Here is a 72,089-nt window from a genome sequence, read left to right on the forward strand (position 1 = left end):
TGCGAGGGATGCCAATTCTACTTGAATATGTCACACAAGCCTGCGTCGGCTCTGAAGACCATTCCACTCGTCTGGCCTTTCGCAGTATGGGGATTGGACATGGTCGGTACTTTGAGAACAGGACGAAGTGGCTTCACGCATGTACTGGTGGCAGTCGACAAGTTCACCAAGTGGATCGAGGCTAAACCAATCAAGAACCTTGACACCGGTACTGCTGTTAGCTTCATCAGGGAACTAATATTCAGATATGGAGTCCCACACAGCATCATTACGGACAATGGGTCGAACTTTGACTCAGAGGAATTCAGAGCTTTCTGCAACTCCCAGGGCACACGGGTCGACTACGCTTTAGTCGCCCATCCGCAGTCGAATGGACAAGCAGAGCGAGCTAATGGACTGATTCTTAAGGGATTGAAGCCTCGACTAATGCGTGATCTCAAACACGCGGCTGGAGCTTGGGTCGACGAACTTCCCTCAGTACTCTGGGGACTGCGGACCACACCTAATCGGTCGACCGGAAGAACTCCATTCTTCTTGGTCTACGGAGCTGAAGCAGTCTTGCCGAGTGATCTTCTCCACAATGCTCCTCGAGTTGAAATCTACAACGAAGTAGAGGCTGAACAAGCGCGGCAAGACGCAGTCGACCTTTTAGAGGAAGAAAGGGAGATGGCTCTGATCCGGTCGACCATCTACCAACAAGATTTGCGTCGTTTCCACGCCAGAAATGTGAGAGGTCGAGCCTTCCAGGAAGGAGATTTGGTTCTCCGAGTGGATCAGCACAAACCACACAAGCTTGCTCCTTCTTGGGAAGGCCCCTTCATCGTCACCAAGGTTCTCCACAACGGGGCGTACCGTCTTTACAACGTCAAGCATAATATCGACGAGCCCTGAGCTTGGAACGCGGAGTTACTCCGCCCATTTTACACTTAAGTTTTATCACTCGGATGAGTTGCAATAAAGTACTTCTGTAGTTCATGGACCTCAAAATAATAGTGTCATAGTCCCTCCATAATTTCTGTCGCTTTTTATTGTCCAATAAAATTCCCCCTCAGTGTCATAGTCCCTCCATAATTTCTGTCGCTTTTTATTGTCAAAATCCTACCGAGTGTAGAGCAACCCTCTCACTCGGAGGCTTAGCTGCAGTCCAAGCACTCGCCTAAGTTATCAAAATCCTACCGAGTGTAGAGCAACCCTCTCACTCGGAGGCTTAGCTGCAGTCCAAGCACTCGCCTAAGTTATCAAAATCCTACCGAGTGTAGAGCAACCCTCTCACTCGGAGGCTTAGCTGCAGTCCAAGCACTCGCCTAAGTTATCGAAATCCTGCCGAGTGTAGAGCAACCCTCTCACTCGGAGGCTTAGCTGCAGTCCAAGCACTCGCCTAAGTTATCAAAATCCTACCAAGTGTAGAGCAACCCTCTCACTCGGAGGCTTAGCTGCAGTCCAAGCACTCGCCTAAGTTATCGAAATCCTGCCGAGTGAAGAGTAAATCTCTCACTCGGGGGCTTAGCTGCAGCCCAGTGCTCGCCTAAGTGGACTGAAGAATAAGTCGATTGCAGTAAGGCAATCATATTCAAGCACCAAATTCAAGTTTGAATCGATATCTAAAGGAACCGAGAGTGCTCAGGCGTTAAGCCTATTAACGTTTATCGGTTACAATTCCACTCGGCATACCGAGGCAAATTTAAAAGCGTCGAGCCAGAAGAAGTTTTTTACCCCTCCTGTGGAAGGCTGGAAGGAGCAACGAATTCATCAAGGTCAATTCCGTCGGCGATCCGAGTGGCAGCTGCAAGGAAAGTTTCCATAAAAGACCTGAAGTCGTGCTTCTTGGTATTGGCCACCCGAAGGGCCGCCAGCTTCTCTTCTCGTGCATCCTTACAGTGGACTCGGGCAAGACACAGAGCAACATCTGCACCACACCGAGCCGAGGACTTCTTCCATTCCTGCACTCGACCAGGAATCGTGTTCAACCGGGCCATCAGCGATTCAAGGTCATTCTGAAGTGTCTCCTCAGGCCAAAGCGTCGAGTCGATGCGAGATGTGGCAGCCTTCAGCCTTGCGAGATAGTCCACGACAGCTGCAACACGGGACTCCAGTCGGAGAACATCCATGGCAACTTCATCGTTCACCGGAGAATTGACGGGGTCGAGGTTTGGCTCCAGCCGGCTAGTTTCTTCTTCGAAGTTTTGACAAAATTCTGCAAGGGTGATCACTAAGTCAAGGAGATGGTCGAATGGAAAATCACAATTGGAAATGTCTGCCAAGCATAGAGGTTTACCTTCAAGCATGAGAAACAGCTTCTTGGCAAGTCCACTGAGGAAGGCCTCCAGATCAGTTTTCTTCCCAGTCAATTTGGTGACTTGGTCGGTCAGGGCAGCTTTATCGGTTCTCAGTCGACTGACCTCCTTGTTGGCAATCCCAAGAGCAGCTTTCAGATTGGTATTGTCTTGTTCGAGCTTGGTGACTGAAGCTAACTTCTCGTTAGCAAGCTTGATCTTCTCAGCTAGCTCAAGGTCTTTCTTCTGTTGGGCCTCCCTTACCTTACCTGCAAGTTACAGCAAGATCAGATTTTGAAACAAGCAAGGGGAAAAGCAGTCGTCAGGGTCTCACCAAACATACCTTCGGTCTCCTCCTTTGCCTTTGTCAGCTTCTCCTGAACCAGCTTCAAGCTCAGCTCGACTTGAGTATGCTTGTGCTCCAGCTCTGAGTAGCGAGCCACAAGATCACAAGAGTTCTGCAAAGAACCAATCGACTAAATGTCAAATTTAATTCACTTCCGAGTGAAAAAGGGAAAAACTCACGTTTCTAAGACTACAGCCGAATACAAGCATTCGACCGTAGTCTCGGGGACTACACCCAGTGGGTGCACTCAGCGTGCCCCCACTAATCCTGTTGAAGACAAAGTCGACTAGTCGACCTCAAAAAAAAAAGAAGATGTATTCTCTAAGACTGTGATCAACTGCAAGGAGTCGACCACAGTCTCGGGGACTACACCCAGTGGGTGCACTCAGCGTGCCCCCACCGGTTTGTGAAATCCAGTCGACATAGTCGACTGACAGGAAAATTGACAACATAAAGCCTAAGGCCGACTGCCAGCAGTCGACCTTAGCCTTGGGGACTACACCCAGCGGGTGCACTCAGCGTGCCCCCGCTAACACGGAGTTTTATCGACACACCCAGTGGGTGACTACTATAAATTCCGGAAAAGAAAAGTTTTTGGTGGCATATCCAACAGAACAAACAGCGGCCGACTGACCTGGACATTGCTTTGGAGGGCAGAACTGGCGTCATAAGCTGCCTGGCTCGCGTCCCGGATGGTCTTCAGCTGCTCCATCATGAGTCCCGCCTGGCGTATCGCCTCCTTCGCCGCGCCGGCTTGGTCCTCTAGGACGTGGTGCGTCGTGAAGAGGGAGGGCTGCTGAGCACTCGTCAGTGGATTCGCGAAGGACACCGTGTGTCGAGTGGTGTTCTCTTCCTCCACAGTCAGAATCTCAGGCGCCGTCACATCCTGAGGCACCTTACTGGCGGACGTTTTCCGACTCCTCCTGCGCTGCAGCGGCTCTTCATCCTCATCATCATCAGGGAGATTGATAACAGTATTGGGTGGAGCTACAGAGAAAGATCAGGATCAGAGATCGCGAGTCAGTCGACTAAGAACGGCGTTAAGAATACAATACCTGGGTTCGAAGTTGCTGCGTCCTCCATCTCGTGGTCATCAGCCCGGGCCGAGGTTTCAGAAGTAGCAGCACTGCAACTCCAAAGGATTAGTCGACTAACTTCAGCGTCGACCAGAGACAAAGTTCACACAAAATGAGAAGATTCAAACAACACGATTACCCTGATATGGTAGGGATGGACACCTTCATCTTCGGTAGGAGCTTGATCGGCTTCGACGAGGCCGCCCTGGGCTGCTTCGGCGCCTTTTCAGTCGGCACCGGAGAGGTGGTCCGAGGGCGCTTGGTCGACTGAGTGGCGGTCGCAACCCCCTTACCACGTTCAGTCGAAGGGTCGTGCACAAGCTTCGACCACCTTTCTGAGCGCGGTGGTACGACCTCCTCCTCCTCTTCTTCCTCGTCCTCGACGTCATCTTCATCATCGTCATCATCATCGTCGTCGTCATCATCCTCTGCAACATCCGAGTCCCATTCCTCCTCTTCCTGGCTCTCGCCCCCGCTCGCCTCGCCCTCCTCAGTCGAAGCTTGTGCCCCATTGGGCATCGAGTACAGCTCGGTGAGGGCCTAGCAGATGTCCAGACAAGGATCAGTCGACCAGTCGGCAGGGTAAACAGAAATGAATGCGACAAGAGCGCAGTGGAGAGCAGGGCAAGTGTACCTTGTTTGGGTCGCTGTTGTGGTCGAGTGGAGGAATCCTTCTGGCTCCGCGTGGGTTATCCTTGTTTCCGGTAACGGCTACCATCCATCTTTCCAGAGTGACGTCGTCGACTGCTTCTGGATGGACTCTAGTCTCGTCTTCGGTCCCACAGTACAACCACATGCAATGGCTCCGGAACTGAAGGGGCTGGATGCGACGCCTGAGGAAGACCTCCAGGAGGTCCATGCCCGTCACTCCCTCCCGAACCAGCTGCACCACGCGCTCCATCAACATCTTCACGTCAGCTTTCTCCTCCGGAATCAGCTTCAGAGGGGAGGGCTTGTTCACTCGGTCCATGGTAAACGGAGGGAGTCCACTCGACTGCCCTGGCGTCGACTGGACCTGGCAGTAGAACCAAGTCGACTGCCAGCCTCTGACGGACTCGGGAAAGGTCATGGGCGGGAAGGTGCTCTTATTCCTCACCTGGATCCCCAGGCCCCCACACATTTGGACGACTCGGGTTCTCTCATCACCTGGGCTCGCCTTCTTCACGGTCTGAGAGCGACACGTGAATATATGTTTGAACAAACCCCAGTGCGGTCGACAGCCCAAGAAACCCTCACACATGGACACGAATGCAGCAAGATAGGCAATGGAGTTTGGGGTAAAGTGGTGAAGCTGCGCTCCGAAGAAATTCAAGAAGCCACGGAAGAAAATACTCGGCGGCAAGGAAAACCCACGATCAACATGAGTGGCCAAAAGCACACACTCACCCTCTTCTGGCTGTGGCTGCCACTCCTTCCCCGGAAGCCTCGCAGCTCCGTGAGGGATCAAGCCCTCGTTGGCCATGTCGAGGAGGTCCTTCTCTATGATGGTCGACTGGATCCAGTCTCCTTGGACCCAGCCCTTCGGCAGGCGGGATCTGGACGAGGACCCTCTGCGGCTGGTGGATCTCCCCTTCGCCTTCTCCGACGCCGACGCCTTCTGTGCGCGCTCCAGCGCCGCCGTCTTCTCCTTGGCCATGGTCGCCGGCGAGATGCGCGAAGGGAAGTGGTGCGGGGGCGAGAGCGAGCACGCTGGGCGGAGAAGAGGGAAGCAGAGAGAGGGAGAGAATGCTGAGGCGCAGCACAGAAATCCTCGCCGGGCACATTTATAAGGTCTCTTCCGAGTGGATGACAGGTGGGCCTGTCGATCTAATCATATCTGGGAGCAGTTACGCAGACTGGATACGTGGCGAAAAAGGCGGCGCGGAGATCGAGGCGTCTATGCCCCGTCCCATCCGAACGCCGCGGTCCGCCCCACTTCGCGCGCGTCCCCAAATTTCGCATCCCGCGGAATCCGCGAACAACAAATCAGTCTGTCAGATGCGGTGTTTCCGGCGATCCGTCGCTCGGAGATCGTCGAAGCCCGAAAGATCACTCGACGCAAAAATAGAATGGATCGAGTCGACTGAAGGCAAATTGCTCCCTGTCGACGAAGAGATTCTTTGGTCCAGGACAACGCACGACCAGGGCACAAAGGTTAATCGGAAACGACATCAACTCCTTCCTCACTCGAAGCCTCAATCCATTCGGGAGCTAATGATGGGGTTATGTACCTAGGGTAGGGTCATGGACCTGATCTAAGTACCTTACCCAAGGACACCCTTAGAAGAAGTCGCCTTCCAGTCGACTAACGAGGGACACACTCGACTGACTTGAAGGACTCGACCACGAAGACTCACTCGACCACCAGAAGGTCAAGAGGCACTCTGCACTGCAACGGCCTGTAATCAAGTAGACTTTATGATAGTAAAGGCACTTTATGTGGGGCGTTACCAGTAACGCCCCAGACTTAACTCACCTTAAACCCTCTCCTACGTGGGCTGGCTGGGGTCCTGGCGCACTCTATATAAGCCACCCCCCTCCACAGGCAGAAGGGTTCAGGACCTTGCCTATCAATACCTACCCCCCACTCTACTGTCAGGCTTAGAACCACGACAGGCGCCGCACACCCACTATGCTTCATAGACGAAGTAATGGATCATCAAATCCCCGAGGGTTTCAAGCCCGTAAACATCGAATCATACGATGGCACAACTGATCCCGCAGTATGGATCGAGGATTATCTCCTTCATATCCACATGGCCCGTGGTGATGATCTACACGCCATCAAATACCTCCCGCTCAAGCTTAAAGGACCAGCTCGCCATTGGTTTAACAGCCTACCAGCAGAGTCAATTAGTTGCTGGGAGGACCTGGAATCCGCATTCCTGGGTGGGCACTTATGTGTGGCCACCAGACGCCGGTGACCTAAGCCACATAATCCAGCAGCCAGAGGAATCGGCGAGGCAATTCTGGACACGGTTCCTAACCAAGAAAAATCAAATAGTCGACTGTCCGGATGCCGAGGCCCTTGCAGCCTTCAGGCACAACATCCGAGACGAATGGCTTGCCCGGCACCTAGGACAAGAAAAGCCGAAATCTATGGCAGCCCTCACGACACTCATGACCCGCTTCTGCGCGGGCGAAGACAGCTGGCTAGCTCATAGCAATAACATAACCAAGAGCCCTGGCAATTCGGATACCAAGGACAACAATGGTAGGTCACGTCGCAACAAGCACAAGCGCCGCATTAACGGTGACAATACTAAGGATACGACAGTCAATGCCGGATTCATAGGCTCTAAACCCGGTCAGCGGAAGAATCCATTCAAAAGAAACCCTCCGGGCCCATCCAACTTAGACCGGATACTCGATCGCTCGTGCCAGATGCACGGCAACCCCGAACAACCAGCCAACCACACCAACAGGGATTGTTGGGTGTTCAAGCAGACAGGCAAGTTAAGTGCCGAAACCAGAGACAAGGGGCTGCATAGTGATGACAAGGAGAAGCCCCGGCCGCCGAACAACAGAGGACAGAAGGGATCCCACCCGCAAGTGTGAATGGTGAACATGATATATGCAACCCAGATCCCCAAAAGGGAGCGGAAGCGTGCTCTCAAGGACGTCTATGCGCTGGAGCCAGTCGCCCCAAAGTTCAACCCATGGTCCTCCTGCCCGATCACCTTTGATCGACGGGACCACCCCACTAGCATCCGTCACGGCGGATTCGCCGCATTGGTCCTAGACCCAATCATTGATGGATTTCACCTCACCAGAGTCCTGATGGACGGCGGCAGCAGCCTGAACCTGCTTTATCAGGATAAAGTGCGAAAAATGGGTATAGATCCCTCAAGGATTAAACCCACAAAGACAACCTTTAAAGGTGTCATACCAGGTGTAGAAGCCAGCTGCACAGGCTCGGTTACACTTGAAGTGGTCTTCGAATCCCCGGACAATTTCCGAAGCGAGGAGTTAATCTTCGACATAGTCCCATTCCGCAGTGGCTATCACGCCCTGCTCGGATGAACCGCATTTGCAAAATTCAATGCGGTGCCGCACTACGCATATCTCAAGATCAAGATGCCAGGCCCTCGCGGAGTTATCATGGTAAATGGAAACACCGAACGCTCTCTCCGAACGGAGGAGCACACAGCGGCCCTGGCGGCGGAAGTACAGACAAGCCTCTCAAGGCAACTCTCCAATCCGGGTGTTAAACGTCCGGACAACGCCAAGCGCGCCCGAAGCAACATACAATAGAGCAGGCTGGCACGATCCGAGCAAGCATAGCAGTGCGGCCCCAACGCCAGCCCTCGCCAGATGGTGATATCGGTACCACGCGTACATAATTATGCTTTGAAAATACCATGGGCATAAGGGGAGGGCCACAACTACGGCACGCCCAGAATGCGGCTCAACCGCACTTAGGGGCTCCTTATTCCGCCGTTTTCCTTTTTTATCTTTTACACTTTCAGGACCCACCTATTCGGAAAGCCTGTCCGGCAATACACTCGCCGAACACACGATGCAACAGCCAGGGCGAGAACAAGCCGCGTCGAATGTCCAAGTGGCCTCTATAACGAGTTAAATACCTATTTTTACTTAAAGACCCGCAGATTGCCCCTGGAGGGGGAAATGTCAAATAATCCCATCTCTTGCTTATCGCACTATTTGTATCGTTCTGCTTTCATAGCAGCCCTTTTTCATAACTAAGACATAGCTCTTTCCTTTATTGTATTCATCTATTTTTATACATATATGTTCAGTCATGACATTACGCAACCGTACACTTTGGTACGGCCAATACACCAGGGGCTTAAGTACCCCGTAACATGGTGTGAGAAGACCGAACACTCTCCTGAGTGCGGCACCCCGAACTTATAGCATTATATGCATCGGCTCCGAATCATGTCTTGGGTCAATAGTTCGGTTTGCCCAGCTCCCATGTTTTGGTACCTTATGTTCCGCAATGTTGGCTAAGGTAGTGCTGGGAGAACTACTGCGATTGTGCCCCAGTTGAGCTGGGTTAACACCTCAGTAGAGAAAGCTAAAACTGACCGTCATGATAGTGCGAGAGACCGGTCGCTGTTCGCGAGGTTTTTCGTGTCCTTAAAGACTTATGCCGCTTAGAGCGAGGAGCCGGATTTATCTGGCCAAGGCATGGATAGCGCCCCTAACTCGGTCTTCCGAATACTAGGGGCTTCGCCGAAATTTAAAATTATAGAATTCTATGGCTAAGTGAGAGTGATAAAGCATTATAAGTCCGACGGCCTGGTTCGTTGTGCTGAGCGCCTCCCTAGATGGCCCCAAGAATGGAACAAGAGCGCTCAGGTTTATCCCGAACACCCCAGCACTCGTGGCATGGGGGTAGAAGCCGACGACTTGCATCTCTCAGATTTTATAAACGGCCGCACAGATGGCAATATTTTAAATTAACAAGCGTTGCTTAACGCACATGAACAAAGTTTTCAGCGTACAGGATAACAAATGCGAGTCTACTCAAACATTACATCTTTGGAGCACTCATCCGCTATACGGTGGGCACCCTTCAGGATGCCCTTATAGTACATCTCGGGCGTGCGATACTCCTTGCCTGACGGTGGCGCGTCCGTCAAAAGCTTCTCCGCGTCCAGCTTGCCCCAGTGCACTTTAGCACGGGCGAGGGCCCGACGGGCACACCTTCAATGCAGATGGAGCGCTTGATGACCTCAATCCACGGACATGCGTCCAGCAGCCGCCGCACCAGACCGAAGTAGCTCCTAGGCATGGCTTCCCTAGGCCATAGCCGAACTATGAGGCCCTTCATGGCCTGTTCGGCCACCTTGTGGAGCTCGACCAGCTGCTTCAGCTGGTCGCTCAGGGGCACCGGATGTTCGGCCTCAGCATATTGAGACTAGAACACCTTTTCCATCGAGCTCCCCTCCTCGGCTCGGTAGAACGCGGTAGCATCAGACACACTACGGGGGAGATCGGCGAACGCTCCTGGAGAACTCCTGATTCGGGTAAGTAACAGATAATTTACTTTTATGTTCTTGCTTTGCATAAAGAATGCCTTACCCGCCGCTATCTTCTTCATCACCTCGATCTCCTGGAGGGCCTTCTAGGCTTCGACCTTAGCGGTTTTGGCACTCTCAAGAGCCAAGGCGAGCTCGGACTCCCGAGTCTTCGAGTCACGCTCCAAACTCTCGTGTTTTTCCACGAGAGCCTGGAGCTCTTGCCGCACCTCCGCCACCCGCGCATCCTGCTTCTCTTGCTTGGTGCGCTCCAGGGCCGCACTGTTTTTGGCCTTGGAGACCACCTCCTTCAGGGTCGCCGCCTCGGCCGTGGCCCCTGCAACATTTACGTTGGTCCTGTCATTATTTGCAAACAAGTATTTCTATATACATTTACATGCGGTACTACGTACCCTCTTTATCCTCGAGCTGCTTCTTGGCACGGCTGAGCTCATTCTCGGACCGCTCGAGGCTCTCCTTCAATGCATTGACCTCCGCAGTCAGTGCGGCAGAGGTCAGCAGCGAAGCCTGCATTCCCATATTGACATATTTTTATTAGACTCCTGCGTATATGTTTTTAGATCCTCAGCTCGGCTTTTCTTTCCGAACACCAAACTGAGCATTTTTATATGTTTTGAATACATACCTCAAAGCTTGTTAACAGGCTTGTACAGGCTTCTGTCAGCCTGCTCTTGGCGGACTGAACCTTCTGAATCACCGCACTCATAATAGTGCGGTGTTCCTCGTCGATGGAGGCGCCATTAAGCACCTCCAGCAAATTGTCCGGCGCCTCCGGATGGACGGGGGTCGCCGACATCGTGGGCTTGCCCTTCTTATGAAGGCGCCGCCTGACGGACTCTGGAACCGTTGATGGTTCCGGAGCAGTGCCCGGCCCGGGGCCGGACTTAGATCCCTCTGGGGCTTTACCCCCTTTGGGAATGGAGTCCGGGAGGTCGCCTTGAGGCGCCTCCAGGACCACCTCCTCCTGGTTCGGTCCCTTTTGGTACTCCACCTCGGCGTCGTCCGCAGGGAGCGGGGAGGAGGCTGTCGGAACTGAAGTGCTATTCACATCCGACGAATTCAGGAAGCCGCTCGACGAATCGCCGAGCTGAGCTCTGGGCGGACTGCATAATTAAATTCGGCGTCAGAAGCTATCGAATAATAGAGGAGCGTCATAAGTCATTCGGGTAGCCGGACACTTACGATGTTGCCAGGGGCTTGACCCTGGATGGCCATTCCTCCCCGCCGTCTTCGGCATCGGAGGCGTAGTCCGGCAGAAGGGTCTTCCCCTTCTTGGACCCTCCGGCCTCCCCAGTTGGGGCGGCCTTTCTTTTCTTGCCTCCCCCCGTTGGAGGGGGAGAGGCTTCTTCTTCTTCTTCTTCCTCCTCCTCGTCTTCAGAGGCGGAGGGTGCGTCGGGGTTGTCGCGCGATGAATCCGACACCACCAGGCGCCGGGAGCTCTTTCGAGTCCCCGTGGCCTTCTTCTTGGCCTTCTTCTCCGGCACCACGTGAGGTGCCGGAACCAGCAGCCCCGTCAATCGGGCGTCCACTGGGTCTTCTGGTGGGGAGCCGGACAGATAACCTGCCCGGACTTCTTCAGCCAGTCCTGTCAAAGGTAGGGGACTTTAGATCCCACATAGAGTCAAACTATGAAAGACAAGAGTCTCGTAAAGGGTAGAATAGCTTACCTTGTTGGCCTGGCGCCGCGAGCTGAATCCGTGATCCTCGGTAGCAGACGCGGGGGCCTCGGCACCCTTGAACAACACCTTCCAGGCATCTTCGTACGTGGTGTCGAAGAGCCCGCTCAAGGTTGGGTGCTGTGCCGGATCGAACTCCGACAATTTGAAGGCCCATTGTTGGCATGGGAGGACCCGACGGATAAGCATGACATGGACTACGTTGACGAGCTTGAGGTTCTTGCTCACCAGCTTTTTGACGGAGGTTTGGAGTCCGGTCAGCTCTTTTGAATCTCCCCATGTTAGGCCCGTCTCTTTCCAGGAGGTGAGCCATGTGGGAAAGCCAGATCGGAATTTGGGGGCCGCTTCCCATCTGGGGTCGCGTGACTCGGTGATGTAGAACCACCCCTATTGCCATCCTTTTATTGTCTCCACGATGGAGCCCTCGAGCCATAGGACGTTGGCCATCCGGCCCACCATGGCACCTCCGCACTCCGCTTGGCGGCCGCCCACCACTTTCGACTTGACTTTAAAAGTCTTCAGCCATAAGCCCAAGTGGGGCTGGATGCAGAGGAAGGCCTCGCACACGACGATGAACGCCGAGATGTTGAGGATAAAGTTCGGGGCCAGATCGTGGAAGTCCAGGCCGTAGTAGAACATGAGCCCCCAGACGAACGGGTGAAGAGGAAAACCCAATCCGCGGAGGAAATGAGGGAGAAAAACAACCCTCTCATGGGGCCTGGGGGTGGGGATGAGTTTCCCCGCATCTGGAAGCCGGTGCGCGATGTCGTCAGACAAGTATCCGGCCGTCCTCAACTTTTTGATTTGCCCCTCCGTGACGGAGGAGGCCATCCATCTACCTCCCGCTCCGGACATGATTGGAGAAGGTTGAGGTGGGAAGTGCGGGCTTGGGCGTTGGAGCTCGAGCGCGCTGGGACGGATAAGCAAAGGAGGAAGAAGGCATAAATGGAAAGGGTAGATCCTTATCCCCTTATATGGGCGGCCGAAACTGCGAGCCCCCACCGGCCTAATAAAACTTGCTTATCTCCCAAGCGCCATGGTTAATGGCGCGGTTGGGTTACCCACGCCCGTATTGATGAGAATCCCGGAATAAGGGGACACGATCTCTGCTTTGACAAGACGTGCCAAGGAAACCGCCTCGCTAAACACGCTGAGGTGGAGCAGTAAAACGATTCGAATAAAGGCTTGGCCATGGCGTGATGTCATGCTGCGGAATACGTCAGCAGATTAGATTTGTGTAGAAATTATTCTCTCTACGGCAGTATGTGGAACTTATTTTTGCAGAGCCGGACACTATCCTTGTGTTCAACATCTTCTATGAAGTATTCGGATGAGGAACCCGCCTTGCAATGCCGAAGACAACTTGCGTGCCGGACTCATCGTCATTGAAGCCTGGTTCAGGGGCTACTGAGGGAGTCCTGGATTAGGGGGTGTCCGGATGGCCGCACTACGACCTTTGGCCGGACTCCCGGACTATGAAGATACAAGATTGAAGACCTAGTCCCGTGTCCGGATGGGACTTTCCTTGGCGTGGAAGGCAAGCTTGGCGATACGATATGAAGATCTCCTCCCATTGTAACCGACTCTGTGTAACCCTAGCCCTCTCCGGTGTCTATATAAACCGGAGAGTTTTAATCCGTAGGATGAATAACAATCATACCATAGGCTAGCTTCTAGGGTTTAGCCTCTCTGATCTTGTGGTAGATCAACTCTTGTAATACCCATACCATCAATATTAATCAAGACGGAGTAGGGTTTTACCTCCACCGAGAGGGCCCGAACCTGGGTAAAAACATCATGTCCCTTGTCTCCTGTTACCATCCGCCTAGACACATAGTTCGGGACCCCCTACCTGAGATCCGCCAGTTTTGACACCGATAGGAGCCCTTCTCGGCACCCTGCCGGAGGGGGGATCCTTCACCGGTGGCCATCTTCATCGTCCCAGCGCTCTCTATGACGAGGAGCAAGTAGTTCACCCTCGGGGCTGAGGGTATGTACCGGTAGCTATGTGTTTGATCTCTCTCTCTCGTGTTCTCTCTCGTGTTCTCTCTATGGCACGAGCTTGATGTATCGCGAGCTTTGCTATTGTAGTTGGATCTTATGTTGTTTCTCCCCCTCTACTCTCTTGTGATGAATTGAGTTTCCCCTTTGAAGTTATCTTATCGGATTGAGTCTTTTATGAGAACACTTGATGTATGTCTTGCCGTGCTTATCTGTGGTGACAATGGGATATCATGTGCCTCTTGATGTATGTTTTGGTGACCAACTTGCGGGTTCCGCCCATGAACCTATGCATAGGGTTGGCACACGTTCTTGACTCTCCGGTAGAAACTTTGGGGCACTCTTTGAAGTACTTTGCGTTGGTTGGATGAATCTGAGATTGTGTGATGCATATCATATAATCATGCCCACGGATACTTGAGGTGACAATGGACTATCTAGGTGACATGAGGGTTTTGGTTGATTTGTGTCTAAAGGTGTTATTCTAGTACGATCTCTTTTATAGATCGATCCGAAAGAATAACTTTGAGGTGGTTTCGTACCCTACCATAATCTATACGTTTGTTCTCCGCTATTAGTGGCTTTGGAGTGACTCTTTGTTGCATGTTGAGGGATTGTTATATGATCTATCTATGTTATTATTGTTGAGAGAACTTGCACTAGTGAAAGTATGAACCCTAGGCCTTGTTTCCTACCATTGCAACACCGTTTACGCTCACTTTTTCCACTGGTTACCTTGCTGTTTTTACAATTTCAGATTACAATTACCTTTATCTACTATCTATTTTGCACTTGTATCACCATCTCTTCGCCGAACTAGTGCACCTATACAATTTGCCATTGTATTGGGTGTATTGGGAACACAAGAGACTCTTTGTTATTTGGTTGCAGGGTTGCTTGAGAGAAACCATCTTCATCCTACGCCTCCTAAGGATTGATAAACCTTAGGTCATCCACTTGAGGGAAATTTGCTACTGTCCTACAAACCTGTGCACTTGTAGGCCCAACAACGTCTACAAGAAGAAGGTTGTGTAGTAGACATCAAGCTCTTTTTTGGCGACGTTGCCGGGGAGGCTAGGTAAAGGCACTCACTCACACCCCGTCAACTAAGCTCTTTTCTGGCGCCGTTGTCGGGGAGGTGAGTGCTTTAAGGTATATCTTTAGATCTTGCAATCGAATCTTTTTGTTTCTTGTTTTATTCACTAGTTTAGTTTATAAAAGAAAAATACAAAAAATGGAGTTAAGTTTTTCTCATACGCTTCGTCTTTTTAATATCTTTCGTGAGTGTGATGGAAAGGAAAACTGTGCTCAAGTGCTAGAAGAAGAATGCATTAGAATGTTTGGTACTAGATCTTTGTATGATGAGAATGATTGCAATGTTGTTAGTATGAATTCCTTGAATATCCATGATGCTAATGATATGCAAAGCCACAAGCTTGGGGAAGCTATGTTTGATGAAGATCATATTTTTAGTCCCCCAAGTTTTGATGAGAATATTTATTATGATGAAAGCATGCCTCCTATTTATGATGATTATATTGATGAAAGTGGGTTTGGAAGAGTCTCAACTTTAGGAAGTAATGACCCCACTATTTTGGAGGATGTTGAATCTTATTGTGATGAACATGAAAGTGGATTTGGAAGAGTGTCAACTTTATTTAGTGATGATTCCACTATTTTGGAAGAGGTTCCAATTGATTATGAGAACAAAGTTGCTATATATGATGATTATTGTGATGACTTGTATGCTATAAAGAATAATGATAACCATGAAACTTGTCATCATGATTTTAGTTTTCAATTGGATTATGCCTCACATGATAGTTATTCTGTTGAGTTTGCTCCCACTACTATTCATGAGAAGAAATTTGCTTATGTGAAGAGTAGTAAATTTTCTATGCTTGTAGATCATGAAAAGAATGCTTTAGGTGCTGTTTATATTGTTGAATTCATTCATGATGCTACTGAACATTATTATGAGGAAGGAACATATGCTTGTAGGAATTGCAATAATATCAAGTTTCCTCTCTATGTGCTTAAAGTTTTGAAGTTATGCTTGTTTTACCCTCCTATGCTAGTTTATTATTGTCCCCATAAGTTGTTTGTTCACAAAATCCCTATGCATAGGAAGTGGGTTAGAAATAAATGTGCTAGTCATATGCTTCATGATGCTCCCGTTATGTTTCAATTATTATCTTTTATGTGAGCATCATTGCCATCATCATGCCTAGCTAGAAAGGCATTTAAGAAAAGTGCTTGTTGGGAGACAACCCAATATTTATCCTTACTGTTTTTGTGTGTACACATGATTATGCTACTGTAGTAATCATGTTCTATAGCTTTTGTTTCAATAAAGTGCCAAGTAGGACCTTGGGTGAAGTTTATATGATCTTGCTGCAAAAAAAACAGAAACTTTAGCGCTCACAAGATTAGATGCCATTTTTTACTGGAGAGCGCTTTTAGGTTGATTCTTTTTGAAGATGATTAATAGACAAATTACTCAGGTCCGGCAATTTATTTCATAATTTTTGGATTTCCAGAAGTGTACGTTTGATACAGATTACTACAGACTGTTCTGTTTTTGACAGATTCTGTTTTCTATGTGTTGTTTGCTTATTTTGATAAATCTATGGCTAGTATTAAGTGGTATGAACCATAGAGAAGTTAGAATACAGTAGATATTACACCAATATGAATAAATAATGAGTTCATTACAGTACCTAAGTGGTGCTTTTATTTTATTATACTAACGGAGCTTACGAGTTTTGTTTTGAGTTTTGTGTGGTTGAAGTTTTCAAGTTTTGGGTAAAGATTCGATGGACTATGGAACAAGGAGTGGCAAGAGCCTAAGCTTGGGGATGCCCAAGGCACCCCAAGGTAATATTCAAGTACAAACAAGAGCCTAAGCTTGGGGATGCCCCGGAAGGCATCCGCTCTTTCATCTTCGTTCATTGGTAACTTTACTTGGAGCTATATTTTTATTCACCACATGATATGTGTTTTGCTTGGAGCGTCAATTTCTTTTGTTAGTTTTTGTTTTCTATTAGTTAGAATAATGTTTTGCATCTTTAGGTTCAATAAAAAAGTCAAGGATAGCCTTCACCATGCTTATTTTGCTAGTATACATGTTGCTGTTTGAAAACAGAAAGTTTACCACTGTTGCAAAAATTCCCTAGAAAAGTCAGAGATGGTCTAACGTTGAATATTTTTCATATTAAGATCTGATAAATTTATTACAGTGGGAACTTTAGTTCATAATTTTTGGAGTCAGGGAAGTATTGATACTCTTGCATTCTTTACAGACTGTACTGTTTTGGCAGATTGCTGTTATGTTTGCATTGTTTGCATATGTTTTCTTGTTTAATGATTCTATTTGAGGATAGGAGTATGAAATATGCAGAGACATTTAGTATTCAATGTTGAATAATACTTTAAGTGATTTATTACAGTAGAGGATGATAAGGTTTTGCATTGGTTTATACTAACCTATCTCACGAGTTCTTGTTGAGTTTGTTGTGAATGAAGCTTTTGATAAGAAGAGAAACCATGATATGAAAGGAATTAAGGAGACACAAAAGCTCAAGCTTGGGGATGCCCAAGGCACCCCAAGATATTATTTCAAGAAGTCTCAAGCATCTAAGCTTGGGGATGCCCCGGTAGGCATCCCACCTTTCTTCTTCAACAATCATCGGTCAGTATCGGTTGAGCCTAAGTTTTTGCTTATTCACTTGAGTTGTGCTATCCTTGCAATGTCATTTTATTTTGTTTTGCTTGCTGTTTGAATAAGATACCAAGATCTGAATTCTTTAATGAGAGAGAGCCTTCATTTTGTTGCATAATTATTTAGCTACTCATTGATCTTCACTTATATCTTTTTGGAGTAGTTTTTCATTTACTCGTGTGCTTCACTTATATCCTATGAGTAAATGGTTGAATGAGTTGAATGTCATAAATCTGAAATTATATATGTTTCATTTGCTTACTCCATGGGGAGTAATGACTTCACATCTAAGAAGTAGAGGTTATAAATTTATTGATGGTTAGCAAGCATTGTATTAGTCATTTGAACAATTCATGAAAGAATATTGAAGGAAGGGAGATTTCACATATAAATATATTATCATAGACACCTTTTATAATTGTGATCACTCATTAAGTATGACATGCTAAAGAGTTGATGTTGGACAAGGAAGACAACGCAATGTGTTATGTTTTCTCACATCTCAGTTAAAGTATATTGTCATGGATCATTCAAACATGTTGAGCTTGCCTTTCCCCCTCATGCTAGCCAAAAATTCGTAGCACTAAGTAGAGATACTACTTGTGCTTCCAAATATCCTTAAACCCAGTTTTTCCATGAGAGTCCACCATACCTACCTATGGGTTGAGTAAGATCCTTCAAGTAAGTTGTCATCGTGCACGCAATAAAAATTGCTCTCTAAATATGCATGACTTATTAGTGCGGAGAAAATAAGCATTCTACGAACTTGTTCTGGAAACAATAAAAGCGACGGACTGCATAATAGAGGTCCATATACAAGGGGTAATATAAAGTGACGTTCTTTCACATTAAGATTTTGTGTATCCAACCTAAAAGAGCATGACAACCTCTGCTTCCCTCTGCGAAGGGCCTATCTTTGACTTTAGTCTTTTACTTTATGCAAGAGTCAAGGTGATCTTCACCTTTCCCTTTTTCATTTTATCCTTTGGCAAGCACTTTGTGTTAGCGTGATCCTGATATATATATTCAATTGGATGTACGTTGGCATGAACTATTATTGTTGACATCACCCAAAGGTGAATACGTTTGGAGGCAACATTATAAGCCCCAATCTTTCTCTGTATCTGATTAAAACTTCATAACCACAAGTATTGTGTGAGTGTTAGCAATTGTAGAAGACTATATGACAGTTGAGTATGTGAAGTTTGCTAAATCAAAGCTCTGACATAGACCCTTCCTGAAAATAGGATGAATTGCAATTCTTTTGATGACTAAGAATGAAGTTTGCTAGCTTTTAAGAAAGTTTATGGTCTATGCTCTGACATGTGAATTGCTTGTTACTTTATCGTGAGAAGTTATATGAGATGAACTACGATTATGACATATTATCATGCTAGAAAAGGTGATTGAAATTACCATTGATCAAACTCGTGCACCTTCTAGCATTCACACTTCATAAATTCTTTCTTTATCATTTACCTACTCGAGAACGAGTAGGAATTAAGCTTGGGGATGCTAATACATCTCCAACGTATCTATAATTTATGAAGCATTCATGCTATATTACTATGTGTTTTGAATGATTATGGGCTTTATTATACACATTTATATTACTTTTAGACCTAACCTATTAACCGGAGGCCCAGCCCATATTGCTGTTTTATTGCCTGTTTCAGTATTTCGAAGAAAAGGAATATCAAACGGGGTCCAAACGGAATGAAACCTTTGGCAACGTGATTTTTTGGAAGAATATCATCCTGGAGACGTGGAGTTCAAGTCAGAAGATACTCGAGGACTCCACGAGATAGGAGGGCGCCTCCCCCCCCCTATAGGGCACGCCCCCTGTCTTGTGGGCCCCTCGAGCACCCCCCGACTGACTTCTTTCGCCTATATATGCCTACGTACCCTAAAACCATCGAATATCAAGATAGATCGGGAGTTCCGCCGCCGCAAGCCTCTGTAGCCACCAAAAACCTCTCGGGAGCCCTTCTCGGCACCCTGCCGGAGGGGGATCCTTCACCGGTGGCCATCTTCATCATCCCGGCGCTCTCCTGACGAGGATGGAGTAGTTCACCCTCGGGGCTGAGGGTATGTACCAGTAGCTATGTGTTTGATCTCTCTCTCCCTCGTGTTCTCTCTCGTGTTCTCTCTATGGCACGATCTTGATGTATCCCGAGCTTTGCTATTGTAGTTGACTCTTATGTTGTTTCTCCCCCTCTACTCTCTTGTGATGAATTGAGTTTCCCCTTTGAAGTTATCTTATCGGATTGAGTCTTTTATGAGAACACTTGATGTATGTCTTGCCGTGCTTATATGTGGTGACAATGGGATATCATGTGCCTCTTGATGTATGTTTTGGTGACCAACTTGCGGGTTCCGCCCATGAATCTATGCATAGGGGTTGGCACACATTCTTGACTCTCCGGTACAAACTTTGGGGCACTCTTTGAAGTACTTTGTGTTGGTTGGATGAATCTGAGATTGTGTGATGCATATCGTATAATCATGCCCACGGATACTTGAGGTGACAATGGACTATCTAGGTTACATTAGGGTTCTGGTTGATTTGTGTATTAAGGTGTTATTTTAGTATGAACTCTTTTATAGATTGATTCGAAAGAATAACTTTGAGGTAGTTTCGTACACTACCATAATCTCTACGTTTGTTCTCCGCTATTAGTGGCTTTGGAGTGACTCTTTGTTGCATGTTGATGGATTGTTATATGATCTATCTATGTTATTATTGTTGAGAGAACTTGCACTAGTGAAAGTATGAACCCTAGGCCTTGTTTCCTACCATTGCAATACGTTTACGCTCACTTTTACCACTTGTTACCTTGCTGTTTTTACAATTTCAGATTACAATTACCGTTATCTACTATCTATTTTGCACTTGTATCACCATCTCTTCGCTGAACTAGTGCACCTATACAATTTGCCATTTTATTGGGTGTATTGGGAACACAAGAGACTCTTTGTTATTTGGTTGCACGGTTGCTTGAGAGAGACCATCTTCATCCCACACCTCCTACAGATTGATAAACCTTAGGTCATCCACTTGAGGGAAATTTGCTACTGTCCTACAAACTTGTGCACTTGCAGGCCCAACAATGTCTACAAGAAGAAGGTTGTGTAGTAGACATCAGACTGCCGAGGCAATATAGACTGCACATGATGAGGTGCCGGCATTGTCGAGCAAGGAAGAGTTTGAGCCTGAATGTAGCCTTGAGCAATAGAGCAGAGTCTTCGTTCAGAAAGAAGGATGGAAACAACGCCAAACCAGAAAGATTCCAAAATTGTGTTGCACCCTTTTGGGGAGTAGATATAGAGATGATAGCTGATTTGCAGCCGGACTATGGTGTTGTAAGGCTAGTGGATGAGGAGGTTAACAGGGTGTGTGGAGGTGGATATGGAGGCAACCGGCCTAGGGGTTGCCAGTAAACTGACAAGGCCGTATGTGGCGCCCCGTCAGGAGCAATGAATTGCCTAAGCTGGAACTATCGGGGGACGGCCAACAAACTGACAGTTCATGAGTCACTTGGCATGGTTAAATCATCTCAAGCTAAGATAGTCTTTTTATTGGAAACTAGGTAGAGTTCTGAAAAAGTGAAGCGCTTGCGTGGTAGATTAGGTCTAAGAGGTTTCTCTGGTGTTAGTTCTAATGGCCTTAGTGGAGGTCTAGCTCTTTTTTGGTGTGATAGTCTGCATGTAGAAGTTCAGTCATCTAATGAAAGATATATTGATGCGTATGTGAGGCTTTCTGATCATGATCCTTTGTGGCGGTTCACGTGTGTCTATGGTGAACCACGAACAGAAAACCGTCGCAACATGTGGACACTTATGCAAAATCTGAAACAGCAGTTTCACCTTCCGTGGTGTGTCATTGGGGATTTTAACGAGGCACTGTGGTCTTCTGAACACTTATTCGCGACACCATGTAATGAAGCTCAGATGTTGGATTTCCGTGATACCCTCAATGTATGTGGTTTAATTGATATTGGTTTTTCTGGCTTACCATTTACATATGACAATAAGCAGAAGGGACGCAAGAATGTACGGGTACGGCTGGATAGAGCAGTTGCCGACAACCAGTGGCGGGATATTTTCTCTGAAGCTCATGTGGTACACAAGGTTTCTCCATGCTCTGATCATAGTCTACTTATGGTGAACTGCATAAAGGAGGAACAGAACAACATCCATACTAACTTTCGGCGATATGAAACCTATTGGTAAAGAGATGAGAGCTTACTGAACGGGTTGCTGCGGCATGGGAAAAGGCTGGACAGAAATTCAGTCTAGGGGACATCCGGTCTGGCCTTGCAAAAATTATGATGGAGCTCCATGCGTGGGGTAAGGAAAAATTTGGGAATATTATTAAGGAACTTGAGCAGTCTAGAACACGTTTGGAGGAACTTATGAGGATGAATGCTGATAGAAATGAGATAAGGAAGGTTAGCGATCATATGTAGAAGTTGCTGTACCGCAAGGAGATGTTATGGATGCAACAGAGTCGGGTTGATTGGCTGCGCGAGGGAGACCGAAATACCAAATTTTTTCAGAGCCGCGTGGTGTGGCGAGCGCGCAAAAACAAAATGAAACGATTGATTGATGATAGGGCCATTTGCATTTATGCACCTAACTCAAGCCACCTACTCAGATTTGCCCCTAATTTCAAAGCATGCTCAAATTTTCCCCTCTACAGTTAAGTCACTACTCAGAAATGCCCTTCCGTCCAATCAAAGGCCTTTGACCGTCAGAGGCCCATGTGTACTATAGTAGACGGAAAGTGTTACAGTATTGGACAGAAAGTGCTACAGTACTATATGGAAGGGCATTTCTGAGTAGTGACTTAATGGCAGCGGGATAAATTTGAGCATGCTTCAAAATTAGGGGCAAATTTGAGTAATGGATTCGAGTTAGGGGCACAGATATAAATTTCCCTTGAAGATAAGGGCTGTAGCCATGGTGATCATAAGGTAATGAGCAGCATGGTCACGTCCTATTTGCAAACTCTGTTTACTTGTGATACCACTCTTGAGCAGCAGTCACTACTGGACCTATACGAGGAGAAGGTCACACCCAATATGAATGAACAATTATGTGCAGAGTTTAGTGAGAAGGAAATATCTGATAATCTCTTTCAAATGAGACCTCTAAAAGCACCAGGGAAGGATGGATTTCCAACAAGGTTCTTCCAAAGAAATTGGCTAGTTACGTAGGCTGAAATTGTGAAGGTGGTACAGGAGTTTTTCAGACTCGTTGCATGCCTGAGGGGGTGAATGAGACGGTAATTGTGCATATCCCTAAGGTGGATGACCCAGTCCACCTCACTAATTTCATGCCTATAAGTCTCTGTAACGTCATTTACAAAATTGTGGCTAAATGTTTGGTGAATAGACTCCGTCCCATACTGGATGATATTATGGACCAATTCTTTTTCCAGAATCTGGGGATTCTCCCAGAATCCGACCCCTACCCAGCTTCTCCCAGAATCTTTGAGCCCCATTTGTTTTACACTCCTGTCTAGTTACGCTCTAATTAGACAGGATTGTAAAACAAATTTGGCTCAAATATTATGGGAGAAGCTGGATAGGGGTTGGATTCTGGGAGAATCCCCAGATTCTGGCAAAAGAACTGGGCCTATCTCTCCGTACCAGAGTGTGTTTGTCCTAGGGTGTTTGATCACTGATAATGCCCTGCTAGCTTTTGAGTGTCTACATTTTCTTCAGCATGAGAAAAATAACGAGAACAATTTTTGTACATACAAGCTTGATCTATCAAAGGCAAATGACAGGGTGGATTGGGGGTTCTTGAAGCAGGCGATGGAAAAGTTGGGCTTCTCTCATCTGTGGGTTAAGTGGATAATGACATGTGTAACCTCGGTGAGTTATTCAGTTAAATTCAATGGAGCCATTTTGGATTCGTTTGCACCGATGCATGGGCTTCGGCAAGGTGATCCCCTGTCCCCTTTCTTGTTACTCTTTGTTGCTGATGGACTGTTTGCACTGTTGCGACAGGGAGTGGAGTCACAGGAGTTCCAACCTCTCAAAATATGCAACCGAGCACCAGGAATCTCACACCTTTTATTCGCAGATGATACGCTTCTATTCTTTAAGGCAAATACTACCCAGGCTACCTATCTCAAGAGCATCACCCAGATATACACACGGGCTACTGGCCAACTCATCAACATGCAGAAATGTTCCATACAATTCGGTGATAATTGTCCTGCGGACACACAAAATGATATCAGGCAAGTGCTACAGGTACAAAAATGGAGTTTGCCGAGAAGTACATTGGATTGCCAACACCAGATTATCGCATACATAAAGGAAAATTTCAGATGCTGTAGGCGAGTTTGAACAAGCGTATAATGGCATGGGGTGACACCCTATCTCAAGCTGGTAAGGAGACGTTGATCAAATATGTCCTGCAGGCAATACCCACGTATATCATGGGGGTGTTTAAACTCCCTGCTTCAGTGTGCGATGATCTCACACGCCTGGTGAGGAATTTTTGGTGGGGCTCAAAACAGGGACAACGCAAAACACATTGGCAAGCCTGGGAGAAAATTATCCAACCGAAGGGGGAGGGAGGACTTGGCTTTCGTGACTTCCGCATCTTCTACCAAGCCTTGCTTGCTCGCCAGGATTGGCATTTGCTTACCCAACCGGCCTTCCTATGCTCTCACGTATTGAAGGCAAGGTATTATCCTAATGGGTCTCTAGAGGACACTGTATTTTCAGGAAACGCTTCTCCTACGTGGCATGCTATTCAGCATGGCCTTGAGCTGCTCAAGCAAGGACTAATCTGGCGGGTGGGCAATGGTGAGAGCATCCGCATTTGGCAGGACCCGTGGTTACCACGACTGATTACCTACAGGACTATGATGCCACGTGGCACATGCTGGCTATGGCGAGTGTCCGAGCTTCCGGACGGAAACGGCCAATGGCGGCTGGATTTTATACATCAACACTTCACTGTCCCGGACGTTGAGTGCATATTGACGATCAACGCCAGCCCACGGGGTCTGGAGGACGTCCTATCTTGGGCTCCAGACAACCGCGGCATCTTCAGTGTACATAGTGCACACAAAACCGCCCTGGACGGGCAAACAAGCACTTTCATGTGTGCCATGAGCAGGGTACCAGACTACACGCGTGCCGTCTGGAAGGCAGTGTGGGGGTGCCCTGCTACCCCAAAGGTACGAGTGTTTGCATGGCGTGTGGCCACAAATTCTTTGGCTACTCTTGAAAATAAGCATAAGCGGAAGCTCGAGATTTCTGACATGTGTGCTTTATGTGGTATGGAACGAGAGGACACATTCTCTGCTTTATGCAGATGCCCTCTTGCTCAGCTATTGTGGAAGGAGATGACCAAGTTTTGGACCATGCCCAAGTTGGAAACCATCGTCGGCACTGGAACCGAGTGGATTGTCCATCTTCTTGACCAATGTACCCATGATGAGCGCTGATACGTCCATTTTGCATCATGTTTTGTTACTGTTATTTATAATGTTTTTATCTGTAATAATGCTTTTTGGAGTATTTCTAATGCCTTTTCCCTCATAATTTGCAAGGTACACAACAAGAGCGAGAATTCTGGCAGCTGGAAATCTATACCTGAAAAAGCTTCGTCAAGCTACCTATTCTGCACAACTCCAAACAAGCTAAGCCTTCAGGGAGAATTTTTATGGAATATTTTACGAATATTGGAGCAAATAACTACCAGAGGGGGCCCACCAGGTGGGCACAACCCACCTGGGCATGCCTGGGAGCCTAGACGCGCCCTGGTGGGTTGTGCCCTCCTCGGCCCACCTCCGGTGCCCATCTTCTGGTATATAGGTCATTTTGACCTAAAAAAATAGGGGGAGGACATTCGGGACGAAGCGCCACCGTCTTGAGGTGGAACCTGGGCAGGAGCACTTTTGCCCTCCGGCGGAGCAATTCTGCAAGGGGAACTTCCCTCCCGAAGGGGATTGGTGCCCGTGGGTGACCGCTATGGTTAGAATTTATTTTTAATACTTTTCTCATAGTTGCGGATGCTTGCGGGAGGGTTAATCATAAGTAGGAGGTTTGTTCAAGTAAGAACAACACCTAAGCACCGGTCCACCCACATATCAAATTATCAAAGTAGCGAACACAGATCAAACAAACATGACGAAAGTACTAGATGAAATTCCCATGTATCCTCAAGAACGGTTCGCTTGTTATAAGAGACCATTTTGGCCTGTCCTTTGTCTAAAAAGGATTAGGATACCTTTCTTCATACTATTTGTTACTATAGTTACTTGCTCGTTACAAATTATGTTGCTATCAAACTACTCGCTACTTACAGTTTCAGCACTTGCAGACATTACCTCACTGGAAACTCATTGTCATTTCCTTCTGCTCCTCATTGGGTTCGTCACTCTTACTTATCAAAAAGAGCTACAATTGATCCCCTATACTTGTGGGTCATCAAGGCTATTTTCTGGCACCGTTGCCGGGGAGTGAAGCGCCTTTGGTAAGTGGAATTCGGTCAGGAAACATTTATAGAATGTGCTGAAATTTATTGTCACTTGTTACTATGGAAAACAATCCTTTGAGGGGTTTGTTCGGGGTATATTCACCTCGTTCGGAACCACAATTAGTTACCCCTCAACCTACTGCACCTACTGGTATGATAGAACAACTGCAAGCTAATCCTTATGCAGGAGATGGAACTGAACATCCTGATATGCACTTGATACATGTGAAACAAATTTGTGGATTGTTTAAGCTTGCAGGTTTACCCAGGGATGAAGTGATGAAGAAGGTTTTCCCTTTATCTTTGAAGGGAAAAGCATTGGCACGGTATAGGCTATGCGATGGTATTGTATCATGGAATTGGAATCATTTGAAATTGGAGTTCCATCAAAAATTGTATACACATTTTTGCTTCCTTGATGGATACTCTGGCTTTTCACGAATACCTGTTTTATAATCTGATCAAGAAAAGACCATTTTTACTTGTCCTTTTGGAACGTTTTCTTATAGATGTATGCCTTTCGGTTTATGTAATTCACCTGCTACCTTCCAAAGATGTATGACTGCTATATTCTCAGACTTTTGTGAAAAGATTGTTGAGGTTTTCATGGATGACTTTTCTGTTTATGGGAAGTCCTTTGATGATTGTTTAAGCAATCTTGAGGGATTTTTGCAGATATGTGAACAAACAACTCTTGTCTTGAATTGGGACAAGTGCCACTTTTTAGTTAATGAGGGCACTGTCTTGGGTCATAAATTTTCTGAAAGAGCTATTGAAGTGGACCAAGCTAAGGTTGATGCAATTGAGAAAATGCCATGTCCTAAGGACATCAAAGGTATTCGTAGTTTCCTTGGTCATGCTGGTTTCCATAGGAGATTTATTAAAGGCTTCTCTAAAATTTCTAGGCCTCTTACTAGTCTTTTGCAAAAGGATGTTCCTTTTGTTTTCGATGATGATTGCTTAGAAGGCTTTGAAACAGTCAAGAAAGCCTTAATATCTGCACCTATTGTTCAACCACCTGATTGGAACTTGCCTTTTGAAATTATGTGTGATGCTCGTGATTATGCTATTGTTGCTATTCTAGGACAAAGAGTTGATAAGAAATTGAATGTTATTTATGCTAGTAAAATTCTAGACAGTGCTCAAATAAATTATGCTACTACTTAAAAAGAATTTTTAGCAGTAGTTTTTCCTGTGACAAATTTAGACCTTATATTGTTGGTTCCAAAGTAACGGTTCACACAGACCATGCTGCTATTAAATATCTTATGGAAAAGAAAGATGCTAAACCTAGACTTATTCGTTGGGCTCTCTTGTTACAATAATTTTATTTATATATTATGGATAGAAAAGGAGCTGAGAACCCCATAGCAGATAACTTGTCTAGGATTGTAAATGTGCTTGATGACCCACTACCTATTGATGACAGTTTTCCTGATGAGCCATTAGGTGCAATAAATATTGCTAATAGTACTCCTTGGTATGCTGATTATGCTAATTACATTGTTGCTAAATATTTACCTCCTAGCTTTACATACCAACAAAACAAAACAAATTCTATGATTTAAGATATTACTTTTGGGATGACCCACATCTTTATAAAGAAGGAGTAGATGGTATTATTAGACGTTGTGTACCTGAGCATGAACAGGGACAAATCCTACAGAAATGTCACTCAAAGGCTTATGGAGGGCATCATGCTGAGGATAGAACTGCTCACAAGGTATTGGAATCTAGATTTTATTGGCCTACTCTCTTCAAGGATGCCCATAAGTTTGTCTCATCCTGTGATGAATGCCAAAGAATAGGTAATATTGGTAAGCGCCAAGAAATGCCTATGAATTATTCAATTGTTGTTGAACCATTTGATGTTTGGGCATTTGATTACATGGGACCTTTTCCTTCCTCTAATGGGTATACACATATTTTGGTTGTTGTTGATTATGTTACTAAATGGCTAGAAGCTATTCCAGCTAGTAGTGCTGATCACAACACCTCTATTAAAATGCTTAAGGAAGTTATTTTCCCAAGGTTTGGAGTCCCTAGATAATTAATGACTGATGGTGGTTCACACTTTATTCATGGTGCTTTTTGTAAAATTCTTGCCAAGTATGATGTTAACTATAGAATTGCATCACCTTATCATCCTCAGTCTAGTGGTCAAGTTGAATTTAGTAATAGGGAAATAAAATTAATTTTGCAAAAGACTGTCAATAGGTCTAGGAAGAATTGGTGTAAGAAATTAGATTATGCGCTTTGGGCTTATAGTACATCATATAAAAATCCTATGGGTATGTCTCCTTATAAAATGGTTTATGGAAAAGCTTGTCATTTGCCTCTTAAGTTAGAACATAAAGCATACTAGGCAATTAAGAACTCAACTATGATTTCAAACTTGCCGGTGAAAAGAGGTTATTTGATATTAGCTCTTTAGATGAATGGAGAACCCAGGCTTATGAAAATGCAAAATCATTCAAAGAGAAAGTTAAAAGATGACATGAAAAAATAATCCAAAAGCATGAGTTCAAAGTCGGAGAATATGTTTTTGTACAACTCTCGTTTTAGATTTTTTGCAGGAAAGTTCCTCTCGAAATCGGAGAATATGTCATCGAGGAGGTTTACCGGTCTGGAGCCATCAAAATAAATAATTTCGAAGGCACTAACCCGAAGGTTGTCAACGAGCAATGAATAAAGCATTATATCTCAGGTACGCCAATCAATGTTGAAAGTAATATTATCCAAACTTTGACACCCGGAAGAACACATAAAAGAGTCCTTCTGGAACACCTCATAATCGTCAAAATAAGGAGGTGGGTGTTACTGCAAGTAAACGGTCTCCGAAAAATCTGCAAAAATATTTTTTGTTAGTTTTCGAATATTTTAGAATTTTGGAAATAAAGAAACTCCCAGGAAACTTCCCCTGGTGGGCATAAGACACCAGGGTGCGCCAGGTGCCTGGCACGCCCAGGTGGGTTGTGGCCACCTGGGGAACCTTCTGGATTATGTTTTTCTTCTGTTTACTTGTCCTGCAAGATAATTTTTTTACATATACTTCCCAAACCTGTTAACCACCATATCGCGAAGAAATCCTATGTTCTCTTTTCTTATTGTTCCTAGTCAGATTTATCAAGCAAGGAAGCTACTGTAAATCCATATCTGGTGACAACACAAGCACTGTTGGCCGAGGAGGAGGAAGAAGCTTCTTCACCACCAAAGGAGAACTAAGTATCAGGTATGGGCACTCCCCTTGGCTTCCGCCAATCTTGGGGGAGGTGCCCCGATATTGTATCGTCCCACTATCTTTGTGCTTTTACTTATCTTAGTTTGATCTTTTGCTTTAGATGAAATAAGGTTAGTTCGATCCTGTCTTATTTGAGAGTCTACTTAGTGATCAATCCTCGTAATCGTGTGCAAGTTTTGTAACAAAGTTAGTCTGAGTTTTGCTTTCTTTACTTTCATGTTGCAAATAAAGAAAAGAAATAAGAAAGGAAGAAATAAATAAATAAATAAAAGAAAGGAAATAAATCAATAAGATCATATATTAATCCTATGGTAGGTGATAGCACCATATAAGGAAAAGTATAAGTAGTAATTTTTATTAGAGATTGACAAACAGAGCATTAGCCAATGATGCAACTCATGAAAGAATTAATAAGGGAAGAGAAGATTCACATATAAATATACTATCCTAGAAATCTTTTGTGATTGTGAGCCCTCATCAAAATATTATATGCCAAAATTGTTGACGTTGGACAAGGAAGACAACTTAATGATTTATGTATATTTATATTCACATAGAAGTCATATTGTCACAGATCCTTTAACATGTGATGCTTGCCCCCTATCTTTGCTAGCCAAAAATTCTACACCAAGTAGAGATACTACCTGTGCATCCGAAACCCTTAAACCCAAATATTTTTCAACTGTCCACCATACCTACCTATGGATTGAGCAAGATCCCTCAACTAAGTTGTCATCGATGCAAAAAGGCAATAAAAATTGCTTCTAAATAAGTGAGATCATTTAGTGTAAGAGAAAATTGAGCGTTGTACGAACTTGGATGACAAAGAATAAAAGAGACAGACTGCATAATAAAGGTTGTCATCTTAAGGGGCAATACAACATGACGTTCTCTTGCACTAAGGGATTGAGCATGCAAATAAATAAGTGCATGGCAACCTCTGCTTCCCTCTACGAAGGGCCTACCTTTTACTTTTATGCATGTACTCTTATGCAAAGAGTCAAAGTTTTCCTTCTATTCCTTTTTATTTTCTCTTTTGGCAAGCATCATGTGGTGAGGAAAGATCTAGTCACATATGTCCAGTTGAATATAGATAGCATGAGTGTTGGGGAACGTTGCATAAAATAAAATTTTCCTACGTTTACCAAGGTCAATCTATGAGTTCATCTAGCAATGAGAGAGGGGAGTGCATCTACATACTCTTGTAGATCGCGAGCGAAAGCGTTCAAGAGAACGGGGTTGAGGGAGTCGTATTCGTCGTGATCCAAATCACCAGAGATCCTGGCGCCGAACGGACGGCACCTCCGCGTTCAACACACGTACGATCAGCGTGACGTCTCCTCCTTCTTGATCCAGCAAGGGGGGAAGGAGAGGTTGATGAAGATCCAGCAGCACGACAGCGTGGTGGTGTATGCAGCAGGGTTCTGGCAGGGCTTCGCCAAGCGACTACGGGAGGAGGAGGTGTAGCAAGGGGGAAGGGAGGCGCCAGATGTCAGGGTGCGGCTGCCCTCCCACCCCCCCTCTTTATATAGGGAGCCCAGGGGGGTGCGCCGCCCCTAGGAGATGGGATCTCCTAGGGGGGTGGCGGCCAAGGGGGGAGACTTGCCCCCAAGGAAAGTGGAGGCGCCCCCTCCCCTAGGGTTCCCAACCCTAGGCGCAGAGGGGGCCCAGGGAGGGGGCGCACCAGCCCACATGGGGCCCTCCGGGATTGGTGGCCCCACCCGGTGGACCCCTGGGACCCTTCCGGTGGTCCCGGTACAATACTGGTGAACCCCGAAACTTTCCCGATGGCCGAAACTCAACTTCCCATATATAATTCTTTACCTCTGGACCATTCCAGAACTCCTCGTGACATCTGGGATCTCATCTGGGACTCTGAACAACTTTCGGTTTGCTGCGTACTAATATCTTTACAACCCTAGCGTCACTGAACCTTAAGTGTGTAGACCCTATGGGTTCGGGAGATACGCAGACATGACCGAGACTGCTCTCCGGTCAATAACCAACAGCGGGACCTTGATACCCATGTTGGCTCCCACATGCTCCTCGATTATCTCATCGGATGAACCACGATGTCGAGGATTCAAGCAACCCCGTATACAATTCCTTTGTCAATTGGTACGTTACTTGCCTGAGATTCGATCGTCGGTATCCCAATACCTCTTTCAGTCTCGTTACCAGCAAGTCACTTTACCCGTACAGTAATGCATGATCCCGTGACCAGACACTTGGTGACTTTGAGCTCATTATGATGATGCATTACCGAGTGGGCCCAGAGATACCTCTCTGTCATACGGAGTGACAAATCCCAGTCTCGATCTGTGTCAACCCAACAGACACTTTTGGAGATACCTGTAGTGCACCTTTATAGACACCCAGTTATGTTGTGACGTTTGGTACACCCAAAGCACTCCTACGGTATCCGGGAGTTACACGATCTCATGGTCTAAGGAAAAGATGCTTGACATTGGAAAAGCTCTAGCAAAACGAACTACACGATCTTGTGCTATGCTTAGGATTGGGTCTTGTCCATCACATGATTCTCCTACTGATGTGATCCCGTTATCAGTGACATCCAGTGTCCATAGTCAGGAAACCATGACTATCTGTTGATCAAAGAGCTAGTCAACTAGAGGCTTACTAGGGACATATTGTGGTCTATGTATTCAGACGTGCATTACGATTTCCGGATAATACAATTATAGCATGAACAAAAGACAATTATCATGAACAAGGAAATATAATAATAATCCTTTTATTATTGCCTCTAGGGCATATTTCCAACAGTCTCCCACTTGCACTAGAGTCAATAGTCTAGTTACATTGTGATGAATTGAACAGCCATAGAGTTCTGGTGTTGATCATGTTTTGCTCGCGGAAGAGGTTTAGTCAACGGATCTGCGACATTCAGATCCGTATGCACTTTGCAAATATCTATGTCGCCATCTTGAACATTTTCACGGATGGAGTTGAAACGACGCTTGATGTGCCTGGTCTTCTTGTGAAACCTAGGCTCCTTGGCAAGGGCAATAGCTCCAGTGTTGTCACAGAAGAGAGTGATTGGCCCCAACGCATTGGGTATGACTCCTAGGTCGGTGATGAGCTCCTTCATCCATATTGCTTCATGCGCTGCCTCCGAGGCTGCCATGTACTCCGCTTCACATGTAGATCCCGCCACGACGCTCTGCTTGCAACTGCACCAGCTTACTGCTCCATGATTCAACATATACACGTATCCGGTTTGTGACTTAGAGTCATCCTGATCTGTGTCGAAGCTAGCATCGACGTAACCCTTTACGACAAGCTCTTCGTCACCTCCATAGACGAGAAACATGTCCTTTGTCCTTTTCAAGTACTTCAGGATATTCTTGACCGCTATCTAGTGTTCCTTGCCGGGATTACTTTGGTACCTTCCTACCAAACTTACGGCAAGGTTTACATCAGGTCTGGTACACAACATGGCATACATAATAGATCCTATGGCTGAGGCATAGGGGATGATGCTCATCTCTTCTTTATCTTTTGCTGTGGTCGGGCATTGAGCCGAGCTCAATCTCACACCTTGCAATACAGGCAAGAACCCTTTCTTGGACTGATCCATTTTGAACTTCTTCAATATCTTATCAAGGTATGTGCTTTGTGAAAGACCTATGAGGCGTCTCAATCTATCCCTATAGATCTTGACGCCTAATATGTAAGCAGCTTCTCCAAGGTCCTTCATTGAAAAACACTTATTCAAGTAGGCCTTAATGCTGTCCAAAAGTTCTATATCATTTCCCATCCAAAGTATGTCATCTACATATAATATGAGAAATGCTACAGATCTCCCACTCACTTTCTTGTAAACGCAGGCTTCCCCATAAGTCTGCATAAACCCAAACGCTTTGATCATCTCATCAAAGCGAATGTTCCAACTCCGAGATGCTTGCACCAGCCTATAAATGGATCGCTAGAGCTTGCATACCTTGTTAGCATTCTTAGGATCGACAAAACCCTCCGGCTGCATCATATACAGTTCTTCCTTAAGATAGCCGTTAAGGAATGCCGTTTTGACGTCCATCTGCCATATCTCATAATCATAGTATGCGGCAATTGCTAACATGATTCGGACGGACTTCAGCTTCGCTACGGGAGAGAAAGTCTCATCGTAGGCAACCCCTTCAACTTGCCGATAACCCTTAGCGGCAAGTCGAGCTTTATAGATGGTAACATTACCATCCGCGTCCGTCTTCTTCTTAAAGATCCATTTGTTTTCTATCGCTCGCCGATCATCGGGCAAGTTTGTCAAAGTCCATACTTTGTTTTCATACATGGATTCTATCTCGGATTGCATGGCTTCAAGCCATTTGTTGGAATCTGGGCCCGCCATCGCTTCTTCATAGTTCGAAGGTTCACCGTTGTCTAACAACACGATTTCCAGGACAGGGTTGCCATACTACTCTGGTGTGGAACATGTCCTTGTGGACCTACGAAGTTCAGCAGCAACTTCATCCGAAGTACCTTGATCATCATCATTAATTTCCTCTCCAGTTGGTGTAGGCACCACAGGAACCTTTTCCTGAGCTGCACTACTTTCCAGTTCAAGAGGCAGTACTTCATCGAGTTCTACTTTCCTCCCACTTACTCCTTTCGAGAGAAACTCTTTTTCCAGAAAGGATCCATTCTTGGCAACAAAGATCTTGCCTTCGGATCTAAGGTAGAAGGTATACCCAATAGTTTCCTTAGGGTATCCTATGAAGATGCATTTTTCCGACTTGGGTTCGAGCTTTTCAGGTTGAAGTTTCTTGACATAAGCATCGCATCCCCAAACTTTTAGAAACGACAACTTAGGTTTCTTCCCAAACCATAATTCATACGGTGTCATCTCAACGGATTTAGACGGAGCCCTATTTAAAGTGAATGTAGCTGTCTCTAGAGCGTATCCCCAAAATGATAGTGGTAAATCGGTAAGAGACATCATTGATCGCACCATATCCAATAGAGTGCGATTACGACGTTCGGACACACCGTTACGCTGAGGTGTTCCAGGCGGCGTGAGTTGTGAAACGATTCCACATTTCCTTAAGTGCGTACCAAATTCGTGACTTAAATATTCTCCTCCACGATCTGATCTTAAGAACTTTATTTTCCGGTCACGTTGATTCTCTACTTCATTCTGAAATTCCTTGAACTTTTCAAAGGTCTCAGACTTGTGTTTCATCAAGTAGACATACCCATATCTACTTAAGTCATCAGTGAGAGTGAGAACATAACGATATCCTCCACGAGCCTCAACGCTCATTGGACCACACACATCAGTATGTATGATTTCCAATAAGTTGGTTGCTCGCTCCATTGTTCCGGAGAACGGAGTCTTGGTCATTTTGCCCATGAGGCATGGTTCGCATGTGTCAAATCATTCATAATCGAGAGACTCTAAAAGTCCATCAGCATGGAGCTTCTTCATGCGCTTGACACCAATGTGACCAAGGCGGCAGTGCCACAAGTATGTGGGACTATCGTTATCAACTTTACATCTTTTGGTATTCACACTATGAATATGTGTAATATTACGTTCGAGATTCATTAAGAATAAACCATTGACCATCGGGGCATGACCATAATACATATCTCTCATATAAATAGAACAACCATTATTCTCGGATATAAATGAGTAGCTATCTCGTATTAAATGAGATACAGATACAATGTTCATGCTCAAACTTGGCACTAAATAACAATTATTGAGGTTTAAAACTAATCCCGTGGGTAAATGTAGAGGCAGCATGCCGACGGCGATCACATCGACCTTGGAACCATTCCCGACGCGCATCGTCACCTTGTCCTTCGCCAGTCTCCGCTTATTCCGCAGCTCCTGCTGTGAGTAACAAATATGAGCAACGGCACCGGTATCAAATACCCAGGAGTTACTACAAGTCCTCGTAAGGTACACATCAATTACATGTATATCACATATACCTTTAGTGTTGCCGGCCTTCTTGTCCGCTAAGTATTTGGGGCAGTTCCGCTTCCAATGACCCTTCCCTTCGCAATAAAAGCACTGAGTCTCAGGCTTGGGTCCATTCTTTGACTTCTTCCTGGCAACTGGCTTACCGGGCGCGGCAACATCCTTACCGTCCTTCTTGAAGTTCTTATTACCCTTGCCCTTCTTGAACTTGGTGGTTTCATTGACCATCAACACTTGATGTTCTTTCTTGATTTCTACCTCTGCCGACTTCAGCATTGAAAATACTTCAGGAATAGTTTTCACCATCCCCTGCATATTGTAGTTCATCACAAAGCTCTTGTAGCTCGGTGGGAGCGACTAAAGGATTCTGTCAATGACCGCCTCGTCCGGGAGGTTAATGTCCAGCTGGGACAGGCGGTTGTGCAACCCAGACATTTTGAGTATGTGCTCACTGACAGAACTATTTTCCTCCATCTTACAACTATAGAACTTGTGGGAGACTTCATATCCGTTGACCCGGGTGTGAGCTTGGAAAACCATTTTCAGCTCCTCGAACATCTCATATGCTCCGTGTTGCTCAAAACGCTTTTGTAGCCCCGGTTCTAAGCTGTAAAGCACGCCGCACTGAACGAGGGAGTAATCATCAGCACGTGACTGCCAAGCGTTCATAACGTCTTGGTTCTCTGGGATGGGTGCTTCACCTTGTGGTCCTTCTAGGACATATGCTTTCTTTGCAGCTATGAGGATGATCCTCAGGTTCCGGACCCAGTCCGTATAGTTGCTGCCATCATCTTTCATCTTGGTTTTCTCTAGGAACGCGTTGAAGTTCATGTTGACAAGAGCGTTGGCCATTTGATCTACAAGACATATTTTGCAAAGATTTTATACTAAGTTCATGATATTTAAGTTCATCTAATCAAATTATTTAATGAACTCCCACTCATATTTGACATCCCTCTAGTCATCTAAGTGTTACATGATCCGAGTCGACTAGGCTGTGTCTGATCATCACGTGAGACAGACTAGTCATCATCGGTGAACATCTCCATGTTGATCGTATCTTCCATACGACTCATGTTCGACCTTTTGGTCTCTGTGTTCCGAGGCCATGTCTGTACATGCTAGGCTCGTCAAGTTAACCTAAGTGTTTTGCATGTGTAAAACTGTCTTACACCCATTGTATGTGAACGTAGGAATCTATCACACCCGATCATCACGTGGTGCTTCGAGACGACGAACTTTAGCAACGGCGCACAGTTAGGGAGAACACTTTCTTGAAATTATTATAAGGGATCATCTTATTTACTACCATCGTTCTAAGTAAACAAGATGCATAAACATAATAAACATCACATGCAATTATATAGTAGTGACATGATATGGCCAATATCATATAGCTCCTTTGATCTCCATCTTCGGGGCTCCATGATCATCTTCGTCACCGGCATGGCACCATGATCCCCATCATCATGATCTCCATCATCGTGTCTCCATGAAGTTGCTCACCAACTATTACTTCTACTACTATGGCTAACGATTTAGCAATAAAGTAAAGTAATTACATGGCGTTGAATCATTGACACGCAGGTCATACAATATAAGACAACTCCTATGGCTCCTGCCGGTTGTCATACTCATCGACATGCAAGTCGTGATTCCTATTACAAGAACATGATCTCATACATCACAATATATCATTCATCATTCATCACAACTTTTGGCCATATCACATCACATAGCAATTGCTGCAAAAACAAGTTAGACATCCTCTAATTGTTGTTGCATCTTTTATGTGGCTGCAATAGGGTTCTAGCAAGAACGTTTTCTTACCTACGAATAACCAGAACGTGATTTGTCAACTTCTATTTACCCTTCATAAGGACCCTTTTCATCGAATCCGCTCCAACTAAAGTGGGAGAGACAAACACCCGCTAGCCACCTTATGCAACTAGTGCATGTCAGTCAGTGGAACCTGTCTCACGTAAGCTTACGTGTAAAGTCGGTCCGGGCCGCTTCATCCCACAATACCGCTGAAGCAAATAAGACTAGCAGTAGCAAGAAAGTTGACAACATCTATGCCCACAACAGATTTGTGTTCTACTCGTGCAATAGAGAACTACGCATAAACCTGGCTCTGATACCACTGTTGGAGAACGTTGCAGAAAATTAAAAAATTTCCTACGGTTTCACCAAGATCCATCTATGAGTTCATCTAAGCAACGAGTCAGGGGAGATGCATCTACATACCACTTTGTAGATCGCGAGCGGAAGCATTCAAAAGAACGGAGTTGAAGTAGTCGTTCTCGTCGTGATCCTATCACCGGAGATCCTAGCGCCGAACGGACGGCACCTCCGCGTTCAACACACGTACAATCAGCGTGACGTCTCCTCCTTCTTGATCCAGCAAGGGGGTAAGGATAGGTTGATGAAGATCCAGCAGCACAACGGCGTGGTGGTGGATGCAGCAGGGTTCCGGCAGGGCTTCGCCAAGCGACTACGGGAGGAGGAGGTGTAGCAAGGGGGGAGGGAGGCGCCAGATGTCACGGTGCGGCTGTCCTCCCACCCCCCTCTTTATATAGGGAGCCCAGGGGGGTGCGCCGGCCCTAGGATATGGGATCTCTTGGGGGGCGGCGGCCAAGGGGGGAGACTTGCCCCCCAAGGCAAGTGGAGGCGCCCCCTCCCATAGGGTTCCCCCCCACTTCAGCCCATGGGGCCCTCCGGGATGGGTGGACCCACCCGATGGACCCCCGGGACCCTTCCGGTGGTCCTGGTACAATACCGGTAAACCCCGAAACTTTCCCGATGGCCGAAACTCGACTTCCCATATATAATTCCTTACCTCCGGACCATTCCGGAACTCCTCGTGACGTCCGGGATCTCATCCGGGACTCCGAACAACTTTCGGTTTGCTGCATACTAATATCTTTACAACCCTAGCATCACCGAGCCTTAAGTGTGTAGACCCTACGGGTTCGGGAGACACGCAGACATGACCGAGACTACTCTCCGGTCAATAACCAACAGCGGGATCTGGATACCCATGTTGGCTCCCACATGCTCCTCGATGATCTCATCGGATGAACCATGATGTCGAGGATTCAAGCAACCCCGTATACAATTCCCTTTGTCAATCGGTATGTTACTTGCCCGAGATTTGATCGTCGGTATCCCAATACCTCATTCAATCTCGTTACCGGCAAGTCACTTTACTCGTACCGTAATGCATGATCCCATGACCAAACACTTGGTCACTTTGAGCTCATTATGATGATGCATTACCGAGTGGGCCCAGAGATACCTCTCCGTCATACGGAGTGACAAATCCCAGTCTCAATCCGTGTCAACCCAACAGACACTTTCGGAGATACCTGTAGTGCACCTTTATAGCCACCCAGTTATGTTGTGACGTTTGGTACACCCAAAGCACTCCTACGGTATCCGGGGGTTACATGATCTCATGGTGTAAGGAAAAGATACTTGACATTGGAAAAGCTCTAGCAAAACGAACTACACGATCTTGTGCTATGCTTAGGATTGGGTCTTGTCCATCACATCATTCTCCTAATGATGTGATCCTGTTATTAATGACATCCAATGTCCATAGTCAGGAAACCATGACTATCTGTTGATCAACGAGCTAGTCAACTAGAGGCTTACTAGGGACATATTGTGGTCTATGTATTCACACGTGCATTATGATTTCCGGATAATACAATTATAGCATGAATAAAAGACAATTATCATGAACAAGGAAATATAATAATAATCCTTTTATTATTGCCTCTAGGGCATATTTCCAAAAATGAGTTATTATTTATGACATCACCATTGAGGCGAGTATGTTGGGAGGCGAAACTATAAGCCCCTATCTTTCTAGGTGTTCGGTTGAAACGTTTTGCTCATGGGTACGAGTTGAGTGTTAGCAATCATGGAAGACTATATGATGGTTGAGTGTGTGGACTTGCTAAACGGCTCCGACAAGTGACTCTTCCTGAAAAGGTGATGAATTGTAGTTGCAAAGTTGACTGAGAACATAGTTTCTTGGTTTTTAATAGAGTTTTTGCTTTATACTTCGATTATGTGATGAACTGTTACTTATTCATGGGAAGTATATGATGCAAGTTCAATGATAAAAGTCCAATGTTCAATTTTGTTGCTGTTATAATAATCAACATGATGCTTCTATGTCCGTATTTTTGTAATTATCGACACCTCTCTCTCAAAGCATGTGGACATGTTTTTCGATTTTAGTTTTTCGCTTGAGGACAAGCAAGGTCTAAGCTTGGGGGAGTTGATACGTCTATTTTGCATCATGTTTTCTTACTGTTATTTATAATATTTTTATCTATAATAATGCTTTTTGGAGTAATTCTAATGCCTTTTCCCTCATAATTTGCAAGGTACACACCAAGAGGGAGAATTCTGGTAGCTGGAAATGTGGACCTGAAAAAACTTCATTAGGCTACCTATTCTACACAACTCCAAACAAGCTAATCCTTCACGGAGAATTTTTATGGAATATTTAAGGAATATTATAGCAAATAACTACCAGAGGGGCCCCACCAGATGGGCACAACCCACCTGGGCGCGCTAGGGAGCCTAGGCGCGCCCTGGTGGGTTGTGCCCTCCTCGGCCCACCTCCGGTTCCCATCTTCTAGTATATAGGTCATTTTGACCTAGAAAAAAAATAGGGGGAGGACATTCGGGACGAAGCGCCGCCGTCTCGAGGCGGAACCTGGGCAAGAGCACTTTTGCCCTCCGGCAGAGCAATTCTGAGGGGGGAACTTCCCTCCCGGAGGGGGAAATCATCGTCATCATCATCACCAACAACTCTCCCATCTTGGGGATGGCCATCTGCATCAACATCTTCACAGCACCAAGTCCTCTCAAGCCTTAGTTCATCTCTTGTGTTCAATCTTTGTATCAAAACAATAGATTGCTGCCCGTGGGTGACTAGTAGTGTTGATTACATCTTGTAGTTGATTACTATATGGTTTATTTGGTGGAAGATTATATGTTTAAATCCATTATGCTATTCAATACCCCTCTAATCTTGAGCATGTTTATCATTTATGAGTAGTTACTTTTGCTCTTGAGGTCACCTGAGAAATCATGTTGCAAGTAATCATGTGAACTTGACATGTGTTCGATATTTTGATGGTATGTATGTTGCCATTCTCTTAGTGGTGTCATGTGAACATCTACTACATGACACTTCACCAAATTTGGGCCTAAGGGAATGCATTGTGGAGTAGTAAATAGATGGTGGGTTGGGAGAGTGACAGAAATGTAAACCCCAATTTATGCACTATTCCGTAAGGGACCGATTGATCCTAGAGTTTAATGCTATGGTTAGAATTTATTCTTAATACTTTTCTCGTAGTTGCGGATGCTTGCAGGAGGGTTAATCGTAAGTAGGAGGTTTGTTCAAGTAAGAACAACCCCTAAGCACCGGTCCACCCACATATCAAATTATCAAAGTAGCGAACACAAATCAAACGAACATGATGAAAGTAACTAGATGAAATTCCCTTGAACCCTCAAGAACGCTTATCTTGTTATAAGAGACCATTTTGGCTTGTACTTTGTCTAAAAAGGATTGGGCACCTTGCTGCATACTATTTGTTACTATCGTTACTTGCTCGTTACAAATTATCTTGCTATCAAACTACTCGCTACTTATAGTTTCAGCACTTGCAGACATTACCTCACTGAAAACTACTTGTCATTTTCTTCTACTCCTCGTTGGGTTCGACACTCTTACTTATTGAAAAGAGCTACAGTTGATCCCCTATACTTGTGGGTCATCAAGCGCCTCCTTGTGTTGATGACACTATGGCGAAGTTGGTACGTTCGGAATGAGCTGTACCATGCAAAGCCGGCACCTCCAGTTGAGGCATCTAGCAGAGATCCTATGCGGCTGCATCAATACGCTTCTCAATATTCAACAAAACCCCATAGCGGACGTCGCCAAAGGGAAAATGGTTATATCCTATGGAGGGAGATGAGGAAGCAGTCCACATGAATTGGCGGCTTCGCGAGGGCGCCCTCCGGAGCGATGGAGCAAACCGTCGGTGGGATGGGTCAAGCTGGACATCGACGAGTCATGGAATGGTGAGGATGGCACAGGTGGAGCCAGAATGGTGCTTCGTGATCACACTGGATCCATTATCTTCATGCCCTACAGGTTTATCCAAAGGTGTGCGAATGCCCTAGAGTCTAAAGCTGCAGCTCTCGTGGAGGGGGTTCACCTTTCTCTTGCACGGAGTTCAGAGAACCTTGTTGTGGAGTCGGACTGTGCTATGCTAGTTCGCATGTTCAAGGAACCTGAGGTGAATAAGTCGTAGATAGCAGCAATGCTTGCGAGTAATAAGGAGCAGCTGGCCTCACGCCAGCATGAAATAAAAACTGTCACACGCGACCAAAATAAAGTCATCCATTCTCTTGCACTGATGGGTAGAACATTGCCAAAAATTGATGTGTGATTACGTTCTGCCGCTGACGATGTTGACGTGTTGTGTCAACATGATTATAATGACTCTGGTTGATATATATTCATTTCATTAGCAAAAAAGGAGTCCACCACCCGTTTAAGGGGCTTACTCCTCTTGGATGCATGTTGTTCTACATGATCCTTGGCGTCAACAAGCTATTGAACCTTTGTGTCCAGAGGCTGCTAGACGACCTCATCTTCATCCATCTTTAGGTTGTCGGCCATCATCTTCATCACCGACATCTGGTTGCAGCTCCTGCTCGATGGTGATTGCCGGTGGGGTGGCTTCGAGGTGGATTAGTATTGATATAGGCTCTCCCAGCATTCGCTAGATGCATGACCATCCATGTTGGTTGCGGAGGAATCTAGTGGGCAACGTCTTGTGCCACCATACCTTAACTTGATGCAATTATTTATACCCATGCATATACTATCATCTCTCGACTGGTTCGCAACGCTCACTCTTGTCGCTAACAGAGAAAAGAGGCCCACTCACTTGAGAATGGGGCACTAAGAGTCTAAGATACCGTTGGGCCACATGTTGATTGAGCGAGAACCCAGTGCCACTGACGATGTGCACGCATGGGGCACGAGTTCCAAGACGGAGACACACATGCTTCACTGTAAAACCTAGCTAGGGTGGCGGTGGCTCGCTAGGACGGCATGGACCAGAAAACAACATGACAGTTGACGACAGATGGGGGCCTCAAGCAAGCGTGTGGTTGGGTGCAGCTGTGACAGCCCGAGACCGATACTCCAGATGCCTCCTGCTATTTTCATTGTAGCCACATTAAATATGTGGTTGTGGCATTCATCATCACATCATTCACATTGCATCGGCACTCCGTTGCCATCGATTTGTCAAAACTTGCATCCGTCTGTAGTTGCCGCTTGTCTGCATTGTCTTCGTTTACCGTTCCAAGTCCAATCACACACTTGCACGAGCTAGCGACATCGTTAAATAATTATTTTCGAAATGGGATTAAAACATTCTCAGGATGGGTTGAAAGTTGACGTGCGATCTTAATATTATGTAGGGATACCGCCTACCAATTTTTGTCCCATCCGGAGGACGTTTGGTACCCCAGCCGTTAAACTATAGCACACTATAGCTGGATAAATATCGGAAGTTTTCGTTATAAACCTTGTTGGCGGGCTGCCCGACTTCCCTCTCATCTCAGCCCAACAACTCCACATAGCCCACCTAATCCTACCCTAACCCCCTCCACTTCAGAGCTATCTGATTGTGACCGGAGGGCTCCAAAACACCCCAAAAACCCTCAACCCTAACCATCCATGCTTGTTTAAGAAACTGCTGCCCTGCCTAATTCTCATCGGTCAAATGTCTCCTCCAAGTTTGCTTTTGAATTCTTTCATCTTGCTTCAACCTTTCTATTATTCATTGTTCTAGAGTGTCTCAACAATTCTGGCTGTGTTCCTCATCGTCATTCTCAGCATTTGAAGACCAAATAAGAGTTTTCTAATAAATTATATTCGTTCTCTTGAAGATTCATGGTGCTAGCTTCATGCATCCTCTTAGTTGTTTCGAGTCGTCATAAATTCCTTTCATCACCGTCCCAAATCTTGTCATGAGTTGTTTTCGTTATGGATTCTCTGAAGCCCATCATTTCAGAAGAGTTATTCATTCTATAATTTTAGCTTTCATTCTCCTATTCTAAATTCAAGTCTCTTCATTCATCTCCAAATTCTTACTGCTACATCATTCAAGTATTCTCTAGTCATCTCGTGATCTCTTTGTTCTCTTGTATCTAAATTTCCTCAAGTATCTTCATTCATTTTCTAATTCGTCCCCGGTGATTCGTTCTCTTTTCTTCGTTCGTATCAAATTCTTATGACGGTTCTTTCAAGATTCCTCTTCCTTTTTATCATATCAATTCATTTGTTGTTTTCAAAATCGTACCGGTGGTCTGTTGAGTTTGTGCTATATCTCTCCTTAATACTTTTCAATGGTAATAAGTAGTATGCTAAATCCATTGCTTGTCATCAATTTAATTTGATGAAGGATGGACATATACTAGTTCTAATTCTTGTTTCCTCAAGGTAATTCAATTATTTCTTTTGGAGTTTGTTCATGATGAATGAATTCATAATTCCAAGTGATTTCATCTTCTCTTTTTTGTAGTTACAAGTTTTATCGGTATCCCATCATAGAGCTTTTTCTCTTTTCTTTATCGGTGTTCGAAGGAAATCATCGCAATGTTTCATCTTGTTCTTTTCAACCTTCACTTCCTTCATATCATTTCTTTCATTTTAGAGTTTCTTCCCGAAGGTTCTTCATGGTGGTTTGTGAACGATTTCTTTCATTCTCGAAGTGCCCTTCAAGATTCTCCTCGAAGTAAAGATCTGCCAAGCTATGCTCGGAAATAAACATGGTGTTCAACACATGTTTGGTCTTGAGGAGTTCAAGCATGTTTCATCTTCCATTCAAGTGTGCAAATCCTTTCTACCTTGTCTTTCGAGCTGGTCTTATGTCATTATTGACAAATTTCCCATCGTGTTTCATGACTCATAGGTTGTCAAGAATGAGATATTAAACCCACCATTTTCTCTTCGTTCAGGAGTTCCTTTCAGCCCATCAATCTCTTTGTTGGAGTTATCTTGGGTTTGGTTTCACCTAAATCCTTCCCTAAGGAATGTTGCCATTATGGTGTGTATTTGTGATCGAGGTTTTCTCTCTATCCTCTCGGTTAAAGAAGTTTTGCATCTCTCTGTTGCTCTCAAGCATCATATTTTCTGCAAAAGGCAGGTTTTAACCTCAGAATTTTGGAATGTTTCCATAAGGCCATTTGAAGCATATCTATTGCTTGTTGACTATTTCAACAACTCCCTTCAACTCTTCTTCACAAGGATGCTCTTTCATGTTTAATTGTGTTAGAAGATGTTGGTTTCTCCTCCGTTCTTTTTGTCCCAAGTATCTAACTCAAATTCTTTTGCTAAGGAAGCATCATGTTGGTGCTCTTTCCCAAGTCCCTCGATGTTTCTAACTTCATGTTCTACCTATTATTTATATTTTAGTCAGAATCTCATGCAGGTGCTTCCATTTTCTCAAGTTCATGTTCTATGCCTTGCTTCTCTTCAACTGGAGTGGTTTCAAATTCTTTCTCATCCTTGATGCCATATGTTATGTCTTTCCAACCTCTAGGATTATTTGGTCTCACTCATTTGTCACAGAAGCAGCTTTATTTTACCTCTTTCTCTTCCTCTTCCTGTTCTCATTCCTAGATCTCAGGGAGAGATCTCTTGTAAGTGGGGGATATTTGTGGCAGCCCGAGACCGACGCTCCAGATGCCTCCCACTATTTCCCCTGTAGACACATCAATTATTTGGTTGTGGCATTAATCGTCATATCATTTGCATTGCATCGACACTCAGTTGCCATCATTTTTTCAAAACTTGCATGCATCCGTAGTTGCCACTTCTCTCCGTTGTCTTTGTTGATCGTTCCGAGTCCAACCACAAACTTGCACGTGCCCCCGGCATCGTTAAATAATTATTTTCAAAGTGGGATTAAAATATTCTCGTAATGGGTGAAAATTTTACGTGCAGTCTTAATATTATGTTAGTAGACCACCTGCCAAATTTCGTCGCATTCGAAAGTCGTTTGGTACCCTAGCCATTAAACTATAGACACACTATATCCAGTTAAATATATGATGTTTTTGTAATAAAACTGGTTACTGGGCTACCCGACTTCCCTCTCATCTCGGCCCACCAAATCTACATAGCCCACCTAAACCTACCCTAACCCCCTCCACTCTAGAGCCTCCCGATTGTGATCGTAGGGCTCCAACAACCCCCCAAAACCCACAACCCTCGCCATCCCTGCCTATTTAAGCAACCCATACCCTGCATAATTTGGAACCCTACCCCTCTTCCTCATTTTCCATGTGCAGCCTCTCCATCGCCGCCACTTGTCCACCTTCTCCATCCTCGAGCCGTCGTGGCCTTGCGAGCCCATCGTAGACCTGCTCGAACCCATCTGGTCCCGAGGCAGCTCATGCGCCACCGCCATTAGTTCTCGCCTCCACCGCTCACGCCCAAGCTCCCTTCACCCTACCGCCAGCTCTCCCTCGTGCGGGATCTCCCGTCGACTGGGGAGTTGCCAGAGACCGCTGCCGGAACAGGCCGACCTCACCGCCTCTTCTCCTTTTTCCTCCATATCTCTCCCTTTACACTCTAACCCTCTCTCTCTGTTGTCGCCATGGACGCTACCCAAGCTCGGAGGACACGCCGCCACATCACCTTGCCGCCGCCTCCGGCCAAATCTGGTGGCCACGACACCGCCCGATCCGTCCATCGATGCCGCAGCCGCGCCGAACCCTGCCATGGCCTCTGGTTCGCCCGCCGATACGCCCTCGTCCCAGGATCCACCAAGCCTTCCAAACAAACGACATCCAGAACCGCTCCATCCTAGTTTTCCTGCGAGGTCAAATTTTTGCCTGTCCTTAGATTTTTCACATCAGATTGCAATTTGTGATGGTAACTTTGTCCATTTTGTCTAATAGAAATAATCTTTCTATGAAAAGTGATCTACTCTCTTTGGGCTTTATGATGGTTGCATTTGCATCCTTGATAGGATTCATCTACATGTTGTAATCTCTGTTCCAAAAGTGCATCAAGTCATAATCTGTTACATTGATCCTTGCCACCTATCCATAACTCATATGCATATGACTCCTTCACGTGTTTTGCACTATGAAATATTTATTTTAATGCCATTCCCATGGATTCCATGTCAAGTTTCTTTAGCATGTCTATTTCTTGCTCTTAAGTGGCTATCATGATATAAATACATTCCTGTTAACAGAAAGTTTCATTTTGTGAAAATCATAGTAATTAATAAATGCTTCCTATGAATTTGAGCATATGAAGTAAAATGAACATTGAAGTGTCTAATGCATGTACATATTTTTCATAAATATTGAACTTGGTTTACTTAATGATTAGTGCATCTCAATTCAGCATCATAATGTTACTGTTTTGCAAATCCCGGATTTTCCCAAGTCTCTAAAACATAGCAAAACAAAGCATTTTGCATAACACATATTAAACTAACCTTGATGCCTATGAACCTGACCTTATAAGAAAAGTGTAGCATGTTAAACCAACTATAAATGCAGATCCTTTTCATACATTTTAGCAACACCCATATTGATGTTCCGTTGCTCCCAAGTAGGCATCTTGTTGTTTTGGCAGATTACAATCAACACAAGTTGTTTAGGTATGTGATGGATGATGTTATATGTATCCAGTTTGCTTGATATTTTGTTCATGTAAACATACATGCATCTAAAATTGTAATTGTTTCATTCTAGGCAATGTGTTTGGTTACAACTATGGGAACACATTTGATTAACTGAAGAAATGATGGTTGCGATCCACTCTTTTAAGATGTCAAATATTTTTGCACCAAAAATGGCGTTCAGATACTAAATATGGATGCCATCTTTAGTAAATCGCGAAAATCAAGAAAAGATGGGACAAAAAATGTCACTATTGATCATTTTTTCCATGTGGACACCTTCTTTGCTGTTATAGACTCCATCACCACAAAGGCTGATCATCATTTTAACGAGGTATCTTCAGAACTGCTCCAGAACTTCTCTTCTCTTGACCCTAGAGACTCATTTTATAGGTTCAATGTGAAAAAGCTTGAGAATCATACAGATTTATCAAGAGTATTTCTCTTAGTATGAATGTGAACATATAGAAGATAACCTTGAGATATTCATTATTTATACGAGAAGAATTGAAAACATGTCATGCTATTGCAAGCTTGGCTAAAAAGATAGTTAAACTTGAACAATACATCATGTTTACTATGATTTATCACCTCATTGAGTTGGCCTTGCTAGTACCAGTAGTGATGAAAACAATTTAAAGAGCCTTCTCAGCAACGAAAATCCTTAAGACCGCGTTGCGCAGCATGATGTCTCATGGTTGGCTTAGATATTCGGTAGTGTGTTACATTAAGCGAGGAGAGATATTCAAAAGTCTTCATCGCGGTAAAATTAAGAAAGATTTTCAGAAAGATGGTAGGGCATGACCATTGCCTGGGTCTTCTAAACATCATTGGAAGTTTCATTAGCCATATGTTTCCGATTAACGAGTAAAATTACTCGTTGTGTTGCATTAGTGGGATTTCATATGCCTCGTCGAGAATAGCTATGTTATGAACATGCTTGAGATTTATCATATTTCGTGAGAACTGCTAAAAAACAGGATGATTTGTATGCCTGTTTATGAATCTCGGAGGGTTATAAGCAAAATTTGACACTGGTGTTTGATATTTTTTGTAGCTAGATACAATTTTTTAGTTGTTTGGATTTACATCTTTGAGGTTAGCTATAGTTGGTTTTTTAGCAAAAGCTAGATTTGGTAGAATTTATAAGAATAATATCCCAAATCAAGGGTAATTATTTTGGTATTGATTAACACCTATAAATGGGCAAAAAATGTACAATGGTGGTCTACACGTGTCCTGTCCATCTATATGACAATGAACCCTAAAAAAATCTCCTTTCTTTTGAAATAAATCAATTTAAAATGTAGAAGTAATTTGACAACTAAAACATGACCCATGTCAACAAAAAATTGTCGGGTTTCCGTGGTGCCTGTCATGATTTTAAGATCAGCGGACCATGCATGTTGTCATGATCCAATATTAATTTATAGATGCGATCTTTGGACATTTGCTCTTTTCTGTAGTCACTACTAATTACAGGGCTTAAAAATATATATCATTTGTGTCGTCGTTGCTCTTTTTATACTCTAACCTCACAGATTTCGTTTCACATCCTATCCTTACAAGTTTTCCTCGCCTTCGTTGTTCCTAACTAGTAAGTCTTAGACTTAGACACAAGTGGGTAATATTTGTCAAGCCTAGTGACACCATGGAGACCATGGACGTCAAGTATCATAATGACTTCGTCAAGAAGGTGAGGCAGGCGATCGTGGCGTCGGCAGTGGAAGGGTGAAGTACAAGGTGTGCGGCAGGAACCATGCGCTGGCTAGCGGTGGGCACATTGTAGACGGTTGCGGGGAGTGAATGTTGTTTGGGGACCTCAACCCCGCTGATGCTTCGTCATACAAGTGAACGACCTGCGGATGACACCATAGCTTCCACCGCAAAGGTGATGACGGAGAGGTCGCCGCCACTGCTGCCCGGGCAGCAGCAGCGGCGACCTCTCCATCATCTTCTTGCGGTGCAAGCTGTCGTGGCAACCGCAGGCCGCCCACTTGTATGATGATGCATCAGCAAGGTTCAGGTCTGCCAACGGCATCCACTCCCTGCAGCTGTCCACGATGCACCCACCGCTAGCTAGCGCGTGGTTCCTACCACACTCCTTGTACTTCACCCCTTCCATCGCCGGCGCCACGACCGCGTGCTTCACCTTCTTGTCGAAGCCCTTAGGGTACTTGACGTCCATGGCCCCCCTGGTGTCACTCGGCTTGACAAAGATTACCCACTAGTGACTAAGGCTTGGATTTACTAGTTAGGATCAACGATGGCGAGTAAAACTCGTAAGGATAGGATGTGAAATGGAGTCTGTGAGTTTAGGGTATAAAAAGAGCAACAACGACTCTAAAGATAGATATTATTAATCTATGTAATTAGTAGTGACTTTAGAAAAGATAAAATCTCCAAAGATCATAGTGATAAAATAATATTGGATCATGACAACATGCATGGACCACTGATCATAAAATTAAGATGGGCACCATGGAAACCTGGCCATTTTTTGTTTGACCTTGCTCATTTTTTTGCTGTCAAATTACTCCTACATTGTGACTAGATTTTTTTCTCAAAAAATAGCTTTTTTCAGGGGTCATCGTCACATAGATGGACATGACGCGTGTAGACCACCGTTGTACATTTTTTGCCCATGTATAGTTGTTAAACAATACAAAAATAATTACCCTGGATTTGAGATGTTATCCTATATACCTAAGAGATCCACCCCAACTAACCTATTTATCTTGACATGTAGCATATCCACCTCAACATGTATGCCCCACACGTGCCACCTTCTGGCACGTCAGCGACTCTTTACATGGAGCGTTCAGTTACCAATGTGCAAAATCAACTATCCACCTGCCTTCTTTCAATATCCACTTTCCATCCATAAGAGCATCTCTAGCCGACCCCTTATAATGTCGACCCGCAAAATGTGTTTACAGTTCGCGGAAAAACAGCTTTGTGGGCTGACGCGTAGGATATCCGTTTTTAGGGGTTCGCTTTGCGGGTTCTGCTCGGCCGCCGCCCACACGGGCCCGTAAATCAGTAATTTGCATTTCAATTTCGGGCATGAAAAAACATTTCTTTGCTTCTTTACTTTCTTCAAGGGCATTGGATACATAATAATTCACCAAATCTTTGCTGGAATAGCAAGACAAAAGAAAACAAGAACCACAATTAGGCCTTGTACAATGGGAGGTGCTTAGAGAAATAAACCAGGCTTTTCTTAAGCACCAGTGCTTATTTGTACAGGATAGACGCTTAACTAAGCGCCTCTCCTGTAGAAATAGGCACCGGTGCTTCAGAAAAATCCGGTTTATTTTTCTAAGCATCTCTCTAAGCACCTCCCATTGCACAAGGCCTTAGGAGTTTTAGAAGATATCCAACTTCCATAACTGCTCTCACTAGTTCGACCAACATCTTCTCCACGCCTTGATTGTTGATCTGCGGATTCTCTAAATTGCATTCTTCATTCTTCTTCTTTGATTCTAAAGAAGTACACATTGCTTCCCCTCTAGTTTCTTGTGTAATTGCACATGTAGCCGCATCATTAGCCTCAATTCAACAAACGAGTGCACGAACATCAATTAAGTTTCTTCCTATCAATAAATCGATCTATTCTTCTTCCCTATACAAAAATGAGCATCTGCCTTCGTACACACATGATCATCTCAATAATCTACCGAAAATTAAACGAATAGGTTGACAAAGTCGAATGAAAACAAGAACATGCCTCGTAGTTTTCGCATTTGAAGAATACCCATCCGGGGTGTTTCGGCGTGCTAGATGTTAGCTGCAGCATTGTCTGTGTGCAGTCATCGCACTGTATGAGCTGCACCGACGAGCAGGCGAGCCGATGCGCTAGCGCCGACCAGGGGTGATAGACGGCCGTGTCCTTGCCGGCAAACCGACGACGACGCCTAGAGGATGAACCAGTACCTGCATGCAGCGTTGGGGCTGTGCGGTGTGCTCCCTGACCAATCCATGGCTTGGCGCAGCCGCCGGTGGCCGGAAATGCTAGAACTAGCTGCTACGACAAATAGCCGTCGATCTGCAACTTTCCGGCCGGCCGAGGCAGGAGGAAGTGGTGAGGGACAATCTCGGGCGTGTGGCGGCCCGCCAGTGTGATCCCGCCGGCTTGTATGGTCGGAATCATTGGCGATGGCACGGCGGAGGTTGGTGGGGAAAAGCACAGGCTGAAATGACCCTCCCACCAACCGCTCCTGCTATATACAGGGCACCGATGGGGCGAGGGGAGAAACTGTATTTTCGCTGGTTGGGGTGGGAATTTTGAGGGGCCCCGCTAAAATATTTACGGGTGTCACGCGTTTGCGGGGTCTGATCGGACAGTTTTTCTCATGCGGACCCATATTTTGATGGTTATTTTATGGGTCGGGGCATTATACGGGTTTGCTAGAGATGCTCTAAATCGCGGAAGCCTATCTCCCTCCCTCGGAAATAAACACAAACCAATTGACCTCTCTCCCCCAGAAAAATTGACGCCAGTTTTCTCCTTGGCTACAGGTGCAGCACGTGGGAGCCGATCTGTGCATCAAGGGTCCTCCCATGGTGTATGATTGCATGTTGTATTGCTCCTGTGCATAGGCACATATATATGATGTAAAAGGTGGGCCATGGACCTCAACTATACAAGAAACTAGGAGGCGTTCGCCACCGCACAATACTCAGCCTTAGCACTGGAACGAGAGACCGTAGGCAGCCGCTTGGACGACCACGGGATAAGTGAGGGTCCAAGGTAGACACAATAGCCCGAGGTGGAGCGACGAGTGTCAGGGAAGCCCGCCCAGTCTACATCGGAGTAGACGGTGAGGGCAGCGACGCCAAGATCCATAGTGCCACAGACATAGTGGAGAATCCGCTTGACGGCAGCCCAGTGAATGTCTCGAGGAGCATGCATATGAAGACGCACCTGCTGCACGGCATACTGGATCTCCATTCGAGTCAGAGTGAGGTACTGGAGAGCACCAACGATAGACCGACAGAAAGCAGCATTTGAAGCAGGAGAACCACCCGTGGCAGAAAGCTTGGCCTTCGTTCGACACGCGTGGCAGCGGGCTTGCAGTTAAGCATGCTGGCACGCTCTAGGAGCTCATGAGGGCACTTCTTCTGATGAAGGAAGAAGCCATCCGGATGGCGCACCACCTCGACACCGAGGAAGTAGTGAAAATGACCCAAGTCCTTGATGGCGAACTCAGCGCGAAGACGAGCCGTGAGCTGACAGAGGAGACCAGTCGTACATGCCGTCAGGGTGATGTCATCAACATAGAGCAGCAAGTAGGCCGTGTCAGAGCCCTAATGATAGACGAAGAGCGAGGCGTCCGAGCGGGTAGAGTGGAACCCAAGCTGGTGGAGAAATATAATGTTGGTCTGGGCCGCTTCATCAACCAATACCGCCGAATCAAAGTAAGACGTTGGTGGTAAGCAATATGACTATTATCACCCAGAACTCTTTGTGTTCTACTCGTGCATAAAACATCTACACATAGACATGGCTCGGATGCCACTATTGGATAACATAGTATTTCAAAACTTTCCTACGATCATGCAAGATTTGTCTAGGAGATGCATAGCAATGAGACAGGAGAGTGTGTCCACGTACCCTTGTAGACCCAAAGCGGAAGCGTTTAGTAACGCAGTTGATGTAGTCGAACGTCTTTATGATCCAACCGATCCAAGTACCAAACGTATGACACCTCCGTGTTCAGCATACGTTCAGCTCGATGACGCCCGCCGTGCTCTTCATCCGGTTGAGGATGAGGGTAAGTTCCGTTAGCATGACGGCGTGGAGACGGTGATGATGATGTTACCTACGCAGGGCTTCGCCTAAGCACTAGAACGATATGATCGAGGTGTCTAACTGTGGAGGGGGGCACTGCACACGACTAAGGAAAAACTTTGTATGTTCTAGGGTGCCCCCTGCCCCCGTATATAAATGAGGGAGGGGACGGCCGGCCAGCCAGGCTAGGTGCGCTAGGAGAAGGGGAATCCTACTAGGACTCCAAGTCCTAGTAGGTTTCCACCTAAAGGAGAAGGGGGAAGGAAGGGAGAGGGGGGCCGCGCCCCCAACCCCTTGTCCAATTCGGACTGGGCTTGGGGGAGGGGGGGGCGCCACCTCCTGGCCGCTGCCAATCCTGCCCACTCGGGCCCACTAACGCCTAACAACTCTCTGAGGGGTTCCGGTAACCTCCCGGTACTCCAAAAAATAACCGAATTTTTCCGGAACCATTCTGATGTGTGAATATAGACGTCCAATATATCAATCTTTATGTATAGACCATTTCGATACTCCTCGTCACGTTTGTGATCTCATCCGGGACTCCGAACAAACTTCGGTCATTGTCGTGGAAAGGTCACGGCAAATGTCCTAGCAAAAGGACATAGTCGTGGAGCCATCACAACTAGGAAGCTTGAAGGGGTTAAAACAGGACAAATGACACGAGAGTTTATACTCGTTCGGCCCCTTGCGGTGAAGGTAAAGGCCTAATCTAGTTGAGGTGGTATTTCTTATGTCTCGATTACCAGGGAGCGAGATACGCTTGACCTAGATCTCGATCTGATCTTACTTGTCATAAACCGCCACCGAGTCGTCCCTTTATATACAGAGGTCGACGCCTAGCGGCCCATAGAGTCCCGGCCGACTCATAAATAGTATCCGGCTCGGTGACTATCTATTCTTGCCTTACAATACAAGTCGTACATACATGGCGGTTTATCTCTATAGGCCTTAAGCGCCTTTGGGCCTTGGGCCCTTAGCTGAACTGCCATCTTCAAATATCTTCGTGGGCTTCATAATGATGAATCACCATAGGTATGACCCTGCCCCTCCTGGGAAAAAAAAGAAAAGGCCCAAAGAAAAAAGAGGCCATAAAAAGATAAAAAAGAGAAAAGGCCCAAATAAACAAAAAATGAGAGAAAAAGAGAGCACCAATGTCAGTGTCAAAACCGGCGGATCTCGGGTAGGGGGTCCCAAGCAGTGCGTCTTAGGATCAATGGTAACAGGAGGCAAGGGAGACAATGTTTACCCAGGTTCGGGCCCTCTCGATGGAGGTAAAACCCTACGTCCTGCTTGATTGATATTGATGATGTGGGTATTACAAGAGTTGATCTACCACGAGATCAGAGAGGCTAAACCCTAGAAGCTAGCCTATGGTATGATTGTTGTTGTATATGTCTATCGACTAGCCCGACCCCGGTTTATATAATGCACCAGAGGCCTAGGATAACAAGAGTCCTAGGCGAATACGCCGGTGGGGGAGGAGTCCTTGTCTTGATCGCCAAGTCTTGTTGATTCTTCCTTGTATGCCGCAGCTGTCCGGACCGGCCCATGAGTATACGGTCATGGGGGTCCTCGGCCCAATCCAACTGATTGGGAGACGACGCGTTGAGTACCCCCTAGTCCAGGACACAGTCAAAGGGCAATGCTACTATCCTTATACCACACTTTTACTTCAAAGTAGCACCATGATCTTCATGATATAGAGTCTCCTATATTGTCACTTTCATATACTAGTGGTAATTTTTTATTATAGAACTTGACTTGTATATTCCAATGATGGCTTCCTCAACAGTGCCCTAGGTCTTCGTGAGCAAGCAAGTTGGATGCACACCCACTTAGTCTTCCTGTTGAGCTTTCATACACTTATAGCTCTAGTTCATCCGTTTCATGGCAATCCCTACTCTATCACATTGATATCTATTAATGGACATCTCCATAGCCCGGTGATACGCCTAGTTGATGTGAGACTAACTTCTCCTTGTTGTCTTCTCCACAACCACCATTCTATTCCAAATTTAGTGCTATGTCCATGGCTCACAATCATGTATTGCGTGAAGATTGAAAAAGTTTGAGAACATCAAAAGTATGAAACAATTGCTTGGCTTGTCATCAGGGTTATGCATGATTAAATACTTTGTGTGATGAAGATAGAGCATAACAAGACTATATGATTTTGTAGGGATAACTTTCTTTGGCCATGTTATTTTGAGAAGACATGATTGCTTTGTTAGTATGCTTGAAGTATTATTATTTTATGTCAATATTAAACTTTTGTTTTGAATCTTATGGATCTGAATATTCTTGCCACAATAGAGAAGATTACATTGATAAATATGTTAGGTAGCATTCCACATAGAAATTTTCTGTTTTTAGCATTTACCTACTCGAGGACGAGCAGGAATTAAGCTTGGGGATGCTTGATACGTCTCCAACGTATCTTTAATTTTGATGTATTCATGCCATGTTTATAATATTTTTACATGCTTTTGGTATGATTTGGTTAGAACTAACCCAGACTGACGCTGTTTTCAGCAAAACTACCGTGGTGTTGTTTTTGTGAAGAAATAAAAGTTCTCGGAATGCGCTGAAAATCAAGGGAATATAAAAAATACTAGAACTAAGAGTTACCGGAGAGGAGGCTCGTGGGGCCCACGAAGGTGGAGGGCGCGCCCACCCCCCTGGGTCACGCCCCCTGCCTCGTGGACAGCCCGTGGGTCCCCCTGACATGTTCTCGATGCCAAGCCCTCCTATAAATACCCAAACCTCCAGAAATAAACCTAGGCCGGGAGTTCCGCCGCCGCAAGACTCTGTAGCCACCAAAAACCTCTCGCGTGCCCGTTCCGGCACACTGCCGAAGGGGGAATCTATCGTCGGTGGCCATCTTCATCATCCCGGCACTCTCCATGATGAGGAGGGAGTAGTTCACCCTCGGGGCTCAGGGTATGTACCAGTAGCTATGTGTTTGATCTGTCTCTCTCTCTCGTGTTCTTGATTTGGCACGATCTTGATGTACCATGAGCTTTGCTATTGTAGTTGGATCTTATGATGTTTCTCCCCCACTATCTCATGTAACGGATTGCGTTTTCCCTTTGAAGTTATCTTATCGCATTGAGTGTTTAAGGATTTGACAACACTTTATGTATGTCTTGTGTGGGATACCCATGGTGACAATAGGGTATTCTATTTATTCACTCGATGTCTGTTTTGGTGATCAACTTGCGGGTTCCGTGACCTTGGGAATCTATGCATAGGGGTTGGCACACGTTTTCGTCTTAACTCTCCAGTAGAAACTTTGGGGCACTCTTTGAAGTACTTTGTGCTGGTTTGAATAGATGAATCTGAGATTGTGTGATGCATATCGTATAATCATACCCACAGATACTTGAGGTAACATTAGGATTTTGGTTGATGTGTGTCTTAAGGTGTTATTTTACTACGAACTCTAGGGCTGTTTGTGACACTTATAGGAATAGCCCAATGGATTGATCGGAAAGAATAACTTTGAGGTGGTTTCGTACCCTACAATAACTTCATTTGTTTTCCGCTATTAGTGACTTTGGAGTGACTCTTTGTTGCATGTTGAGGGATAGTTATATGATCCAATTATGTGATTATTGTTGAGAGAACTTGCACTAGAGAATGTATGAACCCTAGGCCTTGTTATTGCAATACTGTTTACGCTCACTTTTAGCACTTGTTACCTTGCTCTTTTTATAATTTCAGATTACAAAAACCTATATCTACCATCCATATTGCACTTGTATCACCATCTCTTCACCGAACTAGTGCACCTATACAATTTACCATTGTATTGGGTGTGTTGGGGACACAAGAGACTCTTTGTTATTTGGTTGCAGGGTTGTTTGAGAGAGACCATCTTCATCCTACGGCTCCCACGGATTGATAAACCTTAGGTCATCCACTTGAGGGAAATTTTCTACTGTCATACAAACCTCTGCACTTGGAGGCCCAACAACGTTTACAAGAAGAAGGTTGCGTAGTAGACATCAAGCTCTTTTCTGGCGCTGTTCTTGGGGAGGTGAGTGCTTGAAAGTACATCTTTAGATCTTGCAGTCAAATCTTTTTGTTTCTTGTTTTATCACTAGTTTATTCTATAAAATAAAACTACAGAAAAAATGGAATTGAGGTTGCCACATATGCTTCATCTTTTTAATATCTTTCGTGAAAATAAGGATTGCGATAATTGTGCTCAATTGCTAGAGGAAGAATGCATTAAAATGTTTGGCACTAAATTTTTGAACGATGAGCATGGTTGCAATGTTGTTAGTATGAATTCCTTGAATACCCATGATGCTAATGATATGGAAAGACACAACCTTGGGGAAGCTATGTTTGATGAAGATGATATTTTTAGTCCCCCAAGTTTTGATGAGAAAATATATTATGATGATAGAATGCCTCCTATCTATGATGATTATTGTGATGACATTTATGCTATCAAGAGCAATGATGTCCATGAAACTTGTCATCATGATTTTAATGCTCAAATTCATTATGTGAATAAAGTATCACATGATAGTTATTTTGTTGAGTTTGCTCCCACTACTATTCATGAGAATAAATTTGCTTATGTGGAGAGTAGTAAAAATTCTATGCTTGTGCATGATGAAAAGAGTGCTTTATGTGATAGTTATATTATTGAATTCATTCATGATGCTACTAAAAATTATTATGAGGGAGGAATATGTGCTTGTAGGAATTACAATAATATCAAGTTTCCTCTCTATGTGTTGAAAATCTTGAAGTTATGCTTGTTTTGCCTTCCTATGCTAGATGATTCTTGTCCCCATAAGTTGTTTGCTCACAAAGTCCCTATGCATAGGAAGTGTGTTAGACTTAAATGTGCTATTCATATTCTTCATGATGCACCTATTATGTTTCAATTCTTATCTTTTATATGAGCATCACTGAAATGATCGTGCCTAGCTAAAAGACAATAAAGAAAAGCGCTTGTTGGGAGGCAACCCAATATTTAACCTTAATGTTTTTGTGTGTTAACATGATTAAGCTACTGTATTAATCATGTTTTATAGCTTTTGTTTCAATAAAGTGCCAAGTAGAACCTTCGGGAAGACTTGGGTGAAAGTTAATGCGATCTTGCTGTAAAAAACAGAAACCTTGCGCTCACGAGAATAATTGTCATTTTTAAAAGAAGAGTGATTTTAAGTTGATTATTTTTTAATAAGATTAATAGACAAATTATTCACGTCCAACAATTTATTTCAGAATATTTGGAGTTACATAAGTATTCGGGAGTTATAGATTACTACACACTGTTCTGTTTTTGACAGATTCTGTTTTTCTATGTGTTGATTGCTTATTTTGATGAATCTATGAGTAGTATCGGAGGGTATGAACCATAGAGAAGTTGGAATACAGTAGATATTACACCAATATGAATTTAGAATGAGTTCACAACAGTACATAAGTGGTGATTTATTTTCTTATACTAACAAAGCTTATGAGTTTTCTGTTGAGTTTTGTGTTGTGAAGTTTTCAAGTTTTGGGGAAAGATTCGATGGACTATGGAATAAGGAGTGGCAAGAAACTAAGCACGGGGATGACCAAGGCACCCCAAGGTAATATTCAGGGACAACCAAGAGCCTAAGCTTTGGGATGCCCCGGAAGGCATCCCCTCTTTCGTCTTCGTTCATCGGTAACTTTACTTGGAGCTATATTTTTATTCACCACATGATATGTGTTTTGGTTGGAGCGTCAATTTTTTTTTCTTGGTGTTTGAATAATATCCCAAGATCTGAAATTCTTAAATGTTAGAAGTCTTCACATAGTTACATAATTATTCAACTACTCATTGATCTTCACTTATATATTTTGGAGTAGTTTGTCATTTGCTTTAGTGCTTCACTTATATCTTTTTAGGGCAAGGCGGTGGTTTTATTTTGAAGAAATTGTTGAAATATCATGATTCAGTTATATTATTTTGAGAGTCTTAAACATCATGGTAATTTTCTTAGGTTATGAATTTAGTCCTAATATGATGGGCATCCAAGTGGGATATAATAAAAACTTTCATATAAAGTGCATTGAATACTATGAGAAGTTTGATTCTTTATGATTGTTTTGAGATATGGAGATAGTGATATTAGGGTCATGCTAGTGGAGTAGTTGAGAATTTGAGAGATACTTGTGTTATAGTTTGTGATTCCCATATCATGCACATATGGTGAACCGTTATGTGATGAAGTCGGAGCATGATTTATTTATTGATTGTCTTCCTTATGAGTGGCGGTCGGGGATGAGCGATGGTATTTTCCTACCAATATATCCCCCTAGGAGCATGCGTGTAGTACTTTGTTTCGATAACTAATAGATTTTTGCAAAAAATATGTGAGTTCTGTATGACTAGTGTTGAGTCCATAGATTATACGCACTCTCACCCTTCCACCATTGCTAGCCTCTCTAGTAGTGCGCAACTTTCGCCGGTACCATAAACCCACCATATACCTTCCTCAGAACAGCCACCATACCTACCTATTATGGCATTTCCATAGCCATTCCGAGATATATTTCCATGCAACTTTCCACCGTTCTGTTTATTATCACATGCTCCATGATTGTCATATTGCCTTGCATGATCATGTAGTTGACATCGTATTTGTGGCAAAGCCACCGTTCATAATTTTTCATACATGTCACTCTTGAATCATTGCATATCCCGATACACAACCGGAGGCATTCACATAGAGTCATATTGTGTTCTAAGTATCGAGTTGTAATTCTTGAGTTTTAAGTAAATGAAAGTGTGATGATCTTCATTATTAGAGCATTGTCCCAGTGAGGAAAGGATGATGGAGACTATGATGCCCCCACAAGTCAGGATGAGACTCCGGACTAAAAAAAAGTGGCCATAAAAGAAAAAAAAGAAAAAAAAATGCCCAAATAAAAAGATGAGAGAAAATGAGAGAAAGGGCAATTCTACTATCCTTTTACCACACTTTTACTTCAAAGTATCACCATGATCTTCATCATACATCGTCTCCTATGTTGTCACTTTCATATACTAGTGGGAATTTTTCATTATAGAACTTGGCTTGTATATTCCAACGATGGGCTTCCTCAAAAGTGCCCTAGGTCTTCGTGAGCAAGCAAGTTGGATGCAACACACTTAGTCTTCTTGTTGAGCTTTCATACACTTATATCTCTAGTGCATCCATTGCATGGCAATCCCTATGCACTCACATTGATATCTATTGATGGACATCTCCATAGCCCGTTGATACGCCTAGTTGATGTGAGACTATCTTCTCCTTGTAGTCTTCTCCACAACCACCATTCTATTCCAAATTTAGTGCTATGTCCATGGCTCACAATCATGTATTGCGTGAAGATTGAAAAAGTTTGAGAACATCAAAAGTATGAAACAATTGGTTGGCTTGTCATCGGGGTTATGCATGATTAAATACTTTGTGTGATGAAGATAAAGCATAACCAGACTATATGATTTTGTAGGGATAACTTTCTTTGGCCATGTTATTTTGAGAAGACATGATTGCTTTGTTAGTATGCTTGAAGTATTATTATTTTATGTCAATATTAAATTTTTGTTTTGAATCTTATGGATCTGAATATTCTTGCCACAATAGAGAAGATTACATTGATAAATATGCCAGGTAGCATTCCACATCAAAAATTCTGTTTTTATGATTTACCTACTCAAGGACGAGCAGGAATTAAGCTTGGGGATGCTTGATATGTCTCCAACGTATCTATAATTTTGATGTATTCATGCCATGTTTATAATATTTTTACATGCTTTTGGTATGATTTGGTTAGCACTAACCCGGACTGACGCTGTTTTCAGCAGAACTACCGTGGTGTTGTTTTTGTGCAGAAATAAAAGTTCTCGGAATGCGCTGAAAATCAGCGGAGATTTTTTCTAGAAAATATAAAAAATACTGGAACTAAGAGTTACCGAAGAGGAGGCTCGTGGGGCCCATGATGGTGGAGGGCGCGCCCACCCCCCTGGGGCGTGCCCCCTACCTCATAGACACCCCGTGGGTCCCCCTGACTTGTTCTTGATGCCAAACCCTCCTATAAATACCCAAACCTCTAGAAATAAACCTAGGTAAGGAGTTCCGCCGCCGCAAGACTCTGTAGCCAGCAAAAACCTCTTGGGAGCCCATTCCGGCACCCTGCCGGAGGGGGAATCCATCACCGGTGGCCATCTTCATCATCCCGGTGCTCTCCATGACGAGGAGGGAGTAGTTAATCCTTGGGGCTCAGGGTATGTACCAGTAGCTATGTGTTTGATCTCTCTCTCTCTCTCTCTCGTGTTCTTTACTGGGCACGATCTTTATGTACTGCGAGCTTTGCTATTGTAGTTGGATCTTATGATGTTTCTCCCCCTCTATTTCTTGTAATGGATTCAGTTTTCCTTTTGAAGTTATCTTATCAGATTGAGTCTTTAAGGATTTGAGAACACTTTATGTATGTCTTGCGTGGGATACCCGTGGTGACAATAGGGTATTCTATTGATTCACTTGATGTAAGTTTTGGTGATCAACTTGCAGGTTCCATGACCTTGGGAATCTATGCATAGGGGTTGGCACATGTTTTCGTATTGACTCTCCGGTAGAAACTTTGGGGCACTCTTTGAAGTACTTTGTGTTGGTTTGAATAGATGAATCTGAGATTGTGTGATGCATATCGTATAATCATACCCACAGATACTTCAGGTAACATTAGGGTTTTGGTTGATGTGTGTCTTAAGGTGTTGTTTTACTACAAACTCTAGGGCTGTTTGTGACACTTCTAAGAATAGCCCAATGGATTGATCAGAAAGAATAACTTTGAGGTGGTTTCGTACCCTACAATAATCTCTTCGTTTGTTCTCCGCTATTAGTGACTTTGGAGTGACTCTTTGTTGCATGTTGAGGGATAGTTATATGATCCAATTATGTTATTATTGTCGAGAGAACTTGCACTAGTGAAAGTATGAACCCTAGGCCTTGTTTCCTAGCCTCTGTTGGAAAAGGTAGTGCCTAGGAGGCGCTTAGGCATGCCTAGGTGCTAGGCAATAACCAAATGCCTTGCCTAGGGCATAAATGGAGATCTAGGCACGACAAGGAAGGAATTGCCTACCCAAGCAAAAAATCATGCCACATACTGCACAGATATGCCAAACGGGTTATATTACAATGGCAGTAGATCGTAATTAACTTATTTATATGTCCTAAACTAATATCAACACCCACCTAATAATCATAAATACACTATGAATAAAAACTATATTACCGCCTAGGTCACGCCTAGGGCGCTTAGGCACCGCCTAGGCACAAGGCGAAGGCCAACCGCCTCGCTTACGCCTACCGCTTTTTCCAACCTCCTAGCATTGCAATACTGTTTAGGCTCACTTTTACCACTTGTTACCTTGCTGTTTTTATAATTTCAGATTACAAAAACCTATATCTACCATCCATATTGCACTTGTATCACCATCTCTTCACCGAACTAGTGCACCTATACAATTTAACATTGTATTGGGTGTGTTGGGGACACAAGAGACTCTTTGTTATTAGGTTGCAGGGTTGTTTGAGAGAGACCATCTACATCCTACGCCTCCCACGGATTGATAAACCTTAGGTTATCCACTTGACAGAAATTTGCTACTTTCATACAAACCTCTGCACTTGGAGGCCCAACAACGTCTACAAGAAGAAGGTTGCTTAGTAGACATCACACACCATAAAAAAATGCAGACTGGAGCTCTAGATAAAAAATGGATGACTGAAAGGAACCGATGAACATGACTAAAACACACCATAAAATAGAAAAGAATTACCAAATGATGGACTGTGTTACCGGTTAAATAGAGCAAACATCTTAATATGGCCATGTATAAACCAAGAAACTCAGGGCTTGGGTTATTGCATTATTTTTACCAAAATTATTCAAAGCATCTATAATGTGGGTCGCTCCTGAATTTCCATGTAATTGATGTCCAGAGTCAAATCACATGATAAGGATAAAACATGAGCAGTATCCTAGTCGTAATAAAAACATGACCCCAGACTTGCAACTGGCTGTGACTATACAAACTAAAAAAGGGAAAAGGGCCCGATTTGCAAGTCGAATGTTGGCTTGCAACTGGGCCCCACTCTTGAATTGTGAATCCATGGTCAACTTTAAATTAGTGTGCTTATATAAACTAAAAAATACAAATGCCCCCCCTGAGCTGCGGGTACGGGGTCAACTTGCAACTAGGGTGCCTGTACACACTACAAAAAACATGAAAAGGCCCTAGAGTTGCAAGTCTAGGATCAACTTGCAACTAGTCACGACTATACAACTATAAAGGGAAAGGGGCCTAGTTACAAGTCGAATGTTGATTTGCAACTGGGCCCCACTCCCCGAGTTGCGAGGCCGGGGTCAACTTTGAAAATAGGGTGCTTATACAAACTACGAAAAACATAAATGGCCCCGTGGGTTGCGAGTTCAGGGTCAACATGCAACTAGGGTGTCTATACACACTACAAAAACATAAAAATAGCCCGAAAATTGCAAGTCTAGGGTCAACTTGCAACTTTTCATGACTATACATCTATAAAAGGGAAAAAGGCCCAGTTGCAAGTTGATAGTTGATTTGCAACTGGGCCCCACTCCCTAATTTGTGAGTCTGAGGTCAACTTTAAACTAGGGTTATTATACAAACTACAAAAAACATATATGCCCCCCCCCTGAGTTGCGATTTCGGGGTCAACTTGCAACTAGTCACGGCTATATACAACTATGAAGGGAAAAGGGTGGACTTGCAACTAGGGCAACTCCCTAGAGTTGCAATTCAAGGATCACCTGCAACTAGTCACGACTATACAATTATAAAGAGAAAGGGGCCCAGTTGCAAGTCGAATGTTGATTTACAACTGGGCCCCACTTCCCGAGTTGCGAGTCTAGGGTTAACTTGAAACTAGGGTGCTTATACAAACTACTAAAAACATAAATGCCCCCCCCCCCCGAGTTGCGAGTCCAGGTGATGAGGATACATACCAGGGATAGGGTGATAGCCCCGACTTATACGTCCTACCCAAGGTCACTACCCTAGAAGATAAGAAGTTCAAGAGGCAACGAAGAACCGCCAGTGAAAGGTGTCGAGCGTAATCCACTCGAGTAATCATATCACTCGGATACCCCTCCTACTTGTTGTCACTCAACCATACAAGGAATCACTCGACCTACCGAAGATCAGGGGTCACTCAGCACTGCAAATGTCAGGCGTTCAATCCGTAGTCTTTAAGGTCATTAATAGCACTTAAGACTGGCGTTATCAGTAACGCCCCTACTTTATGTACATTAAGCCCCTTGTAATGGAGGATGGTTGGGGTCCTGGCGCGCTCTATATAAGCCACCCCCTCCTCTAGGACAAGGGTTGGCACCCCCTGTAACATGACACACATATAATGCAGTCGACCACCTCCGGGCACCAAGACGTAGGGCTATTACTTCCTCCGAGAAGGGCCTGAACTCGTAAATCTCGTGTGTACACCTTCACCATAGCTAAGATCTTGCCTCTCCATACCTACACCCCTTCTACTGTCAGCCTTAGCACCACGACAGTTGGCGCCCACCGTGGGGCAGGTGTCTTAGCAACTTGTTGGTGAAGTTGCAATTTTTCCGATCCCCATCATCATGGTTTCCGGTGGAGGTTTGGCTAAGGGGCGCGAGATCTGTCTCGGCACACTCGTTTTCATCGCCGACGACTCCACTTGGGTTCAACAAGCTACCCTTGATGTCGAGGCGCTCCTCGTCCGGGGGGCGACGCACTTTCGCGCGTGCATTCGCGGCGTCCTTCTCCGGCAGCCGTCGACTCAGTATCAGTCGGCTCCAATGATGTCGTCTCCCTCCGCTTTCGCCGCCGCAAGCAATCCGCTCGGTCGCGGCTCCAACGGTGGGTAAAACACGCAGTGGCTCGACATTCGGCCACCCATTAAGTCACGGCAATTGAGCCCGACGAAACTCTCTACAACCTATTCGATCTGTCAACTGGCTCCATCGAGACCGCATCCGAGCGCGATAGCAGCGATCCTGCGGCTGAAGTCTTGATGGTTGATGGACCACATAGTCCACCTGGTTTCCACCATGACGACGGCGGGGACGGGCGCGGTGATCTGTCGCGCGTCCACGAGGAGTACCATCCCAAACCCCTCTCTTCACAGGAGATAAAAGAACTTCGTTGCCGCAACATGGATGCACTCCACACACCCATCGTTGGAGAAACCCCTGAGTCTCGGGCCTTGGAAGCGGTGCGTTTGGCGAATTTGGCTGAGCACACTCGACTGGAAAACCTCTAGCACGCTCTCGAAGAGCGTGCTCGGGAACGGATTCCCGAGTCCAGTCGACGACAGTTTTTCCCTCCTCCACCTAAGGTATACCGCACTCCGATTCAAAATCTCACAGTTGTAGCCCGAATAGCAGAGTCAATTCAACCTTCCCAGTCAGAGGCTGGCAGAGGTTTGATGCAGATCCGGGCCTTACTCCGGGCAGCAGCAGAGTTGAACACAACGGTGTCTCAGTCGCGGGATAGGATTCATAGCAGATCCGTGGTGGCAGATACTGTCTAGTCGGCCCACAGTCCAAGATCGCCCTTGCAGCGTCAGGGCTGTGGGCAGTACGATCACCGACTCATCCGCGACAACCGTCGTCGGATGCCCACACCTCCTCCGAGGAGTACATCATATGTGCCTTGGCAGTACGATGACAAACGCCTTCACAATGGTGAAGGTAGAGCACCAGTCGACCCAAGGGAGCCAGGCTTTGATGCAAGATCTATTCTCATTCAGGGTTTAGTTAACCGGAACAGAGCGCAGAGGGAAGACCTTGGCAGAGATCACCCGACTGGCAACAGGGTTCATGTTTCAGGTCTAGAGTGTTTCAGGAGATCCATCAGGGCCGCAGTAATTCCCCCCAACTTCAGATTGGCAACTGGAGTTAGCAAGTTCACTAGGGAGTCCAATCCTGAAACTTGGCTTGAAGACTACCGAGTGGGTGTGCAGATTGGTGGTGGGAATGATGAAGTGGCAATGAAGCATCTCCCTCTAATGTTGGAAGGATCAGCCAGAGCGTGGTTGACTCAATTAGCCCCGAACAGTATATACAGTTGGGAAGAACATGCTTGAGTGTTCGTCAGAACTTTTGAGGGCACTAGCAAGCGGCCAGCGGGGTTGACAAAATTGCAGCATTGAATGCAGAAACCGAGTGAGACTCTGAGGGATTTCATTCAAAGGTGGACCACTTTGCATCACACAGTGGAGAATGTATCTGAACATCAAGTAGTGTGTGCCTTCAAAGAAGGCGTTAAATACCAAGAACTGGTCCTGAAGTTCGGTCCGACTGGGGATATGACTCTGACTCGGATGATGGAGATAGCCACCAGGTATGTGAACAGAGAAGAAGAAGATCGACTTCGCAGCGGAAAGGGCAAACTGGTCGTCCAGGACGCCGGCGGAATCAGTTCCAGTCGGAAACAAAAACGAAAGGCCGAGCCCGCCGCACCTGGCGAAATTGCGGCAGTGGATCAAGGAAAGTTTAAAGGAAAACCTAAGGGACCCTAGACCCCTAAGAAGGTAAAGGACCAAGCAGGAAATGATGTGTTGGATTTGTCGTGTCACATTCACACGAAGAAGGATAAAGAGGGTAATCTGATTTATCCTAGACACACCACTCGACAGTGTCAACTCCTGATCCAGCAGTTCCAAGAGAATCAACCCAATGAAAAGGGAAAAGAGACAGACAGAGACGAGGATCAAGTAGAGGATGATGGTTGTCCCAAAGTCAATTCCACCCTGATGATTTTTGCTGATTTTGAGAGCAAGAGTCGATTGAAAGTTATCAACAGAGAAGTGAAAATGGTCGCCCCAGCAACGACGAGTACATACATGAAATGGTCCCAAACAACCATCACATTCGACCAGCCTGATCACCCTGCGCGTATAGCCACCCCTAGGAGGCAAGCATTGGTGGTCGACCCAGTGGTCGAAGGCACTCGACTGATCAAAGTGCTAATGGATGGTGGTAGCGGCCTGAATATCCTTTATGCTGAAACCTTGAAGGGGATGGGCATTCCGATGTTCAAACTTAGCGAGAGCAATATGAGTTTCCATGGCGTTATCCCTGGAAAGAAAGCCGATCTCTCAGCCAGATCGCCCTTGACGTGGTTTTCGGTGATTCCAAGAATTACCGTAAGGAAAAGTTGACATTTGAAGTTGTGGATTTCCAAAGTCCTTATCATGCCATTCTAGGTAGGCCTGCCTACACACGTTTTATGGCTCGACCATGTTACATGTACCTCAAGTTGAAGATGCCTGGTCCTAGAGGTGAGATCACAATTACTGGCAATCGGCAAAAGGCGGAGGAATTCTTCTAGAAGGGTTCCAAAATTGCCGATGCGCAAATGGCAACAGTTGAATTTCAAGAATATCAGAAGAATGCAGATCTGAGCGATTTACTCCGAACTAAGATACCTGCCATAGATTCTGCATTTCAGTCATCCGGTGAAATGAAACCGATTCATATTCACCCAACCTATTCCAATGCCTCACTGACTCATATCTCAACAGCACTCGACAGCAAATAGGAAGAAGCGCTCATCCAGTTCCTCCGTGAGAACTGGGACATCTTCGCATGGAAACCTTCTGACATGCCGGGTGTACCCAGGGGACTTGCTGAGCACCGTTTGCGTGTCGATCCCAAGATAAAACCCGTCAAAGAGCATCTTTGGCGGTCCGTCGTACAGAAGAGAAAGGCAATTGGCGAGGAAGTGGCTCGGCTCCTAGCAGCAGAGTTCATCCGAGAGATCTGCCACTCCGAGTGGCTTGCCAATGTGGTCATGGTCCCTAAGAAGGATGACTCACTCCTTATGTGCATCGATTTCTAGCATATAAATCGGGCCTGCCCTAAAGATCATTCCCTCTCCCCCGCATCGATCAAGTTGTTGACTCGACCGCAGGGTGCGAGCGCTTGTCTTTTTTAGATGCATATTCCGAGTATCATAAGATCCGACTGTATGGTCCCGATGAAATAAAAATGGCTTTCATCACCCCATTTGGGTGCTTTTGCTATGTCACCATGCCATTTGGTCTTAAAAATGCCGGAGCCACATTCATGAGAATGATTCAGAAGTTCCTGCTCACTCAAATCAGTCAGAATGTGGAAGCGTACATGGATGACATTGTGGTCAAGTCACATAAAGGTTCCGACCTACTGATTGACCTCGCAGAAACCTTTGCCAATCTAAGAAGGTATGATATCAAGCTTAATCCGTCAAAGCGCACATTCGGAGTTCAAGGTGGGAAGTTACTTGGTTTCCTCGTTTCCTAATGAGGGATCGACGCAAATCCAGAAAAAGTTGATGCCATCCTCCGAATGAATTGCCCTGGGCGTGTGCATGACGTTCAGAAGCTTACTGGTTGTTTGTCCGCCTTGAGTCGATTCATTTCTCGTAAAAGGCCTTACCTCTTTTCCGATTGATGAAGAAATCTGATAAGTTCGAGTGGACCGAGGAAGCTGACGCAGCGTTTGCAGAGCTCAAAGCCCTGCTTTCCACCCAGCCGGTGCTTGCTGCTCCAATTAGCAAAGAGCCTTTACTGCTTTATATTGCAGCCACTGGACAAGTTGTCAGTACAGTACTCATGGTCGAGCGGGAAGAAGAAGGAAAGGCTTACAAAGTTCAACGTCCAGTATATTATCTCTCTGAAGTTTTCACTCCATCCAAGCAACGATATCCACCTTATCAGAAGCTTGTCTATGGAATCTACATGACCATGAAGAAGGTTGCACACTATTTCTCTAACCACTCCATTACAGTCGTCAGCAATGCACCATTATCTGAAATTCTGAACAATAGAGATGCAACTGGTCGAATGACAAAATGGGCGATTGAACTCCTTCCATTGGATATCAAGTTTGAGGCAAAGAAAGCTATCAAGTCCCAAGCAATCGCGGATTTCCTTGCGGAGTGGATTGAGCAGCAACTGCCGACTCAAGTTCACTCAGAGCATTGGACCATGTTCTTCGATGGATCCAAGATGCTGAACGGTTCCGGTGCTGGGGTAGTGTTGGTATCCCCCTGTGCGGACAAGCTTAACTATGTTCTCCAAATTCATTTTGACTCTTACAACAATGACGCTGAATATGAAGCACTTTTGTACGGGTTACATATGGCCATTTCAGTCTGCGTCCGTCGCCTTATGGTCTACGGTGACTCGGATTTGGTGGTTAATCAAGTGATGAAGGAATGGGATGTTAGGAGCCCAGCCATGACTGGTTACTGCAATGCAGTAAGAAAGATGGAAAAGAAGTTTGAGTGGTTGGAGCTACCCCGACTGAAAAATCAAGCTGTAGATGAATTGGCAGAGATAGGATCCAAGAGAGAGACCATCCCCAGCAATTTGTTTTTGGAACATATTCACTCGCCTTCAGTTTAGGAAGATCCCTTCACTTAAGAGCCCCCACAGCCTAAGAGTGCCATAGATCCGACTGAAGTCGAAGTCCCAGCCGTGGTCGACTTGATCATGGAGGTTTTGGTCATCACTCCTGACTGGACAGTACCATACATTGCATACATTCTTAGGAAAGAACTTCCAGAAGATGAAGAAGAGGCTCGACAGATCGTCCGAGGATCCAAAGCCTTTACGGTGATAAGAGGACAGTTGTTCAGAGAAAGTGTAACTGGAGTCAGCCAGAAATGCATCACACCAGAAGAAGGCCGAATGATCTTCAATGATATTCACTTGGGGACCTGTGGTCACCATGTGTCCTCTCAGACCATCGTGGCCAAAGCATACCGGGCCGGATTTTACTGGCCGCATGCAAACGAGATGGCGAATGAAAGAGTAGACAAATGTAAATGTTGTCAGTTTTACTCCAACATGTCCCATAAGCCTGCATCAGCTCTGAAGACTATTCCACTCGTCTGGCCTTTCGCTGTCTAGGGATTGGACAAGGTTGGACCTATGAGGACCGGTAGGAGTGGGTTTACCCATGTGCTAGTAGCAGTCGACAAATTTACAAGATGGATCAAAGCCAAGCCCATTAAAAACCTTGTAGCAAGTACGGCCGTGAGTTTCATCAAAGAATTAATATTCAGATATGGTGTTCTGCACAGCATCATCACGGATAACGGGTCAAACTTTGATTATGATGAGTTCGGAGCCTTTTGTGCTTCCCAAGGCACGAGGGTCAATTATGCTTCAGTAGCCCATCCTCAGTCGAATGGGCAGGCTGAAAGAGCGAATGGATTGATTCTCAGAGGACTGAAACCCCGATTGATGCGTGACCTCAAGCATGCAGCAGGTGCCTGGGTCGATGAACTTCCATTAGTAATTTGGGGATTAAGGACAACTCTTAATCAGTCTACTGGAAGAACTCCATTCTTCTTAGTCTATGGAGCTGAAGCCGTACTCCCGAGTGATCTACTCCACAATGCACCCCGAGTCGAGCTCTTCTCGGAAGTAGAAGCGGAACAGGCTCGGCAAGATGAAGTCGATCTCCTAGAAGAAGAAAGAGAGATGGCCTTGATCCGGTCGACCATTTATCAACAAGACCCGCATCGATTCCATGCCAGAAACGTAAGGGGTCGGGCATTTCAGGAAGCAGACTTGGTTCTTCGAGTGGACCAGCAGAAACCACACAAGATCGCTCCTGCTTGGGAGGGCCCCTTCGTCATCACCAAAGTGCTCCACAACGGAGCATATCGTCTTTTCAACGTCGAGCACAATAAAGATGACCCACGCGCCTGGGATGCGGAACTGCTTCGTCCCTTTTACTCTTAAGCATTCAGACTGTTGAGACGTAATAAGAAATACCTTTTAGTTTGATTATCAAGGACATGATTTTACAGTCTTCCGAATGATTGTTGTTCATTTTTTGACATGTTCTAAAATCCCCCAGTGGGTGCCTTAGCTGCGAATCCATTTCGCCTAAGTTGAAAAGAAAAATCCTACCGAGTGGTAAGACAGCCTCTCACTCGGGGGCTTAGCTGCGAATCCATTTCGCCTAAGTGTTAAAAAAATCCTGCCGAGTGGTGAGCAATCCTCTCACTCGGGGGCTTAGATGTAGTCCAGCACTCGCCTAAGTGTTAAAAAATCTTACCGACTGGTGAGGCAACCTCTCACTCGGAGGCTTAGCTGCAGTCCAGTACTCGCCTTAGTGTTAAAAATCCTACCGAGTGGTGAGCCAGCCTCTCACTCAGAGGCTTAGCTGCTGCCCAGTACTTGCCTAAGTTTAAAAGATCCTACTGAATGGTACGGGTCGACCATGACCCTTCCCCCCAGGGCTGCACTATCAAGAAGAAGGACGAGATTGTGCGCACTGCTTAGCTGCAGTCCAGTACTCGCCTAAGTATAAAAAATCCTACCGAGTGGCGAGAAATCCTCTCACTCGGGCGCTTAGCTGCAGTCCAGTACTCGCCTAAGTATAAAACATCCTATCGAGTGGCGAGCTATCCTCTCACTCGGGGGCTTAGCTGCAGTCCAGCACTCGCCTAAGTATAAAAATCCTCCCAAGTGGCGAGCAGTGCTCTCACTCGGGGGCTTAGCTGCAGTCCAACACTCGCCTAAGTATAAAAAATCCTACAGAGTGGCGAGCAGTCCTCTCACTCGGGGGCTTAGCTACAGTCTAGTACTCGCCAAAGTATAAAAAATCCTACCGAGTGGCAAGCAATCCTCTCACTCGGGGGCTTAGCTGCAGTCCAATACTAGCCTATGTATAAAAAATCCTACCGAGTGGCGAGCAATCCTCTCACTCGGAGGCTTGGTTACAGCCCAGTACTCGCCTAAATTTGAAAAACCAAGCCGAGTAGTACGAGTCGACCATGACCCCTCCCCTCGGGTCTACACAGTCAAGAAGAAGGACGAGATTGCATGCATTGCCGAGGCGAACTGACGCCAGGGCGAGCTGCTTTCAGGGATGTCAAGACCATTGCTGAATGCCTCGCTGATGAGCTAATCAATGCCACCAAAGGCCCATCCAACAGCTAGCTGCTTTCAGGGACGTCAAGACCATTGCCGAGTGCCTCGCTGATAAGCAGATCAATACCGCTCAAGCCTCGTCCAATGGGTCGATGTGGCCTCTTCCTCGAAAGCGGCATCGAGAGTACAAACACTAATCCGAGTGAAGAGCAAGTCCCTGCTCAAAGACAAACACAACATATTCAAAGATAAGCCAAGTTCAGATAAATCCAAAGGTTTCTAATGGCGAATTAAAAGTACTCGGGCGTCAGGCCCGAAGGAGTTTCAACGATTACAAATTAACTCGGCATTCCGAGGCAAATAAAGGTGAAGCATAATGTTTTTTTGATCACTCGACGGGAGAAGGGATGGCTGGATCGCAGAAGCTGCTAAGGTCAATGCTATCCGCAATGCCAGTGGCAGCCTCAAGGAAGGTGTCCATGAAGGACTGAAAAGTGTGCTTCTTAGTATTCGCAACCTTGAGAGCCGCCTACTTGTCTTCCCTGGCATCCTTGCAGTGCACTCGAACCAGTGACAGGGTGATCTCAGCGCCACAGCGAGCGGATGACTTCTTCCACTCCTGCACTTGACCAGGAATCTGATTGAGTCGAATCATCAGCGACTCGAGGTCTTGAGAAAGTTCCGCCTAAGGCCAGAGTTTAGCGTCCACCCGGGTCATTGCAGCCTTCAATCGAGCTAGATAGGCAACGGCGCCGTCCAAGCATGATTCCAACCACAACAAGTTCAATGCAACGTCATCCTTCACAGGACAATTGATGG

Source organism: Triticum dicoccoides, chromosome 1B, assembly GCF_002162155.2.
Source record: "Triticum dicoccoides isolate Atlit2015 ecotype Zavitan chromosome 1B, WEW_v2.0, whole genome shotgun sequence".
Classification (NCBI taxonomy): Eukaryota; Viridiplantae; Streptophyta; class Magnoliopsida; order Poales; family Poaceae; genus Triticum; species Triticum dicoccoides.